At 39.7% G+C, this 66,393-nt stretch overlaps 2 protein-coding genes across 6 annotated transcripts; one reads left to right on the forward strand and one right to left on the reverse strand.

Annotated features, from left to right (window-relative positions):
- The first annotated feature begins 18,428 nt into the window (after window positions 1-18,428).
- On the forward strand, window positions 18,429-39,603 carry ARNTL (aryl hydrocarbon receptor nuclear translocator-like). Of its 3 annotated transcripts, XM_009865357.1 has the most exons (18): window positions 18,429-18,547; window positions 19,291-19,438; window positions 21,296-21,316; window positions 22,334-22,372; window positions 22,698-22,739; window positions 23,610-23,767; window positions 24,883-24,962; window positions 25,935-26,027; window positions 26,943-27,060; window positions 29,001-29,150; window positions 30,315-30,561; window positions 32,044-32,150; window positions 32,487-32,637; window positions 33,209-33,297; window positions 34,672-34,780; window positions 36,543-36,636; window positions 38,221-38,323; window positions 38,905-39,603. In XM_009865357.1, exons 2-18 carry the CDS (start codon window positions 19,299-19,301, stop codon window positions 39,063-39,065), a joined length of 1,902 nt encoding a protein of 633 aa, XP_009863659.1. In that variant the 5' UTR covers window positions 18,429-18,547; window positions 19,291-19,298; the 3' UTR covers window positions 39,066-39,603. The 3 variants fall into 3 exon arrangements, with proteins under 3 accessions (XP_009863659.1, XP_009863660.1, XP_009863661.1); XM_009865358.1 differs by lacking the exons at window positions 18,429-18,547; window positions 21,296-21,316 and having other exon boundaries at window positions 19,299-19,438; XM_009865359.1 differs by lacking the exons at window positions 18,429-18,547; window positions 21,296-21,316 and having other exon boundaries at window positions 19,299-19,438; window positions 30,318-30,561.
- A 296-nt stretch (window positions 39,604-39,899) lies between these two features.
- Window positions 39,900-59,430, reverse strand: BTBD10 (BTB (POZ) domain containing 10). Of its 3 annotated transcripts, none has more exons than XM_009865361.1 (8): window positions 59,272-59,430; window positions 47,758-47,951; window positions 46,896-47,181; window positions 44,532-44,634; window positions 43,684-43,804; window positions 42,375-42,572; window positions 41,718-41,828; window positions 39,900-41,027 (listed from the first exon to the last, which is right to left on the reverse strand). In XM_009865361.1, the coding sequence occupies exons 1-8, from the start codon at window positions 59,370-59,372 to the stop codon at window positions 40,717-40,719; spliced, it is 1,425 nt and encodes a 474-aa protein (XP_009863663.1). In that variant the 5' UTR covers window positions 59,373-59,430; the 3' UTR covers window positions 39,900-40,716. The 3 variants fall into 3 exon arrangements, with proteins under 3 accessions (XP_009863663.1, XP_009863662.1, XP_009863664.1); XM_009865360.1 differs by lacking the exon at window positions 59,272-59,430 and adding an exon at window positions 53,554-53,858; XM_009865362.1 differs by lacking the exons at window positions 47,758-47,951; window positions 59,272-59,430 and adding an exon at window positions 49,319-49,349 and having other exon boundaries at window positions 46,896-46,974.
- Between the last annotated feature and the right edge of the window lie 6,963 nt (window positions 59,431-66,393).

The following is a 66,393-nucleotide window of genomic DNA, read 5'->3' on the forward strand; positions in this document are numbered from 1 at the left end:
GAAAGAAAAATAAGAGCAGTGAGTTTATGCTAGTTTGGATTTATGTTGGAATTTTCTGTTTCACCTCTGTTAGAAATTCTAGGGCTTCTATGTAAATATTTTTTTTTCCATGTTCAAGACATGCAGCTTGGTTGGCTTGTCTGGCCAGGGAACAGTCTGAAGAAAGATGGGTATTTCCCTATAAGAGTATTTAAAAATATAGTTAAGTCTGTTAAGGATATCTCAGCTGGCAGTAAAGAGTTCTCTGTTACTGTACTTGGCATTATTTGTTGAATAAAGTAATTCCTGTCCTAATTTATCTGACTTGGCTCTTCCATAGTAAATGCCTGCTTTATTTTCTTAGCTCTTTATTCATCTTACTCTAACATCTTTGTGTCATCATCAAGTAATAAGATGATGAGTGGAGGGGGGAGTGGGAAGAAAAGAGAACATTAGAGCAGTTGGCTGTCGTAGAAACTGATGTTTCTACGTTCCTGTTCCTGGTAGAAATTATTAACTACCCAGCTCAGAGCAAATTTTAACGACTGTATATGGCTGATGCCACTGTGGGAGTCTTCTGACGGGATCCTTTATATGTGTGTTCCTCCCAAGAATTCTAGTCTGGTGGAGTTTTAGTGACTTTGAAGGACGCGCATGGGGAATGCCGCTGTTCAGTATCACCGAGGCTGCGCTCAAGTACTCCAACAGAGCAAGAAGCAAAAGCCCATGGCCAGACAGAATTCTCTGGGTTTTGTGCCCAGCAGTTTGTCCTGTGGGGACACATGAATCCTTTGCAACACCCGTGGACAGTTGGATGAATTTGAGCAGTAGTTTTGAAGATGATTTGAGCTGGATTGCTATGGACAATGAGGCCCATAACACTCCAGCTCCCTCCTGGCCAACTACTTCCATCCCCGAGTCCTGTCTCTCTGCTCCGTGGCAACAAAGTGTTTGGGTGAAGGTACTGGACCACTCCTGTGGCTCAAGGATAATTTGTTTTTTTTTCACCGGAGATTGATTTGAGATTACTCAGTTCACTGATACCATACAGCTTGTGGCTTCATAAATGTTTGTGCTTTTGTACATTACGAGTCGGCACAGCTCACAAACTGACTGTTCCTGAAGGAGAGGTAGGAGAGCCAGTAAGTGTGAGGAGTGCTGTTTTAAATGTGTTACGCTGCAAACTTGATGTGGAAGAAGAGGATTTAGGGCAGAATATTTTTGTATTAAGCTGTGTTGGATCATTTCTTTCATAAATCTACATGAAAATTTGATAAAAAAAATCTGGGCTTTATGCTGATACCCAGAAGCCAGAAAAATAAGCAAATTTTTTTTTTTTTTTTCCTCTGGAGTGGCTCAGTGGAGCTTTCCACTGTTTATTGTGCCATTTTATAAAAAATGTTTTTTCATAACAAGGAAGAGTAGCTCAGTTAGACCTCTGACTCTTTTCCCTTTCCCCTCACCGGCCCATGTGCTTCTGGGTTTCCAGATGAATAAATATAGAAGCGCTTCTGATACGCAAATCTCTCAGGAGCTCATTCACCACTGCCACCTGACTCTACTGGAGCTGGACACTTACATGTCCAAGTTGTTGTCAGACTGATAATTTATGTAAAAATGGCAGAGACTCAGCAATATAACCAGTTAGGCTTGCCAGGAAAGCTGGAGGAAATGGAATATAGGAAGGAGACTGAAAGGAAGAAGACTTTCTTTTCCACGTGGACAATACATGACTTGGACTTCAGTCCAGTGCTTGCACACGCTTCTGCTCCCTTTTGGGGAGGGAAGCTGGCTGTCTGAAAACAATAAATATTGAATTGCTGTTGAAAAATGATTCTGTAACTTGATGTAGATTTCATCTTGCTGGCAGTTTGTCCACATATTCTGTTTTCTGGGAGCAAAAATTTCAAAAGCCTACTTCAGTGAGGTACCTCCTGAGACACCTAGATAACATTGTCACATATCGACGATCATTTGTTTCTAGATGAACTGATCATTATTCAACCTTAGAAGACTTTTTCAGTTTCCTTTAAATGCTTAAGCTAGTCTAGGAGGTATCTTGGTGCTTTTTAGGCAAAATTAATGTGCCTTTTAGAACACAGTTTCTCAGGCAAGTAGATAAGCCTGCATGGATTCATTCATGGTGTGCCGTGAAACTTGTGTAATCTACTTCCTTTGGCACGGCTCTCAGATGCATACTTCTTAATTTTAAAAACAAATACTTTGTCAGTGATCTGACTTGTCCTCTAGTTTCAAGATATTTCTGTAGCTTCCTAGTTTCCTGTAGCCCTAAACATATTGGAATTAGGTTTTCCCTTGATAAACCTGGAAAAGTACTGGTTTCTGTTCTTTGTCAATTAAACCTATTTTTCCTTTTTTCTGATGGATTTCATTTGCTCACTTTGGAAAACCTGGTAACTGGTCTCTGACTTTATTTGCATACATACAAAAAATTATTCCCCCCAACAAGTTGCCTGTGTGTGGCTTTTTGTTACCCTTTTGTCTTAGTTCTGTGAGCACTTTGTTTGCTTTTGTGCGTGTGTGTTTTATGATGATGGTTTTGGAACAATGCTGTGTTGGCAACCAGGCCAGAGAATAATATTTGTGCAACTTCTCAGGTTTGTCTGTGGGAGTGGCTGGCACGTGGATTTCAGAGACTTTGAAGAAGCAGAAAAAGGAGCTTTCCAGGTCTTCCAACACCTGGAAGAATCTTGATGGGCTAGCAGGTTTCTACTTAAAGAGGAAACATTAGAGATAAATACAGTTGACTTTAATTACCCTTTCTAGCAAACCTAATTACGTGTTGTAGCGAAGTACCATAGTTTTACACCTTCAAATACAACACAGCATCTCCCCTTTAACTCTTCCCTATGATGTAACTTGTCTGAGTATTTGTTTGGCAGCAGTATGTAACCTTCTCTTCAGTCATTCTTTATGGTCTAGTTCTGTATTTTCCATGCATCCTTCCAAAAGTGTACTCATCAGAATTAGTTCCACATGTGAACTAATCATTGTCTTCCACTCTTAAAAGAGGTGGTTGGGTAGTTCCTGCTGGCTTCCTTTAATGTTGTGTTCTGCTTATCTTCATAGTTTTCACATTCCTAGTTTTCAGTCTGTAAACATCACTCTCTCAGTACAGTTATACTGTGATGTTTTTATGTGCCATTCTAATACAGAACAATGTTTCTGAAACTGAACTTACCTGGATGTAGAGTGGCATCCACGCAGGCTCCTTCTCGACTGTGCTGCTGTGTATTAGAGATTCATTTAACTTGGGTGTTGATGAAAGAGCCTTCTATGAAAGGAATAGATTTATTCTAAGTGGCAGCTCACAAGCAAGTAATACTTTTCAGACCATTTCTTGAATTCTTCTTTCTGGAGGCTTTGTAGGCTTTTTCTTTCTTTAATATGTGTTTGCATGTTCAGGTGTGTGTTTGCTGGGTAAGTTGTATGTACACTTACTGCTGAGCTCATCATCTCTCCCCTTCCTTTGTACAATGCTGGTACTTGTTTGGATCCCTGGATTGCCTTACTGTTTTCTACTCAGGCTCGTAGCTTTTTTAAAAAATTATTTTTTGGAAGAATTTGTTTTAATCTATTTTGGATCTCTGACCAGCTGACTGTGGGGTTAGGTAAGTGCCAGTGCTCTGTGGGAGTACACAACTGAAAGATGAAGCTGGGAGGTTAATGGATCTTGCAGTCACACATCGGTTACCAAGGGTTAAAAGTAAGAATCCTGTCACCTGGATCTCCCAAAGAGAGATCTGTGTTGCACTGTAAAAATCTGCGTAGCCCTGTGTTAACTAAACTAGCTAAGTGATTCATACGGTTACTGTTTGTGAGCGAAGCAAGGATTAGTCAGTGGCATTGTTTCTGGCAATTTCCACTTGGCTTTGTCCCTGATGTTACACTAGTCAGGGTCTGTATCAATGATGGCAGAAGAGACTCTTACTGATGAGAGAGCCAAGTGGTGCAGGTTGGTGTGTTTAGTTACTGCTCCAGTGGTCTGGCTGCTTGAGAAACATCTATTTCATTTCTAATTCACTGCCAGATAGTGACTGAGGAAGTGACTGAGGGTGGGAGCAACTTCATTGGCTGGTGGTTGCCAGTGCAGTATTACAGAGAGATGGACAAATTAATTTTTACCTTGGTAAACAAGGATATCAAGCTGGATGCAAAGGTAGTTTGATCTATATATGATGTTAATTGTGTCATAACTTTAATACTTTCCCAAACTTCATAAAGTGTTTCTAGAGAACTGAGAAGAGGTCAAGGAATGAACTGTGTTTTGCAAACATAGCCTTACAAGTGTGAGATCGAAGAAACGAAACTAAACTTAAAGGAGGAAAAAGCAATTCGCTGGTTTCATCCTTCAGTTAATGACCTGATAAGACTACCTGGTAAGGGAAAATGAAATGAGGTTTAGTGGCTGATACGTGACCTACTCAAATTCAGATTAGAAAAATTGGAAGTTTTGAACAAGAGGACCTAAGCTTTGGAACAGAAAAGCTAGGAGGAGCGTAATAGATTCTTACAACATACTGGTTCATCCAGCATATCTTTTTAAAATAAACTTTGGCCTGAATTACAGCGTATCAGTTTGTTGTATAAAATAGTAGATGAGTTTGCCTCCTATTGCAAAGGAGATCAGAATACATGATTGTACCAGGGAACAAATCTGAATTAATCTGGTATCAGCATTAAGATAAAATTTACTTAATTACCTCTGTGCCACTGTGTGCTTGAGAGGAAGGAAGCTGAGGGACATGCTGCTTTAACTGGTCTGTGAAGGAGAGAGCGAGCAGAAAGACTTGCAGCAGAGAGGAGGGGTCTGTCTCTAAAATCTCTTGCAGCCTTTCTTCAAAACAGCTTAAAAGGTTAAAAAGGTTAAAAATACTGTTGGGGATTCTCCTACTGTTACTGTGTGAGGCAAAGTTAAAATGTGATACCTTAGAGTTTTGTTCAGCATTAGTAAAAAGCAAAGCAAACCTCACCTTTGGTTTATAATCTTACTAATTAAAGGGACTAAAATACAACACTTCTCTATTTTGATGTAAGAATGTCAAGTTTTAATACCAAAGATTTGTATAAGAACAAAATTTCAAGTACTGATACCTGATGAAGGCAAAAGGGGGAAATAAAAAGTGAGGAATTGATACTGGTACTCAGGAAAACAAAGATGTAGTGATTTAACATGAATGTGATGAAAGGACATTTATATTTGTCAGTTAAGTTACTCTAAGTAAGTAAGTATCTTCTGTTTAGTCAGTTACTTCTGAACTTACTGATTATAAACTTAAGCTTGTGCCTCTAGGGACAAAGAATAATTTCAACAGATATGAAAAAGGAGACAGAACCCTTGAAGACAGCTGAAAAGACTTTAGGAGATATCCTTAAAAAACATTTTAGTTGAGTACCGGATAAGTGACTGAGGCAAAAATGTGTACAAAAAGGGTATGCATTTCTCTCTTAAAGTTGGGGCAAGATAGTGATGAGACTCTAGCTCATGTTCTGAAGTGAACATTGCAGAAAAGTGGGACTCTGGAAAAAGCCAGAAAGGTTTATATCTAGTAATTAATATATGATCCCCTGAAATATGTGATTCTTTTGTATTCTATTCTATGCATGTTTGTCTGGTAGGGATTTTCCCTATATGTTATCAGTAACAAGTTCCCTACTTCACTGGCTTACTTATGAAAGCAGATACCTAACATATAAATCTTGTTTCCTCTATTAAATAGTATTTTTCTGATAATCTAAGCTTTTACATTTGCCTTGCTAATCTCAGTTTAACGTGTACTGACTCAAATCTTCCACCTGGTGTTAAGTGATGTTATGGTGATAACTGCAGGTTTGTTGACTTAAACCAGAGGTAACCTAGAAAGATTTTTTTGAAGATGTATACTTTACAGTTCCACTATGGATATCCCAGGTATTTCAGGCTTGTAAGTACAACTTTTCTCCGAATACTTGGAAATTGAGATAACGTTCTTTTGCTGGTACTGAAAGAAGGTAAGAGTGGCCGTTGCACGCCATAATGAAGACCTAGTGCCTGTAGAATTGAGTCTTGAGCACTGGCTGTGAGTGGCTGCCTGGTAAAGAGTAAGATTAGGGCAAGAATGTTTCCTCTGGTAGTGGCCACACTTATTTCAGCTCAGGGACTTCACAAGCCCTGGTGGTAACCCTCAGCAGAATTCCTTTTCATGAACTGGTCCCACCTGTCTTTGGAAACCCCATGAACTTCCAGCCTTCCTGTTACTTGGCAGAGTTTCCACAGCCTGCCACCTCAGGTGTGAAGAGCTATGTTATTTTCAACCTTTCAGCCAAATTTTGTTAGTGTCCCTGTGGCATTTGATGATTTTGTAGACCTTGATCCTGTCACTTTTCTTAGCTGAAGAGTACTAGCTTACTTCGTTGTTCTGTATACAGAACTCATTGCTTGTCTTGTTCCACTGAGTGAAGCTACAAAGTTTTCCATTTGCTAGTAAATTTAATTGCTGTGGATCTGTTGAATGATATCCAAGTCGTCCTCCGTACTGTTCAGGAGCTGTAAATAATTATGAGCTTTTGTGAGTGGTAACTAAGGGACTGCATTATTAATATTTGGCACAAGTCTGCTATTTGCAGAAATAAGATCATCTAAACCTGCTTCAGCTTTTTGTGGAGCAATGTGAACTGTCTAGTGATCCTTCCTAGGTCCTTTGGGACTGGGCTGCGTAGGTTGTGGAATGTTCTCTTTTGGAATAAAACAATGGTTTAGAAAAACTTCTGCTTACAAGTGGCTCTTTACTCTGTATTGTATCCCCTCTTCATTTGAGGGGGAGGGGGATTGTTGCATGGGTGGATCTTTGATGCAAGCAAAAGCAATCATAAAAAACCACAGGGTTCTGTTTTACCAAGAGCCCTTTTGTGGTGTGTGTGGCTTCATTTTGTTGTGGTGTTTTCTTTCTGAATGACTTTTCTTTCTTTTTTGCCCGTGTTTGGTGTGGGCAGGATTTTTTAATCTGGTTTTTTATTTGTTGTGTGTGTGTGTGTGTGTGTGTGTCACATGCATGGTTAGCCCACTTGCCATGTTTTTTGTAACATTTGAGGTTTCTGAATAGCATAGGGACTCTATGCTGGTGTTCTCTGATCATTCCTCTGCCTTTATTAAGGGCTGTCATGATTTAATAACATGAATCTTTGTTCTAAAGGCAACAGCAATTTTAAAACACTTTTTCAGTTTCAGTTGTAATGTAAAAGTATGCATTCAAACTTGACTGTTGATTTAAATTCGATTTAAGAGTCTGTCTAGGAAAATGCGAGTTTGAGGCTTGCATCCAGATGTATATCTGGCAGTTGAATGCCACAGCTTTGGAAACATGGTAGTTTGCAACTCCAGCATTCCTGTATATATGCACAAAAAGTATGTTTTATCGGCTGTTTCTGTAAAGGGCTTTCTGTTGCTGTAGGCCTTTCTCAAGAAAATAAAGCTTGTACACCCACTGAAGCAGTGAATATAGAGTGGATAGAAATACTCCTCTACTGTGCCTGTATAGTCATAACTTGTCATTCACAAAAGAACAAACTCCTGAGCAGAGGAAATGTCACCGTGCAGGTGTGGATCAGTAGAAGGGTTTCAGTACACCTTGCTTTACTCAAACCATGCAGGGATTTGCATGTTGAAAACAAATCCTGCTGGAGTGCTGTGAATCAGCTGAAAGTGCTGGTAAAGGGTTTAATGGGGATATTTCAACCACTTACTGCTGTTAGAAGGGACAGTTCTGCCCATTCCCCTCTTCTGGCACATCTTGCCCCCTTGCTTTGCACTGGTCCTGGGTATCATCTGACCTTTCTAACCCCCCAGAAGACTCTGCTTTCCTTTGAGTTGTTATTCAGCCTGATGAGCAGATTTGTTTGACGCGCTGTACACAGAGGCTCGGGGGACTGCATGAAGTCTGTACTGGAGCACTGGAATGGAAATCTGTGGGAAGAGTGACAAGGAAAATAAGAAAAAAAAGGGAGGGAAGCCATCCTTTCGGCACTAAGATGATCTATCAGCTGTTCTGTGGATCTTTGCCACGAGATGTTCAACAGTACCTCGTGCTTTTCCTGAGCTAGACAAATACAACCTTTTCCAAGCCATGTAGCTGTTAATGAGGTACTTACCACTCTAGACATGAATGTAAAAGATGGGAAATATTCTGGATGGTTTCTCACTAAATTATGGCTTGATTTGCTCCACCACACCTTAATTTGAATGCTGTGATTTACAAAGCCTTGGAAGTAAAAATTTCCTAGATGCTGGCTTTAGTGAAGTGTGCATTGCAGGGTATTTGGGGCTCCCCTTGGAAACATGTCACATTGCACAGAAATTCCAGTTGATTCAAGTAAGAGAGAATGAAACATAAAAGGTAGGTAGTGTCGTGGCAGAAGCCAAGAGTCTGTCACTTAGACATTCGGAATATGATATGATGACTCATCTAACTTTACTTTTAATGTCCTATTAAAAGACTCCTTTCAGTTGTCATTTTGGTTTCACTGTCCCTTGAAAGTGGTAGAAGAATGCTGTGAGACTGGAAGAAGCTGTCGTGCAGTCGTGCTTGCCTTGTCTTGCAGCCGCGCTAAAGCGCTGCTCTTGGCTGGGGCTGGGCCAGTGCTCTTCAGCCACAGGGGCTCTGCTCCTGTTGCCCTGGATCAATATTAGTGCTGGCCCCGGGGGGGTGTTGGGCACTTGCCCTACTTCTTGGTGTTCACTGTTGCTGCAGTTCCTGACTGCTTTATGTGAATCTCTGTGAAGAGCAGAGTATTGGATAATGCCACAGTATGAGCTGTCATAACTCTGAAATGCCGCCTTGCTCAGTGTTAGCAGCAGGTTGCTCATTTGAAAAAACAGTTTCAGGAATGGGGGAGCTTATTATTTCGGAAGCATTGAGCAAGACTGAAAATGGCATGTGTAGCTTTTGATGTTTGTGTCTTCGCATGTGTTCACTAGTTTGATTTGGATTTAGTGTGACTTCAGGAGACTAAAGTGCTGAGCTTATTTATGTTATTGTTTATTGTTGCTCCACATATATCAGAGGGACTCCCAAGTGCAGAGACAAGTAGCTGAGGCTGTTTGCATGAGTATGTTTGTGTGTAGGGGTTATTTTTTAAAACTAGAGGTTTGTAAATAATTCTAAATTGTAAATTTCTCCATTTACACACATGAACTTTGTTAACACATACAGTAGCTGTGCCATCATTTTATGTTCGCTGCAGCTTTTTATTTTTTAGCAGACGACCTACTCAAATACTTAACAAAAAGCTGCAAGGCTTTCCTATCCAAAAAAAAAATGGTATAGTGAAAGAAAAAAATAAATTGCACCTCTAATATAGTACTGAGATAGTCTGAAGGAAGAAACATTGATGTTCATGTGGATATGATGCGTATGTGTTTGACACCTGATTTTGTGTAAAGTTAAGTCAAAAAGAGCTTTTAAGAAACCAGTGGGGAAGGATGAACCTGTCAGGGATATGTGTGCTAGAGGAAAGAGTAGGGAGGCAGCCGAGTGGGGAATACCCCAGCTTAGTTCTGGGCGGGCTGAGAATATCCTCCTTTCCTTGGGCTTCCTTGAGGATCGAAGGGGGGTTGACAGCTGACTGACTTTTCCTTGTCAGGCTGGCAGAGTGCTGAGAGCAGGGCTGGCTTCTACCAGCCACAAATGGAATTTAGCAGGACTGGAGGAGCAAATGATGGAAATTGGAGTATAAGATGTAACTATAACTCCCTGTGACTACACTCCTTTTTGGGATATTTTTGCCCTTTTACTCCTATGCTTTGTTGCCTAAGATACAAAGTTTTATTTGTAGTTGGTTTGGCAGTAGGTCTCTCAATGAAAGGTCTCACACATGCCAAGTGTGTTTGGGTTTGTTGTAGTAATAGTGACTGTAAAACAGAATCAACTGTATGCAATACGTCTAACAGTATTTGGACTGGGTGATTCAACCCAAAGGAAAATGCAGGAAACTAGGTTTGTCACCTCAATAAATGTGCTTCAGAGACTGAAAGAAGTGCGTAGTAGTTAAATCTATTATACTGAAAAATGGCTAACATCCCTGAATGCCTAAACTTCAAAAGTCAAGTGAAGAAATATTACTTGGGTAGTATTAGTCATGCCAGAGCTTGAATGTATTGTCTAGTTTTGATGCCTACAGTGCTTCTGTATGAGGAAGGGAGAAGAAAATGAAAACCTGACAAAAATAAAGAAGGATTTGGTGACTGGAAGGTGCAATAACTAAGAGAGTACTAAAATAGTGCTTTGCCAGTGAGACGAGTGGATTGAGTTAAAGCTTGTTCTCACACGAAGTCTTCAAGACATCCTACTACATTAAAGCACAAGCAGTAGTTAGAAGCTTGAGAAGCAATCCTAGAATGGGTTCCCAGGTGTGCCACATCACTGATCGCACTGGATAGATACCAGAGTGGAATCTGACATACAGTTTCTACCTTTGAAGTAAATGAGGAAATGTTTTGCTAGACTGGTATTTCATATGGATGCCTTTTAGAAGATGCATTCCTTAGAACTTCTTCTGAGAGGATTTTGCCTTCCTGCCATTGAAAGACAGCTTTGGCGATTATGAACTACAGGAAGAATATTTGCCAAATTGTGAGGATACGGGAGCTTCACTTAGCAACAGTAAAGAAATTAAAGTTGCCCAGAGCATGTCATGGCCACAAAAATACTTGCAACGAACAGTTAGACTCTTGGACATTTATTCATAAGCACTAAATTAGAAGATTCGTATTTAGCTGCATGAAACTTAGCCTGTTCAGTTTGGGTAATTGAAGAGTTAAGATATCCTTAAAACTTGTATCTAAAGCATCTGCCTGCTCATGGTTAGAAGTGGGGTGAAGTCTTGAAAGAGAAAGCTGCATCTTTCGGACAAAGTTAAAGACACGCTGATTTGTAAATCCTCATTGTTTGTGTAAGCACGGGGAGTGAGTTAAGTAGCTTACCTACTTGTTATCTTGTGTGTTTCTTCCGCTCTGGAAATGTCAGTACAGGTTGTGTACAGTCCTCTGAAGGATAAATTTCCCATTTTCTAAAAATTTTTGCTTTGAAGTTGACTCTACAGTGCAGCACAAGATGAGACATTTTGTTGACAGATCAGAAGCAACATGTACAAGGTGTGAGACTTCACAGAACCACTGCCTCCTCAACTGAGAGGGTTTTTGTTGTTTTGTGGTTTTGGAGGGGGTTTTTTTGGTGTTTTTTTTGGTTGGTTTAATGGGGTTTTTTTTTAGGGTTTCAGATCAAAGCATGCTGGAAGTGTATAAGCTACTAAAGAAGTCAACAATAACTTTGTTTACATTTTTACATAAAGCATATTAATGCTAGATAATTGACTTATCTACATGGTACGATGGGTTTCCCCTGTCTTTCACATACCCCCTTGTCCCCCCTCCAAGTCCCTTGGCTAGTTTAGGCTTGATGAGCAAGGACTGCATGCAGTGGTTGTGAAACAGTACCTCCTTTGCACACTGGGGGCTGGACCTGGCTTGGCAATTCCGTTTGAGAACTTTGGCTAAGTTTATATTTCAGTAAGTAAGGGAGTAGATTTTTGTTGTTGTTTAACTGTGTATGGGTCTGTCATTACTAAAAGAATAATTTATTTTGGTGTTAAATGAGTAAGATTAGAAATCTGGCCCACAGGACTTAAAGTTTTTGTCGTCTATTAGAGTTAAGACTTCTCTCCCTCCCCAGTGTTGAAAATATAACGCTTGTTCCTTCTCACACATGCACAAAGTCTTTTAACGTATTGGAATAAATGAATATTAAGTATTACATCTTAACATAGATTTTTTGAACTTTACCAGCATTTAACATTGGTGGACCCTATTTTTAAACGTGAAATATGATTATTTTGTTTTATAACTTACAGAAATTCTGAGGTGCTGTGCTGAGTAAAATGTCTGTAGCATTGTCTTAAAGTAAGTTGGTTTAGGTGTTGTTTGTTTGGGGTTTTTTTTATAATTAAAACACTTAGGATATTGCGCTGAGTCCTTTTCCTACAAGGAGCTGTTCTCAGTATAATTGATTTTTATTCCATTTTGCTTGTATCCATTTCTGGTAAAATCAAACTAGAAGTTTTTGACCACCAGGTTCTGTTGAAATAAGGCATCCGAAGGCACGAAGGACTGTGCTAAGTCAGAGTGGCGCTTGTGTTCTTAGTGTAATTTTTCTTACTATATGTAGGAGAATGGCTGTTATCTTACAGATTTTGTATGACAGCCGTACTTTTTTGTAAATGCCTCCTTAAAATATCCATCTTCTTGACATTTCAGATGAAATCTGAAAATATGTTCCTGGAATACCTGCAGGGATCTTGGTGTGTCTGTAAAATGTCATGAGGCACCCAGGAAAATGTTTGCACAGCTCTGAAGGCAGATTTATATTCCTGCTCAGAGACATCTGAACTGGTGACTCTCGTTGTGGCCACCGCGGCTGAGCTTAGGAATTGTCTGACTCTGGCACAGTTGTACCCGGTATGCAGTGATGTAGGGACCACAACTTGTTGCTTCCAGAAGCCTGTAGAGACGCTATAGCTTGCTTCATGTGTAGGCAACAGCCGTGTTTGGTGGGTGTGCTGCAGAAATCCCTTGAAACTTGCTCTTCCAAGAAGGGCAGGTCTGTTTTGTTTTCCCTATGGAAGCAGTTTCTGGAAACCTCAGGACTACATGTACTGGAGGTTTGGCTGTTGAAGCAGGCCAAGTGTCTTTGGTAACAGCAGCAGCATGTTAGTACTGATTTCTAAGAGTGTGCATCACCATCTTTTCACAAGGACTTGATTAGTTCTCTTGTGATGTTTCCTTCTGATGGCTGCCCAAAATGAAATATCCGAACAGGCCAGCATAAGCTTACTTCAAAGAATAAGAGCTCAAAGAGTCTAATCTTGGCTGACGAGAAGCTTATACTAGATCAAGCTTTCAGTAATGATTGCAAACTAGCAAGCTTTTTTGAAACACTCTTAGCTGGGATTCGCTGAATAGGTAGAGAGACAAATGGTCCTGAAACGTGAGAGGAAGTGGAATCTCCTGTGGCTGAGGGTGAGCCGGTTAATCAGGACGCTGCTTTGGATGGTGATGCAGTCTCTGGACCCAGTGGCTGTTCTGCAGAATTGTGTGTTAGACTTTTAGGCATATCACTAGAGGTTCCAACCCCCTGCTAGGGAGGGAAAAGCTTAATCCATAGCACAGACAGCCCCCTTTCGTTCTAAACAGGCTTGATTCGTGGAGGTGGCATTGGTTGATTTTTGGCTTTGTTCCAGTATTTGTTTCGTGCTGTGAAGATGGGCCGTATCTCTATCTGTAAGGCCTTCCCATGGGACTGCACCAGCTTTGAGGCAAACATTTACCAGCTTTGCTGAGAGAACGTGGGCTAGGGTTTTGGGGGGGTTGTTAAATCTATTTGGTTCTTCTTCTAGAACCAGCCTCTTCTGGTTTCTTTCCATGCTGTCTGAAGCTTCATATTTGGAGATGCAGCCAATACAAACCAGGGAGGCGTGACTGATCCACCAGATGAGTGTGCTGCCCGTCAGAGGAATCCCCACATGCCAGAGAAAAGGATTGACAGGAACCTTATGAAGGTCAGCAAAGAGAAATGCCAAGTCCTGCACCTGGAAAGTAAAAACCTCATGGCCCAGTATAGACTAAGGGGCTGACCAGGTGGCAAACAGCTTGATGGAAAAGATCTTGAGTGTCTGTGGGTCGGTAGTGAAGGAGGCCAATAGCCTCCTGGGCTGTGTTGGGAGCCGTGTTGCCAGCAGGCTGAGGGAAGTGACCCTTCCCCTGTACTGAGCACTGATGAGACATGTCTGTGTTCCTGGGTCTAGTTCTGAGCTCCCCACTGCAAGAGAAAGTTATTTTAGTTAGCGCTTGGTTTTGGAGCAACAGAGAAGTCCTTTGTTAAAATAGCTGGAAATTTTTAGTATTTCCCAGGAGAGAGGGGATCTGAGGGCCCTCGAGAACTGAAAGTCTAAGTGTTCTGTGAACAAGATAAAATTCAGAATATTGTCCTGTAGTTCCGTTACCACTATAACAGTCTGGAAAACTCCTGTGAGGTGGTGCCTTGATATGACTTGTTCTGTCTTCTCAGAGGCACTAGTGATGAGCAGACTTGGTTTCGGCAGGGGACTGCCTGTGGATAGCATACTGATCTATTGAGAAACTGCCTTTATATTCACTTCCTAGAGCTGACAGATGTTCTTTGTGCACGTGGAGTTTTTCTTCTGTTTAATGGAGACTTTTTGTCCCCTTATGTTGAAATGATTGATCTTATACCTTTGTGGCTGGATAAATTCATGGTCTGCTTCCCTCCAGCCTGCTACTTTTTCCTTAGGAAAGATGGGGATCAGCTACTGGAGGAGTAGGTCGCTTGAGCAGCTGAAGGCTGTGCCTTTGCCTTCTCGCAGAGCCGGGGACAGTTGTGCCCTGTAGCGAGGGGCTGGGCGGCAGCAGCTGCTAACATGAGAGGGGCAGGAGGCTCTTGGATCCCTGCTGTGCTCTGTGTGTGTTTAAGGATGGGGTTGAAACACAAGCTATCGATGTCGCTAGGAGCTTGGGTTGGGAAGAGTTCCAAAACTCAGATGTGGATTGTGGGCTGCCAGGGATTGGTGAACATGCTGATGAACGAGTGGCAAAAGGATGGCCTCAACAAGCAAACCAGGGTAAAATCGCTTCTTTGCTTCAGAGGATGCAGTGAGATGCATCTGCATGTGAGAGCCACAGGGCTTTTTTATCTTCTGGGAGTACGGAGTGTTCTCGCAAATAATATTAGAGAGTTCAAGGAACACAAAAGCACCGTTAAGACAGAACAGCATCAGTATATCGGGGAAATAGGAAGCATTCTGCCAGCTGTTCCTTAAGTACTGAAGGAAAAGGAACTACTGCTGCTTTAGTTCAGAGATCTTCCTTTGATTCCTGCGGAGTATTTCATGGCAAAGATTCTGATGTAGGAAGTGGTTGTTCCTTGTGGCAGCCATGCCCATGTGTGCCTTGAAATCAGAGGGACACTTGCAGTCCTTGTGCCACTAAGCAGTCGAGTGCCTGCACATCTGGGGTGTGCACACGGCTACACCACCCCTTGAAGAAATACAGATAAGGAAGAGAAATAGTCCTATTCTGTTTTTTACTAGTTTATACTGTGACAGTTAACTTTGGAGATGGAATACCACTGGGAAGGGAAGTAGATGATTTCCTTTTTGTAGCTGTTTTTGGTTTAGTCATCACGCATAGGGACAAGGAGAATCTTTCAATTACTTCTTAAGGAGACCACACCAGAGTTTTCCTCTGTCATTGCGAAGCAGTGCTTTTTAGATATGAGACGCTTGTGATTCATAAAATTATGAACTGTAGTTTTTTCTAGAATAAAAAAATAAATATGTATGTATGTATGTTTGAGATAGTTGACCCTTGCCTAGGGGAAACTGAAACTGGTGGTGCTTGTGTAAAGAGGTCTTGACTCCTGGATGGGTGCTTGGCAGACATAGTTGACCTACTTTAGCTCTGACCTTGATTTGCTCAGAGGTGTTTATGTACTCGTGATCAGCTTTGCTGCATGATTAAGCTAGTCACGTGTCCTCTAACTTTTTTTTTTAAGAGATGAACAGTAAGATTTGTTTCTACTGTCTCATTAGCCTTGTTGCAGGGGGATGGAGAAAGGTTGAATGTAAGGGAGGGGAATCCTGAAGGAAGGAGTCCCAAACAGGCGAGGGAGAGAGACTGTCCTGTGATACAATGACAAAATATCATTTGATTCTCATCTACAGGAGAATTTAATCAGGAAGTGAACTACATGGCATTTTTTCAAGTAGGTCCTTGAAGTATTTTGGCAACAGGCTGGGCATCGTAAATGGAAGATTTTAACTTTGCTTATGTATGTGGGTAACTCTTGTGTTCCTTCTCATAAAGGATGTTTTGAGTCATTGAGCAACTAGCAGCTGGAGGCTGAGAAGATAGTAAAATACTCATTTTTTCAGAATTTTAGGAAAGCCTTGCAATAACACATTTCTCTGACCTGTTCACTATTTATTATAGTGCGGCATGCTGATTTTTGCTCTGATCATTGGGTTGACAATTTCCTAACTTAAACATCATTTCAGGAGACATGTGCGATTCTTAACTCCTATAATGTCAAAATGTAGGACTCTGGTTGTTGGAACTGGGCTGAGCATTTGGGACATGGCAGAGAAAGGGATGACTTGACAAGAAATTGAGAATTCTGGATTTTATGTAATTTTGTTCTGCTTAAATGGTCAAGAAACTGTAGCTGCTTTGTAACTATCAAATATAGACGCTTGGTTATAATCTAAAATAGTAGCACAATTGAATGGATACTTGTATTCTAGGTTTTGTTCTATAAAACTGCTTTGAGATTTTTGTTTTGTGACCCAAAAAAAAAAGCAATTTTTTTTTTCTTTGCATGAAAGCACCCCAGTGACTTGTGTGATGTTCTGATTATTAAGCTAAAATGTTGACTGTTGCTGGTGTTTTTAAAGGGAAAGGACTGTGTTAAACTTACATAAGGTTGGGATGAGCTGGAATTAAAAAAGAAAAAAGGGTTTGTTTTAGATCATCATAAGTGGTCCATGCAATTATATTAAGCAGCAAAAGGTGAGTTCACAAGTACAGTAACATATAGAGGTAGTTGAAAGTTAATTGTGGGTGGCTGGGCCAGAAGTTTTAGAAACTACTTGTTTCTTATAAGTGCTCATAGAGTGCTTGGGTTTTATATTAGGTTCCAAGACTGGATCATGGATGCAAAAAGAGGCATCGTAGGTAGTGGTGTGACAGTACTTTTATCACTGAACTCTGTGGCTTAGCCACAGGCCACGCTAAGTTTAGCTATAACTGTCTTCTGCACACCAACTGAGATTAGAGATAAGTGGTTCTAGATCTGAACCAAGCACAGAGAAATGGCCAGTGACTGTGGTTTAACTGGTGGCATGTAAATTAAGCTGCAGAATTTTATAAACCACAGTAACATGGTGGAGTTTGTAGTTGTTGGACTACTTTGAGTAAAAGAAACAAAGCATACAGCTGGGAAAAGCTGACAGAGGACGAAAGGCCTGATATACAAGTAACTGTGTTAGTGTGAATGAAAGCCTTGTAAAATAAACTGTGGCCCTGGCATCAATGGCAATTTATAATTTGACTTTTGTCGGTGAATTTTTGGTGTTAGCTGGCCTCTTAACTTGCCTCGTGCATGCATTTGCAAATATCTGACTCCTTTTTCATTTCTGAGAAAGGACCACAGAGAAGTTGTCAGGTGAGGTGGATGATGAGCCCTCAGCAGCTCTGCTTCTGGAACGACAATGATCCTCAGGTCAAAACTTGGTGGCATTACGGCAATTACTTGCCTAGCCATAGATTTAAGAACCTGAATGTTATTACTGTAACTTGACCAGCAATTTAAATAATTTAAACTTCTGAAGTAAATTCTGAATTTGCTATTCTGGCAGAGCTGAAGAAAACGATACCATTGACTTTGGATTTTGTGAGGTTTCTATTGGCTTAACTCATAACATGGATAGACATGAGATTCGGTTGCATTGATTGTAACGTGGTGATGTTGAAGGAATAGTGGTTGTTGGACTTGCAGGCTTCTGAGAGCATCACGGGAGGTTGTTGATCTGTCTAATTGGGAAGTTGGGCTGTCGTCACAGGTGGGAAAAGCAGTCACCATGTTCACAGATGCATTAACTGAAAAGCAGTGTATCCAAAAGACATTCAAAGTTTTTTGCAAGGGGCGGGCTTAGAACAGTTTTTAAGTCATGCATAATAAGTTTTGCTGGAAAACTCGGTTTGTGACAGAAATCCGTAAGGGAAGGACATCCGCCTGCAGACCCCTTGCTGAGTTTACATTGCAGCTGGGTGACATAGGTGAGGACTTGAGTATGGGGTATTTTAAATAAAACTTGAAGCCTGCGGATCAGCAATGTTTAACTGTCCTTTGGAAAATGCCAACTGCTGTTAGAAGGGCAAACTAAAAGACTAAGCCAAGCCCAAACTGTCTTACTGCTGTGGCCACCTTCAAAGCGAGGCAGCCGGAGGTCAAGGGATAAGTCTGTCTTTTGCACTGTACCAGCAGTTTGACTCACTCCGGTAGCATCCGGTAGACAATAAATGTGTTCAGACCTGCGAGCGGGTGGTTCTTTCAAAGAGGCCGAAGCATGATAAATGAGGATCCAAAAGGAAGTGATGTTGAAGAGATTCCTCTGTTCCAAAGTTGGGTCCATCGGAGATGCGCATCCTAACATCTAACCCTTTTGATGATGGATAGAGCTTCTAGATATTTTATGAGGAAACTAAAATTTGATCACAGAGTAGAAAGCGTATATTCACTGTTGGAACCTGTGTCTAAAACAACTGTTGTAAACAGACATGTTTTGAAAGTGTTTTTTAGGCTTGCTGGTTTTCTTCCATTCAGGTTTTTGAAAGTACTTGACTAACAGAATATGAGGCATGGAAGAGTTTTAAGGTGATCAGCTGCTTCAGGCTGAACCTCGTCATCTTTCTCCAGGTGGATCTTCCAGGACGGGCTTTCAGGTAAAAACTCTTCTGTTTCACAGTTGATGCCATTTAGTAATGAATAAACTTTTGACAAGTTTTCTTCCAACGATATAATTATTTGCAGTCTAGAGGATTAAAATGTATGTGCTTGGGATGGAAAAGCTAGTTAGATTTCTTTGTGCCTTTAAGTAGTCTTCTTAAACCGTCATTGGGTTATTAGTTTTTTTTGGTTGTGGGATCTGTGATGGAGGTGTTTATTTAACCTTATTTTCTGTGGAAATCTTCTGAATTCTGTTCTGTGAAATTCAGTGGAATTAGAACTCTCTAAGCTTATGAATTTTGATAATATGACCTTTGAATTAAGAGACTCACTGCAACTAGTGTTCCCTGTCAGCAAAAGACAGATAGGACCTCTCCTTTATTTATGTTGGGTGGAAGCTGTTGGGTGGCCAGTTACCATAAGAGTGAACTTGATTTAGTGTCACACTGACAGTTCTTCTAAAACAGTTGTTTTGAGTAGCGTGTTTTGATAATGGGCATGGTTTGTGTGCAATAGTCAATACATCAGTAACTGGAGAAGCAGAAGTTGCCTGTTACCTGTTTCATGGCAAAAGAAAACAATTGAATTGTGATCTTTTTGCAGTTTTTAATAATATGAAGTTTGAGGTTTGGGGGTTTTTTTGGTTAAAAATATGTCAGTTTCTGCTTCTATTAATGCAGCAGTTTTTTGATTGTTTTGGTTTTTGTGTTTTTTGTTTGTTTTTTGTTCCCAGTGTTAGACAGTCCAATGGCAGACCAAAGGATGGACATATCTTCTACAATTAATGACTTTATGTCACCAGACCCTGCTGACTTGATCTCCAGTTCCCTTAGCACTTCAGGAATGGATTGTAATAGGAAAAGAAAGGGAAGCTCTACTGATTATCAGTAAGTTGGACTTCTCTTGATTTAACATTGCTAAAAAGAGATTGTAACACTACAGTTGGGGAGACGATAGAAATATTTCTAGCAGTTTTTAAATAACCTTTTCTTGACAACCTGTCGTAGAGGTTTTAATAACCAAAAAGCCTACTATGCAGCAAGAGGAAAGTTCATTTGTTAGTAATAAAAATAAAGCCTTCATCTCGGTGCAGCTAGAATTGAGGGCTATCAGATGGGGGAAGGCTGAGGAAAGAAGCCTTTGGCTGGTGAGGGAGGGAAAATAATTAATACTGATGAAATGCATAGTGTGAAGGTCGATTATATTGACTATTTACATAGGAAATAGAAAGTCTGACTAGCAGGAGGGAAGATAAATTCATTAAAAAGCAGAAGCAAAACTGGGAATAGTTCCTTTTCTTCACCTATTTTTTGTCTTTTTAGTCACTTCCTGTCAGTGTGCTGCCAGCCTTTGCCTGGAGGAAGCTATTTCAGTCTCCCAGTCGAAATGAATCCGAATAGCCTCTGGTTTGAGGCAGTAGATCTGCCTTTCATTTAATCAACTGATTTAATCTTGTATTGGTCCTTGACTGTAGGCTGTTATTGTCGAGTTAAAAACTTGAATTCTTCTTGAATGAGTGATAAAATGTGGTTTTGTTTCAAGAAAGCTGCTTCTGTTTAAGGGAAGTTCGCTAACAGCAGTGCTCAGAAGCACCGTCCAAGTCATAGCTTCTCCCATGGGGCAGGTATTTGAAATAGAAGGGAATCACACCAACTCTGCTTTACTATAGTGGAGGTCGTAGTAAGTTTGCCAGATTTCCAGACGTGTAATGTCTTCTGCACTAGATACACCAAGACCAACCTACTTACCCTAAGTCCCCGTGTAAACCCCGTATGTGTTGTAACTTTACAAAGCCTAGCTGCAGGATAATGGTGCTGATAGTGGATGGGACCCATTCGTAAGTCACACGGCCCTGGATGCTGTTTGTTTGTGAGCATCAGAAGTGCTTTGAGCCACTGACCACGATAGTAACTCAAAAGTGCAAACTGAGAGATGAAAACTTTTAGCATTACTCAGACTTCTTTTAAAAACTAATCACGAAGGTACTTGATTTAAAGGTGCAATGAGTAATGTATGAAGGACTACTGTGTTTGTTTTTAAGAAGGCTAATGTCCCGTACTGAACAGGAATAAGTATGTTAATGGCTACTGAGAGAAGATTTTTCGTAAGGCTTTTAGAAAACATAGCCTCTTAACATGTTAAAGCTCAGTGGTATTTCTCATCACTTTACAATCTTGAAGTGATGCCAGCAGTTAGCTTGCATGTAGAAATTCTATTTTATTTCCTTATGATATGATAAAGTCTGTATAAAGTTCAGGATTGGGACTTTAGTACTGACTAAAAGAAAATATTCGTCTATCCTGCTGGGCAGAATCACAGACTGAGAAACTTGGGATACATTTTTTTTTTCCCCCCCCTCAATGTCTGGGAGTTCTCTGAAATCCCATTTATCTAAGCACAAGGGCAACACCTGTAAGCACAGATCTTTGATTTCTGAAGATGAAACAGTATCTCTGTTATTTGCAGAATAATTTGCAGAATTATTTAGGTTAGTTGTTTTGGTAGTTCTTCACTGTAAGAGTAATGAACTAGGCTATCTTTTCTTAAAAAGCAGAATTATTTTTTCAGAAAGTAGATTACTTTGAACAACTTGTTTCCTTAGAATACTTCCACTGCTATTGTCTTGTTTTTGTGGTACTTTTCATTTCAAATAGAATATAATTAAGCTTGAAAATTTCAACAGAAAACGTAAGACATTATTCTATTTTCTATATATGGTGTACTTTATTTTTCTTTCTTTTCAGACTTGATGGCTTTCCTTTTGAGTAAGTATAAATATTTTAATAATTAATTTCACTTGAAAAAGGTGCTTAGTGTTTCCCCTTTTTTCTCTCTCCCATATACATAAAATCTGCAGGTAAAAATTAAACTAGAATAAGGCAGGCTTAAGAGTGTCCATTTAGGCACAGTTGGACAGATCTATATAAATCAAAACATTCTCTTTTCAATTCTTCTGTCTTAACAGTGCTGTAGTCTTAGACTTCCAGCTTTTTTTACCAGATACAGCAATGAAAACTCAAGCTTTCCTCTTCTTCTTAATTCTGTACATATGGTTACAATATTAAAATGTAGTAAGGAGGAATCCTTTTCATTCTTCATGCCTTCTTGCTTATATTTTTTTTTTGGTGTTGAGGCAAAAGTAAGCCATAGATCTACACTAAGTTGTACTAATTCAAAATGCTCATGGTTAGTTTTGTACAGGCTCTCATTCTGTCCGGTATGTGGCTGTCTCCAGAGGTTCATTGATCGTGATTATTACCGTCTCCTAACCCAAAATTAAGTACTGTAAGGAGAACTGAAGCGTACAACACACAAGCATCTGCACAAAGTAATTAGGGGCGATTTGTGAATTTTGTGCTAGGCACTTTCCTCTGCCTCTGGTCAAAATTTTATCTATAGCAAATGTAAGTTAGTAGCCCTATTTCTGATGAAGGCATGAGAAATATCTGCTTTGATATGTCCTTTTTTTCTTTTTCTGTCTAGTTAGCTGAAAACCATTTTTATAACAGATGATGTCTTTGAACTGCAGCATGTTTTACTGTCAAACACATCAAACTGTGCCATTTTGCTAGCTCAGAAGAGGAGACAACTAATTTAAGAAAATGTTTAAATGTTACAGAAACCACACAACTTCTTTAGTCCATCGGTTCCCATTTTTATATTTTTTTTGTTTTATGATTTAAAGATGACAGAAATACTTTATTCTAATGTTGCCATAATTCGGTAACAGTTTTGCAAATCCTGCTTAATTTGTGGTGTGTTGCTTTATTGTGTTTCTGCAGGGAAGGTATGGATACAGATAAAGATGACCAACATGGAAGGTACTGTTGATACAGTCACTAAAGCGTTATTGCCATAGTCCTGACACAGATAACCTGTTTGCAGGTCACTGTGGTCACACCTCCCAAATTGTTTCTTTGCTGGGACAAAGGCTTAAGTTTGCTGAAGAAATTAAACCGAACAAAAATACTCAATGCTTTGAGCCACAATATTATAAATAATGATGTTTTCTGAAGAAAGATTAATTAAATATTAAAAATCTTAAAAACTGATTTTAATAAGGATCAATAGGTATGTAAAGTGCCTTAAAAGAATTGAGTTTAGTGTTTTCAACACAGTAACTTTTGTAATATCATTTCTCAACAGATTGGAGTATACAGACCAACAAGGCAGAATAAAAAATGCAAGGTAATATGCTAAAGAAGGATATTGAAAAGAATTATTTCTTGCCTTTTGTCATATATGAAACATTTGTATGTGTTTCTTATCCTGCAAATATTTTTTTCCAACTTTGACCTTCTCTTGTTTTTCCATATCTTTGCACTGTTAATATTTTAAACTGCGTATAGTTTTGTGAAAATTGTAATTGGGTAGGTAGATTGGTTTCGGTCACTTTCTTAGCATTGAAGTTGAAGTCTGTATATTTCTGGTAATGGTACATTCTTCATCTTGTTTCTTTCAATAGTGAGGTGTAAAAGTGTTAACAGTAACTTTAATAGGGGAAAATGCAAAACAAAAATTGAATTAATCAGTGTTTATCATCATTTTTACTAGTTAGGAAGAATTTAGTTCAGAGGTCTCGAATACTTCAAATGGAAAGCTATAGGATTAGTAGAGCACTTACATTGCTACAGGAAAAGGTAGTTTTAAATATTGAGTATATTCATATAGTATACTGATTACAAATTCTTAATTGAATACTTAATTCAGTATTTATATATACACTGGAATTTGCTTACCCGTGACCTCCATTGCAGTTACGTTTCCATATATGTGCCAGGAACAACAGTGGTACGCAGCAGTAGAAATCTCTAGGCAGTTTTGTAGTGGATTGTTTCAGAACTGAGGACTCAGTGCCACAGCCTTGCCTCTTCCTGTAACTGTTACCCAAATAATGAAACTCAAAATGTCTGAAGAATTCTGTAGGTAGATATCCTTTTCACGAGGATTAGAGGGTGGCTTCTTTATCAGGTTATTTTTCTGTCTGTGTTATACTGGATTTGGAGATACTTTAATATGTATTTTCTCACACTTTTCTGGTTTTCTTTGCTTGTTTAGGGAGGCTCACAGTCAAATTGAAAAAAGGCGTAGAGATAAAATGAATAGTTTTATAGATGAACTGGCATCTTTGGTACCAACGTGCAACGCTATGTCTCGGAAGTTGGACAAACTCACTGTACTGAGAATGGCTGTCCAGCATATGAAAACGTTACGAGGTAAGTTGATTGGGGGTGGCAGCGGAGAGGAGTGGACAGGACTGGAGGAGGATGGCGAAATGGGATTTACCCAAAGCCAGACTTCTTTCTCTCCCTTTCTTGCTCTTTTGCTGAAAAGGAGTAAGTTAATATATTCAGGGAGGACTTCTCCCTTTTTCTCAACGTTCGATGCTGTGTCCAGTATCATGATCTGACTGGGAAATCTGTGGATGAGAAAAGAATAATTTTTCATTATCTGACTCGATCGATCACCATCGCTAGATTCAACAAAAGCAAGGGAGCTGAGGCAGCTGGGGGGAGAGAACGAAGGGCTTAATAAAGTGGCAGCGCACCATTGAACCTTGGGTAGCGCTGAGCACTGCTCTTAAGCAGGCAACATGCAAAACTTGTTGGATATAGAGATTAGATTTTATGTGTAATTACTATTTCTACAGCACTTCTGAGGTTTTGTGTTCATACCTTTAGCTCTGTTAAAGAATGGAGCGTGCTTGGAAGATTCAATTTTAGTCTTTTTAACCATTTTTTTTCACAAGCACCTGGGAGGAAACACACAAGTTTGGAAGAGTTGGGGTTGTTGCAAATTTCTTTATGTCCTAAAGCTTAATATGTGGGTGAATCAGTGCTTGGGTAATGTCAGTGATGATGTGAAAGCTTAGGCCTTCAAGAAATGCACTCCTGAGAAAAGATAATTAAAAAGTTAATTTAAAGAAAGAGTCACTGTTCTAGCTTCTAGGAGACCTGGTGTCTTCCCATCTGACTTATTCTAGGCTCTTTGAAAAGTTATAAGTTGTTCTGCTGTTGTCATTTGACTGAGACTAGGCCATAAATCAAAGACATCATTTGGGTTAATAAATATGTCGAGCAACACTTATATTTGAGAAGGAATTTAACTTGCATTACTACATAATGCAGTATTTGTGTTTTAGCAAAAAAGAACTTCATCCTCTTTTAATACCAACAGAGCTGAAGTTGATAAAAACAAAACCGAAAAGCAACTTCCGTTTTAAAGAACACCTGCAATGAATAACGTATAGGAGCGAGCCAGAGGAAGATTGCTCATTTAAGTGTGTATTGTTAAGTTTGTGATACGGGGATTGTTTGTTTGTTTTCTTTAGGTGCTACAAACCCATATACAGAAGCAAACTACAAGCCTGCATTTCTCTCAGATGATGAATTAAAACATCTTATTCTCAGGGTATGTTTCAACTTTTAATTAAGAGATATTTACAGCTGTGAATCTAACTCTCCCCAAGCAAAACGTCAGTACTTTTCTGCCTTGCACCTCAGCTGAAGAATGTTCTGATAATGGAGGATAATGAAGAAATCTGCAAGAGCACTGCATAGAGTAAATAGGTTTGAACGATGGCTAGGGACTCTTGATTCAAGCAGAGAGATTTAAGAGAGACATCTGAGGAAGCTCAGATATTTTGATGGTGACCATCAGAATCCTCAGTTATTTCATGGAATGAACAAAAATTACAGGAATTGTTATCTTGCAGGCTTTCTGCCATGGTCGTCTACCTTGACACAAACACCTTTTTTTTGGTGTCACTGATGCAACATGACTTGCTGTAAACTGCTCCGATAGTGTGGAGAGGATATGCCATTTGCCAATAGTTAAGCTCCTCTAGCAGCTTGTGTCTCTTGTGAACACTGCAGGATCTAGATGCAGCATATGCAGAATTCAATTTCTGCAGTGTTTTGTCTCCGGAGCTGTAAAATTAGGGCCTAATGCTGGGTGCTTGTGTGTCACTGAAAAGAGAGTGCTATTGAAATGGGAATTGCTTGCCTACAGGCACACAAATAAATATCCAGGTTATGTTTGGTTTCTAAAAGAGGAACTATGGAGTAAATACAGTTAAAGTATTTTAATTTGAAGGCATTATTAAACATAATCATAATATTATTGAACAAGACACGGATTCTTTCTTCTTATAAAAGTGCTTTTACATTCTGGGCACAATGCCCAGAATGATGCCAAAAATGTTTGCAGATGCAAAAAAAACTTTACTGTAATTTCATGTCTTGTCTGTTGACTCAGTTATCTCTAAATGTTAAGACAGCTTTCCTAGTGTAGAAATTCTACTGTATACAGGGTGTTTTTGAAGGTTATAATGATGCAATGAGGATGTATAACTTAGTAATTAACTTTTTTTCCCCTAACTAGGCAGCAGATGGATTTCTTTTTGTTGTGGGCTGTGACAGAGGGAAGATACTGTTCGTTTCAGAATCTGTCTTCAAGATCCTCAACTACAGTCAGGTATTCTTTGCCATTTTAAGTAATGTTAGGCCTGAAAAGATTTGAAAGCTTTCTTTATGATTATGAATTTATAGGGAGGGGTATTTATGTGAACAATCTGTCTTGAAAGCTGAGATTTGTTGCAAAGAAAGAGCTTTTGTCTGCCATGTCATTAGAGAAGATTGTTTCTGGTTTCCATTCAAACTAAGGAGGTGAGAAGGAACTAAATTTACTTCACTGGTTGATGCATTCTGATCAGGGATTTACTCTCAGGCTTGCGAAAGCGTTATCTAATTGGGAGTGTAAGCAAATACTGGAAAATCAGTCGGAGGTTTTTCCAATAGCTTCTCATGAATTTTTTTACTTTCTTTATCTCTGTTCTGGTTTTCCTATAGCATACTAACTGATGGAAACTGGGAAGCAATTATGCCAAAGCCAGATTTTTAATATATGCTTAAAGTGAGGCTTAACTTCACCATATACTGTGTGAATACAATCCTTCATTTTTTCTGTCATCTGCCCTCCCTACCAACTGCATTAGCTTCAGAAGTTTTCTGCAGCCAGCCTTTAGTTAGGTCTATACTAACTACCCACTCATCACAGAAATACCGGAAGAGAACATTTGCAATTAATGACTTTTTCCTTCAAATTTGTAGCATATGAAGTGACTGAAGAGAAACCAGAATATTTGCTGGTGGTGGATCGCGTATGCTATTTCTGCAAAACTCTTAATGAAAATGGTGAAATAAATTACTATATAATGTAGTCGTAACTTAAGTATACAGAGAAAACATACCTTCCATTAAATCTTGGATCTCAGATGTTTGTTCCATGGTTAGACCTATATGTAAAAGGATTGTTTATATTGGATGCTAAAATTGAGAAAATATACCGAACAATTATTTTAATTTTTGACTGAATAATCAATCTCTACAGAATGATTTGATTGGTCAAAGTTTATTTGATTACCTTCATCCTAAAGACATTGCCAAAGTGAAGGAGCAGCTTTCTTCTTCTGACACTGCGCCACGAGAAAGGCTTATAGATGCAAAAAGTAAGTATTGCCGCCTCTTGAAAACCAGATGCACTGCTCCTGCATATTTGCCTAATGTCACAAGCGTGTGTGGGGCGCTGTTTGGATTGTGTGGCACGCCAAAGAAGTTATAGCTTAAAGACAAAAAAGAAAACAAAGCCCATCAAAAGAAAGTAGGAAACAGATACCTGGAATGTAGGTGCATGCACTGTGGCATAGCTATCTGAGTTAAGTGGCTTCACCTGTGAGGCACCCTCTCTTTTCCAGGCATCAAAGGTTTACTTCTTGCCATTAAAATATACGAAATATTTCTTCTAATCCGTAATTCTCAATGATCAGAATACACTCAGTATTGTTTTGGTACTTAGCTGTCAGTCAAGACAAAGGATTATTTTTAATTAATTAATTCATTACTTATTGCCACCAATGACCTAACTTTTCTCTTATGCAGTTTTTGACCTGGTCCTTATAATCATTTCCTGCTATGTCTCTTAGCTCTCTTCCACTCTGATACTTTAAAGTAGTTCTGTATCTCTGCTGCTTTTGAGTGTGTGGGTGTTTTAATTCTTCTCATAACAGGAGTCTGCACTGCTTAAGTAGAAGGTGGTATCTTACACCTGCAGATTTCCAGGCCATTAAGGCTCATGCTTGTCAGGAGCAGAAATCTCTAGAGTCTCATCTCTAAGAAGCCACCACCTCAACTCAGAAACTGAAGCTCAGGGAGATCATTCCAGGACAGTGAGCCTAGAAGCTCCAGCTGGATCAGCTGAAGTTTTTCTGGCTCCTGATTTTGTCTCATTGTCAAGCATGTATATCCCACAGTAGCTCCTTTTTTTGAATGCCTCTGACAAAATTAGGGCAAAAATAAATACTATCAATTACAGTCTTCCCATCTGCTATGGTAGACCGATTGGTAGAATTTCAAGAGCTCATATTCTTAAAGAGCTCTAGTATGTATGCATGTATGTGTGTATATATGTATTTATTTTTATGTTGGCATGAGTGACTCAGGCACAGCTTCTACTCTCGCTGCTGAGCAGCAGTTTGGAGTGCGTGTGGTGCAGGACAGTCTGACCTCCTTGAGGTGACCTCCTTTTAAGGGAGGCACGCTTCACACTGAAACATTTGCATTGTTGTTTTCCTCCTTACGTTAAAAGCCTGGGGGGCCCTAGAACTTGTTGCACGTGTTTATAGCCATTGGTTCAAACCTATCCCCACGCAGGAAAAGTTGAAGTGAATAGCAAGCTGTGGAAAAGTTGTAGTGTGATTTAAATCCTCCATCAGCTCGTGGAGCACTGTCCTGCGGAGCTCCAGCTGCATCACTGGTGCGGCTGCTACCGGCGCTCCCGATGCGTGCCAGGCACCTTCCCGCAGCTCTCTTTGTACCAGCACTCTGCTGCTGGCTCCCAGCGCTGATGTGCTTTGGGACTGTGCTTCTCCACTTACTTCCCACAGAAAAGAATCTCTTGCAAGAATATGATTAAGATCGTAACTTAGTGTTAGGGCATGTTCAGATGCACCTATTTTTGTGAGGCTAGAGGGATCTCTTACAGGTGATTGGAGGTCTTGGGGACTTGCAGTAAATAATCTCTATTTTTTTAATCAGTTGATTAGCATTCAAAGAAATCACAGGGTTTATTGCAAAGCTTGTGTGGATTTGTACAATCTTGTGTTAATCTTTGTATTTCAAACGCTGTGTTCTCAGGCGTGCGTCAATATTTTCACGCTAGAAAGTGTAATCAGAAATTCCAATGTTGATATGGTCAGTTGAGTCATGCACGTATTCATGTACATGAAACTCTCCAAAATAGGCCTGCTTCTGAAGAAGGATATAAAAGGACTTTAGTGCCAGTCCCAGCAAAGTTGAACTGTTGTGGAGTCGGGTTGTATGATGTCATCATTTGTGTGGTTAGCTTTTTACCTGACAGAGGTGGCTTCCTCACTTCCTCTGTTTGCTGCAGCTGGACTCCCAGTTAAAACTGATATAACGCCTGGGCCATCGCGACTCTGTTCTGGAGCAAGACGGTCCTTCTTTTGTAGGATGAAGTGCAATAGACCTTCAGTGAAAGTAGAAGACAAGGATTTTCCTTCAACCTGTTCAAAAAAGAAAGGTAACAATTACTCATTTCATTACCAAATGTAATAGCTGTCAGGCTTTTTTGTTGTTTTTTTTAATACAGGTGGACATCTGCAGTGGTTAAATTTTTTACATTTATTGAACACTGTCAGTATTTCTTAGGATATTGAATTATGTCTAGGCCTCTTACTACTTCATACTTCCTCTCCCCACCAGTAACTCTTACACACTGTATTAGCATATAAAGCCAAATTCTCCACTCTACTTTCTTGACATTCTTGCAGGCAGTTTGTGCTGACAGTTCTGGTGTGGTTATGGGATCTTCTTCAGACATGGATCTTACAACATTCACTCTTGACTTTCTAGCCAATATCTCCAACAAAGGGGAGCTGTTACCCAGTCTATTTCTCAGCTCCATATTTGACAAGTGATGTTTGCATGGATATCCAACTTTAAAAGTCAGTTTATTTTGGGTTAATCTGTGGTTTTGGCACATTCTGTGTTCTGGAAATGACATTTCTACACCAGAAATATTTGGTCGTAACATTATCAAAGCTGGCAATGTCTTTTTTCCTCTGCAGGGCATTACTCTAGACATGTTGGAATATATATTTAGTCCAAATTTGAAAGTTTGTTCTTTGAGTACTTTCGATAATACATTTGGTATTAAAGTGGAAGGTGTCAACTAGAGAGCAGAAGGCAATTTCAGTGTTTTGTCTGGGGATGTGACAGTGTCCCCAAGTGCTTCCTGCTGGGTTCAGACACAGCTTCAACCTGGGATCGTGCTTTAGTGCTCATCCCCGAGGAAACCATAGCATAAATAAGCCTTTTGCTCTGCCTCGCTGTTAAAGTCGCCTTCCTTGCAGTTTTCTGGCCTGCTCCTTTCAGATACTGACTGTATGACTTGTCATTGTGAATCTTCATCCTCACTCCTATGTACAGCTCTCCCCTGTACACCCCAAACAGGGTATCATCTGCCAAACAAGTTGTTCCTGGTTGTTGTAGGAGCCTCACGGGAAGTTGCAAAAGGCATTTTACTTACTTATTTACCAATATACTAATTTCTACAAACAAAAGCTTTAGCTTATTTGAATCCTTTGCTGAAATAATAGAATTATTAGCAGAACTGAGATGAAATTCTCCAAAGCAATACCCATGATCTAACTGCTCTTCTGGTTTTTGTTTTCTCTTTTTACAGCAGACCGCAAAAGCTTTTGCACTATTCATAGTACAGGATATTTAAAAAGCTGGCCACCAACAAAAATGGGACTAGATGAAGATAATGAACCAGATAACGAGGGTTGTAATTTAAGCTGTCTTGTTGCAATTGGACGGCTGCATCCTCACGTAGTGCCACAGCCAGTCAACGGTGAGATCAGGGTGAAACCTACAGAATATGTTTCTCGCCATGCAATAGATGGGAAATTCGTTTTTGTAGATCAGAGGTAAGAATACTTGTAACAACTGCCATGATAAGTCACTGTCCAACACTGCTTTACGGACAGCTTTACTTAAAGCAGTGTAGATACTGTCAAAAAAAGAATTTACTATTCTTTTCAGCTTTTTACTAAATCCTGACTGCAAGTTATTTTGCTTTTTGAGACTGAGCTCAAAGGGTATTACTGCGAATTTATTCGGTATGACTGTTTAAATGAAAACAAAACAAAACAAACAAAAAAACAAAACAAAAACCAACATACCTCCAAAAATATGGCTTACTAGACAGAATAATCTAGGGATCATTTTTTCTCATTTCTTTAAGGGAATGTATATACGTAATTCTCAGAATAATATGCTGTCCTGTTTTGAAATCAGACTTCATAATTACTACCTCTCTGTTATCTGAAAACTTCTGCACGCACTACACCGTTAGCCTACTGCACAGGCTGCCTTGGGCTTTGATAGCATGTACGTTTATTTACTGTGTGCTTGGACACATTTTGCTAAAATAAGAAAGTCCCTGGAGAAGAACTGCTCTAGATTAGGTACTGACTGGCTGGGCTACCACAGTCAGAGAACTACTTGCCTGTCAAGGTGGCAGGCTGCACTGAACAGTTTTAAAGAGAACCATCCCACCTTTTACTTCTTCAGTATTTATAATGAATCTGGATGGTGGATTTGAGAGTAAAATGAAGTTTATGATATATAAAGATGACATCATATACAGCTTCATGATTCACAGCTGTCTTGTTAAGTCAGAGAAGCAAGATAAGAAAAAAAAGTAAATGAAAGATGAAATTCAGGAAGGACAAGAACAATTTCTTGTAGGGTCAAATATTTCATTTACCAAGTCTTTTGCCATCTGCTGTAATTTGATGCTCTTTTTCCTTACCAAAAAGCCTGTTTATCCTGCTATGGAAGTTAAATATAAAAGGTTTGACTGGTCGTTACCCATCTGTGTTAGATCTCCCACCACTGAGGTGCTGTTAAAAGGCTTGGCTACTAAAGTTCTTGGGGAAACACTGGAATAAGGTTGACTTGCTTCCTAGCTCTTCCTTTTTAAAGATAGACTCTGTGTTTTGCTTCTTCGTGGTTCTCCTCAGGCTCTCAGAGATAATTCATCAAAGCAGTGTGGAGCTGTCAGCAGTTTATGTGTCCTGGGATAAGGGTCACCAGAAAAAAGCCAGTTTGAATTTTTTTCTCATGTGAAGACTTGCAATGGTTTGTTCTCCAGGGCTGAGATCTGAGAGTTCCCTGTCACTGAGGACTTTGGGTGTAAGCCACCTGTAGTGTGTCTGGGGAAAATACAAAGATGCCCACCATTGAGATACTTTAAGTTAAAAAGAGTATTGTTTATGATTTTTCTTTACCTTCTAAGCTGAAAATGCCTTTCCACATTACTTGAGCCTTACCGAACTTGTGAGTTCTAGTAATCCGTCACTAATACTTCAACTTGAAATGATTTTTTTTTTCTCTTATTCCCCAAGGGCAACAGCCATTCTGGCATACTTACCCCAGGAACTTCTAGGTACTTCGTGTTATGAATATTTTCATCAAGATGATATAGGACATCTTGCAGAGTGTCACAGACAAGGTACAATTATTAAGAATCAGTAAAGAAATTTTGTAAAAATACTGGGAACACTGGTGTATTAAGAAAACCAGGGAAACTTGAAAAGATTTAGACATCTGTGTTTGCAAATGCTTAGTCAAGAACATTGTGCTGCACGTGCCAAATGATGATTATCTTAGACTTCCAAGGCTTTTTAGTATGTATTTTGAGGTTGAGCTTGGGTGAGGGGAGATGACTGCAGAAACAGCATTTTTCTTCAGGGGTGAAGGGAGGAATTAACTGAGTTTTCCCTGATAATGTCTCTGTGTAATTGTGGTGCCTTTTTTGACACATTACTTGCTTTCTGCCTGTCTTCAGTATTGCAGACGAGAGAAAAAATTACAACTAACTGCTACAAGTTTAAAATAAAAGATGGCTCTTTTATTACATTGCGGAGTCGCTGGTTCAGTTTCATGAACCCTTGGACCAAAGAAGTAGAATACATTGTCTCAACAAATACAGTCGTTTCGTAAGTATTCTCCTCTTAGTAGATACATAGAAATGCCAGTAGCATTGCCCTGCTTTCAGATGAGCACACCTTCTATATGGCAACAATAGGTGTCTTGTCCAGATAACGCTCAGAACTGCATACCTGGGGAGAGAGGGGAATCAGCTTAATAACTGCACTAGTTTAATAGCTGTTCAGTAAAGTATTTTCCTTCTTTGGGAAAACCTAGGGTTCCCATCTATGTAGGCACTTGCAGGAGATGCATTTCTCTGCTTTTCACGGGGACTTCCCCTCTCTTTTTCTTTTTCCTTGAAGGTTGCGTATGGGTGCAGTGACTTTGCAGCAGACTAACTGCTGTAGAGGAATTCTCTTCTGAGAGAAGCTCTTTGGGTTCTGCATTGCACACTTTGAGTTGTAACACAACGATGTATTTCTGCTGTTTATCTAGCCTCGGTGTCAGTCACGGTGCTTCTTTCACAGAGGTGGTGGTGACTCACAAACTGCTTAAACCCTGAAGCTTTCCATTCTGACACACTGGCAGTGTTTCACAGGGTTTTCCATCACTGATTCTTTCAATTCTTGAAACCCACAGCACCAGCGTCCTTGATAGTGGAGACGCAGCCTTTCCACAGCTTGCAGCTTCTCCACACAGCATGGACAGTGTGCTTCAGGCTGGAGAAGGTAACTATGAGGAAATCAGTGGCAGTCATGCCTTTGTAGCAGCTCATCCTGGATGCACTGATTTGCTGCACTTTCGCATCGACAATTTGTTAACATCTTAAAGAAAAATAAGGTTTGGGGCAAAAAAGGGCTAGTACAGTTCTTGCCTCGTTGAACAAGCTTTGGATTAAGCTGGTCAAAGAGAAGTGAATGCACCAGTTAAAAGAAACAGTATGGACAGGGTTGGAGGAGTGACATAGAAGAGAAATGGATGGTGCTTTCTGTATGTCATCCAAGAGTGACTTCAAGATCTGGGGTGAGTGCAGATGACTACTCAGAGAGTGAATGGATCATGGTTTGGCCATTCGGCTTATTGCTCCTCACCTGCCCGTGATGTGACTTCTTGTCAAGTTGCTCAGACTGACTTCTGTCTGGTAATCGTCATGGGCTTGTTACAAACGCTGCAGATCACTGAACTTTCTTGCGTATCGGGTTGTGCGCAGCATAACGCGGAGCAGAGCTTGACTTCAAAATGAAGGATTACTGGAGCAGGGCGAAAGTGAGGTAGAATAGAAAGATGCGATGACAGCCTATGGATGAAAGATGGTGATAATCCTGAGATTATTTCCAAAGAGTGTGGAACCATTGCTCTTAGAGACAGTATTTACTAGCTACTACTTTTATCAGCTGTGCTTTTATAGCTGTTGAGCGAGGATATTGCCCATCTCTGGAAGTACTTCCCAAGTTACATACTTGGGAATACACTCAGCAGTGGAGTGCAAGACTTGAGCAAAGCTGGGCTTTTCAGTTCTCTCTGTTGGGAAAAAATGAAGTTTAGTAAGTGAAAATATGAAGGAGAAGGGGTGGCAAAGCTTACAGTAGTGAAAGAGAACCTGCCATGGAGGCAGGATAAGTAATTGAAGGTATAGTAATGGCAATAATGTAGTGTCTGGGCCTTCACAGAATGGAAAAAATATAGAACAAACTGTTGTATAATAGGATAAGCTTATTGCCACAACACAGACTTTGAAAAGAAACGAGATGTATAATATCATCATACTGACAGTTGTCTCCAGAAAAGAAAGTTAATTCAGTGAAGTTTAATTTCAAGTGGCTCTGCTAAAGGTGTAACGACCAGATGCTGGAAACAGCCCAATTTATCAGAGTCAGGATATGGCACATACCTGCTGGTGCAGAGGGATGTCTGAGACACATAGCACACCTCACAGTGCCAGCAAGAGCTTTCTGTGTGTTTGAAGGTACTCACCACTTGGTGGAATTATAACTAACTACTGTTCAGAAGGTCCTGTAGCTTCTCAAAGCATGCCTAAAATACAAACATTTTATGGAAAAGGTTTGCAAGGTTTTATCTGACCATTTATCTACTCATTTCAGGTGGCCCAAAAAGGACCCATCCTACTGTGCCTGGAATTCCAGGTGGAACAAGAGCTGGGGCAGGTAAAATAGGGAGGATGATTGCTGAAGAAATCATGGAGATTCACAGGTGAGAGAAAATGGTGTGAAGTTAGAGGAAAATCAGTATTGGTTTTTAAGAGGAAATTAAGGAAGTCTTTCTTCAGACTGATTGCAGGATGATACAATTGTATTTTATAAGTAGACACCCACAGGCACCTATTCAGAATACTTGAGGCAGTCAAAGTCCACAGTGAAAGAATGAAGTTACAGCCTTCCAGCTTTCTACTGTAAAAGACTAATATTGGGGGTTTTTTTGTAACAGCGATAATTATCTGTTTACCAGAAACAGTAGTTCAGAAGAACAGCTACCTAGAAACAAATTCCATTCCAGAGTACTCTTTTTCCAGTGACTTCAGGGTGTAAGTGGCACAACCTCCAAATGCCAAAGCTATTGACTGTGTGCCAAAAAAGCAACGTTTGTTTTCATGTGATCCACTTTGCTCAGATGCTTTTAGAGTTGTTTGCTATGTAAGTTCAGATTTTGCAGTTCTCCCACAGCTCTTTGAGCAAGGACACAGTGGTTAAGCTAGCTCGGCCTTCCCGGGGGCCATCTCTCTGAAAGCCAAGATGTAGGTCTCTGGTTTAAACAAAAAGTCTTTTAACACCCTTCAGCCAGGGACTGTAGCGACACAGAGCGGCTCCTCAGAACGGCCGTCTCATCTCTCTCACCTCTGTGAGCAACTGCTTTCAGTGGGTATCACTTAATTTCCACTGGCTAAGGATCCCTGTACTTCATTAAGTTCCTTCTGCAGAGTAGTCCTTGTCCTATAAACGTGGTCTCATCCAGCAGATGTTTAGTGGCGGTAGTTTAACCACACTGAGCTGCAGTTCAGGAAGACATTCAGTCTTTTTCCCAGTTCTGTTTCTGCGGCAGGCCACAGACTACTCACATCATTAAGGGGACAGACCTGTCACATAAGGCTTCTGACCCATCTGTAAGAGTAGGAAGGAGAGTAAAAAACAAGAAAAAAACCCACACCAAAGCTGAACCAGTACTTTGAAACTTAACTATCCCTTTTAATAGCTGCAAAACACATAATTAGCCTCCGTCAGTGTAGTAGTATAGCTTGCCACACATGTTTTCATTTCATTTCAAGACCCTGGGTTAGTTCCAGTCCTTTTTCAGCAGCTGTTACTATTTTCCAAAGCTGCCTTCTGTTCAGCTTTCCCAAGGGAACTCTGCCAAGGATAAGATTCCCATTTCCATTGCTTTTTCTCTGTAACTACCACTCCTCCCTTTAGTCTAGAAATTTGTTGGCTCTCATTAATAAAAAAATTATATATCAGCTATGGAAAATTGAATTGCAAAATGCTGCTTCAGACAGTTAAAAAAGTAGTATGAACTGCATCAAATGCCCAGCGTACTGCTGTAGCAGTAGCTCAGTTATGGAGCCTCAGCTACTGTGACTGAGGCAGCTTAAATTCTTAGCTGGTCTAAATTGATGTACAATTTTTTTTTTAAAAAAAAAGAGGCTTTTCTCAGTACCCAAGGATATTTTCCTTCTAACTCTGTGAAGGCTGTACAGGAACAAGTAAAGGGGAGCAGTAGGTAGAACCTGCAGACCAAGCAAGGTGGGTAACTGACACACATGTGCTTACTGAGCTGCTAATAAAAACGTTGCTACTGTTGATTTGAGTAATGCTGAAAAAGTGAGGAAATTGCAGAAATAATCTTGCTTTTAACACCTTATGCCACCTGATACTAAAGTCAGTATTTGAAGCTCCAAGTCTCTGGCTGCTGAGTCTCAAAGTTGCTTGTAAATTCATTCCCTGATTTACCCATACCTCAGGATACGAGGATCATCACCTTCCAGCTGTGGTTCAAGCCCACTGAACATCACCAGCACACCACCACCCGACACATCCTCCCCAGGAGGCAAGAAGGTAAGAAGCTTTCCAAAAAGTCTCATAGTGGTAGTGGCAAGCAACATGAGATCATGCTTATAAAGTTACATGTGATGTTGAACTGGCTGCTTGGCTGAAAAATTCTGACAGCAAGTCCAAGTATTCTGGTGGCCAAAATCCTTTTACAGTAGTCCCTGAAGTGCAGAGACCAGTAGTTCTGAAGCACTGGCATCTTTTGAAATCCATCTGCTCTTTAGTTCTTCACTTTTTTCTAACAGAGCTGCAAGAAACAGCTCTCATAGTCTCTATTGATCTCAAAAAACAAAACCTCTTTACCACCACATACTGGTGAACACTGGAAGTGCTATTGTTTGAGCGCTGCTCAAATGAATGACAAGTTTTACTGCACTAAACGCCACGATCGGATGCTTTGCTGCGCACTGACGGTGTATTTGTACCTCAATACCACATACCGTGCCTTGTTCTACGATTGCCTGAGTAGCACTCCCATACCATTACCAACACTTAACCACCTGAACACTTGTACTGGCTGCACTTATGTCATCTAGTAAATTGCTGCTTCTGGTAGTCATATTCAAGGCAAGAAGAGCACTTACCCAAATCCTTACTCTGTGCATACAAACACTGCTTCAGACTTTTTTTTCCCCCAGAAACTGTGATGACTGTACACAAGAATTGCCTGTACTGGAGCATATAGCTGACAGTAAACATTTCTGTCTATTCCTGGGTCTCTCTGTTATTGAAATAAAAACAAATAATAATTGAAAATAAATAAATAAATAAAAATTGAAGATAAATGAAGATTTAAGTTGGAACAAACAGAACTAAAATTGTAGGAATAGTTATTCTTGCCCCTTCTGCTCTACACCTACATATAGTAGGGGCTACTGAACTGGAATAAAGGAAAATACACACAGGGTACCCCCTCAGTATTTCTCCTTAATCAGAAGACTGTTTGCTAGAAATGTCACAAGGTCCAGCTGATGCTACCCTCAGAAGAGAGCTCACAAGTACTTACCTGAGCAGTTAAAAACTATGGTTCACGTTCAGCGATTCCCAGGGGAGGTTATTCTGTTTCTCGCGAGCTCTGGTGTCCGCAGTACTGCTGTTCTGCTCTGCACCAAAGTGGTCATATCATCCAGCAGCAAGGCTCAGCTCACACAGCCTGTGTCTACCTGGGAGGATTGCATTCCTAAAATTAAGGACCTTAGTTGACAGTACTTTACGTATCCCGTATTTGTAAATTTAAAAGCATTCTATAGTTAGCTGCAATTACTATCATGTACAGATGGAATACTTGAAGATGACCCATAGAACTCCTGAGGACTTTTTTGAGCAGTTTTTTTAGAAGCTGCTTTCAAAAACTTAGCATGCACTACTGACCTAATCTCCTCCTTTCTGGTGGTGACATACTATCCATGTGACATCTGCCTGATAGGCATCATAGAGAGGAAGTAGCTCCTAGTTTATCAGCCAGCCTTCAGGTGGTTTTGTGGTATGTTTTTTCAGGAAGCCCATCTTCCCTATACTGAAAATCTAGCATAATTTAAGGCTTAATGCAACATTTCATGGTGGCTTATGGCTTCTGTTTTTGCTTTCAAGATCTTGAATGGCGGCACTCCAGACATTTCTTCAGCTGGGTTACTGTCTGGGCAAATCCAAGATAACTCTGGTTACCCGTATTCTGACAACTCCTCTATTCTTGGTAAGTAAAGTCATACACTAACATGCCTCAATACCAACTAACCACATATGGACAACTGTAACAAGATCAACATTTTTTAGCAATAACTTGCTTTCACCATCTGCAGGCTATAGCTGAGCCATAAAGCCCATAACCTACCACTCCGTGTGCCTAAAGAGTAGCCTATTTTGCTAGCAGTCTATTTTGCTAGCTTACTTTATATTGTAATTTTTTTTTGACAATACTTGGAAGCCTCTTTTCTCTTGCTGAATCAGCTGAACTCCTCATGTGCTTTTTGTAAATGCTTTGAAACAACTGAGGACAAGAAGAAAGGCCGGGCTGACTCCTAGATGCTGATTTAGGCTTATTTTTGAAGTACAGTGCATAATATTGTCCTTACTAGGCATAGTGACCTAACCTTTGTCCTCTGCCACCCAAGTATCAGGTATCCCTGAAACTAGGAACCTGGGTATCACACAGATGAAGAGAGCTGAGCCGGTTCAGATAACCTACCTCAAGTCATAGGACAAATGCCCACAGCAAGTAAAGCAAACAAAATAAAACCGAAATTCTGATAACTTACGGTGTATTTATGCTTACAGGGGAGAACTCTCATATAGGCATTGATATGATTGACAACGATCAAGGATCAAGCAGCCCAAGCAATGACGAAGCAGCGATGGCGGTAATAATGAGCCTTCTTGAAGCAGATGCAGGTCTCGGTGGCCCTGTAGACTTCAGTGATTTGCCATGGCCCTTGTAAATGATGCACCTGGCTTCAACATCCAAATATCAAAGTGCATTTACTGGTGGAGTTCTACAGTCTGTGAAACTTGTTGGACTAAGAAGCTTTTATGTACCAATTTCATAAAAGCTGTATCAGAATGCAACTCATCCTACCATGTGTAACTTCAGACAAAGTGGAATAACTTGCTACAGTGTTCTGTGTTGATTTGGTTAGCTGTGTATAGCTTGCAATACTTGTATATTTTGGATTCTGTTGTTTGAAATTTTTTTTTAAATCACTGGCATCAGTGGTAGCTTTTATATGCAAATGACCATTTCAGATGTATGGTGTGTTTTTACACTGCAAAACAGTCCCCATGTGGATATTTCTTATACTAATTGTACCATAAAGCTGTTTATTCTTTCTTGTAAGAATCCTTTACTATAAATATTGTTAAAGTGTAATGTATTAGACAGTTAAATATTTTTAAAATAAATGTTTCCCTTGTTCTAAGATGGAGCATTTACTTTGATAAATAAATTTGCTAAAACCCTGCTGAAGGTGCATGCTAGAAGCAGTTGGTATTTATCATTTCTTTAGCCTCTGGGAAAAGGGAGGAAAAACAACACATTATGTACACTTACACGATTTTGTCACTACACTGAATTCCTAGAGAAGCTATTATTACTTCTAGATTCAAGTCAATACTAAGAAAAACACAACAGTTACGGTAGTTTTACGTTACTAGATTTCTTTTTTAAAAATACTTTTTTTCCCCACTTAATACTAACCAGCCTTCCCTGAGGAAAGAAAAGCAGCTACATGCAAAATTCATCCATATACTTAATCTCAGTCACAGATAATTCAAACCCATTAAAATAATGGAAACTTTATTTGCATGAAAAACTTGTTTACAATCATTAATAAATGAAGAATGAACCATTTGCATTTTCCTATTTCATGACACTTATGAAAAATGTATTAAATAAATATTTGTGAACAAATTAAGGTAAGGCAAAATTTAAGATAAAGCCCCTATCCATTGTTCACAATTTCTGAACATGGCTCACGCTGCAAACAAGTGAAAAAATTCACTGAAGAACTTCGAGTTTAACAAGATGTTCCATGGGTAATTGAATCACATCCTCAATCCAAAAACCCAATTGTAAGCAGTTTTGTGCTCAGCCATATACAATAACTTTAAAAGGGTCAATCTAGTCAGAGCAAAACTATTTACAGTTAATACTTTTGATAGAAGCACTTTGTTAGTATTGTGCAATACATTTACAAAAAAATGGCTTCAAATTCCATTTATCAACCATTTATAAAGTGCTACTATCAATTCCAATGCTGCATTCTAACCCCTGTGTAACAATACTGATGTACACTAGCCACCAGCATCCCACTGGTTTTGATGGCCTTAAGAGCAAGGACAGTCCAGCAGACAAATCACCAATGTCACAAACCTACTGGTAAACACATACATGGATGCAACTGTAACCCCAGGATGTTTGATCTGTACTCTTTCAAAGAAAAACAACCAGGTACTCCCTTTGGTCTTTCAAAGGTCCATACTGCAATATCCTAAACACCGTTACACAATGGAGAAAAACGGAATTGCAGTGTAGTATGAGTCGAGTACAGAGTCACTTAAAGTAGCATGCGTTTCTGTCAGTCAGAGTCTAGATCAGAGGGGTGGGTTTTGTCCCTCAGTATCCATCTCACTGTTACTAGGTGGAGGATGAATGGGCAGGATATCCAGCTCATCTACTTGGGGGGTAGGATGCATTACCACAAGCTGGTCCTGGGGTATATCTGCCGCCGCCGCTGCTAAATTTGTAATAGATTTGCTCTTCACGCACTGAAAGTCAACGTGCCGGCTCTTCCCTTCCTCCTTCTCCCATGACATCCGAATAAAGGGTCTTTGGACGTAGTTGTAAATGACCTCCGGCCTTCCACCTGGTCGCTTTTTCACTTTCTCTTTGTATGTAGGGTAACCTAAGAAAGAGAGCACAGCAGCAGTTAACCTGTCCTGCACTGTTTTCTTTTACAAAAAGGCAGCATGCGGAAGCACGGGGAAAATGAGCAGTTGTCACCATGAGCATCCTGAAAAGGAACAGATGCCATCGCGCTGTTATTAACGTTATCTATGCAAGGAGAAAGCACAGGCAGCAGCTGAACTACCAACCACACTGTAAGGAAGAGGCTACAGTGTTATCGATACTGAATATATTGCCAGCAGACAACTCTTTCAAACTTGATGGCCAAAACTAGTTGCTCCTTCCCCGAGCCAGCAGACGGCTGTTTCTAAAACACGGCAACTCGGAAAGCCGAGATCAGGAGAGAACAGTGTCATTACTTCAAATAAAGTACAGAGAAGATTTTGCATGGAAACTAACGGGCAAATGTGGCAGGAGATGCAAGTCAGTAAAAACCACCTACGTTCTTCTGCAAACAAGCCAGCAGCGAGTTACGGCTTGTAGGCCAGTCCTGAGTCTGTACTGGGTTTTTTAGCTGGACCAGTGGTCCATTTGGTACTGCTGCCCCTCTGGCCATTTTATCATCTAACCTCAGTATGAAAGAGAATACCAAGTCTATTTTTCTAACTACAGAGGTGATTGCAAAGCACAGAAGTGCAACAAGAGAACCTTTTCCAAAGAGTGAGTGTGCCAGCAATGCTTCTCTTACCTTCAATGCCCAGTCGGATCTTCTTGAGCCCCCGTTCCTTCAGAACTGATTTGGCCACATCCCGATTTTCAATGTATTTGAAGAATCTGTACAACTTCGTGCTGTAAATGACTAAAAATAAATTTTAATGAGAAGCAAAATTATTCAAATGTCTTAGAACACAAAGGTTTCTCTTTTCCACTGTTTTGCTTTATATTTCAGACTAGGGGAAAAGACACAAGAACTCTGGAGAAAAAAGGCTGAGGGCACTGTGCAACGAGTTGGTTGCACATCTTTTTCCTTGCCAGTTTAGTCCTTTGTATACATTTAGGGTTGGTTGGGGTTTTTTTGAATTTTGGGATGCAATAGGACAATTCACAGAACAAACCACATTACATACTTCCAACCCCACCTCCACAAAAAAAGAGATCTCAATTTTTTTTCCCTTTTTGGTGGAATTTCTGCATCTTTCCAGTCTGCTTGCCATTACATAAGAGAGCTCTGCAAATCGTACCAGAGAGACAGCACTTGTGAAGCAGAAAAAGGAGGACACCTTTGCTATTTAGATTATAGCGTCTTGCACAAAAGGACTGGGGCCGTCAATCCCATACAGCTGCAGAGATCCAAATCAACTGTTCATGAAAAGCATGACTTCTAAGACAATGAAAATAAACTTACTTTGTGAATACTCTTCTCCCATTTGTGGAGGATACTCTTCATCCCAGTCAACAACATCATCATCTGTCAGCACAACAATGTGGCACTCCCTCTCACCACTCTGGGCACTGGCTACCATTAAGGGGAGAATCATTTCTTCTAGATAAAATTCAAATTGTTTACGAGCACCATCATTTGACAACTCATGCATGAGAGCACCTGGAACAAAATTTTGGACATAGGCACATTTGAAGGCTTGGGAACAAAACATGAAGGCAGGAATAAGAAACACAGCAGCTTTGTTTATTTTGTAGTATTTACTGCAGACAGCTTGAAAGACACTCAGTCTATTAGTTTTATATCAGACAGAACTTTTTTCAGATGTTTACCAGAAGGCACATCAGAAGCTCAAAACTAATAAGACTGTCCTGCAGGTATTAACATAATGTTAGGCAGACAGAGGAGTGACTTTGAAGAGACCTCCTCCAAGTTTTACTACCACTAAACAGCTGGTAATGTTTAGCACTGGAAGCCTCTTGGGCTTCCTAAAAGAAACATTATTTAAGCCAGTTGCTCAAAGAGCAGAGCAAGCAACCCACTTTTCATAAGCAGCAGCTTAAAAACAAAGCCTCTCTAAACCCTCACAGCGTGAGCCGCTAAATCCTTCTGCTAAGGACAAAGTGCGCGCCGAGGGTGACTCAGCAGCGACAGGCTGGGAGTGCGCGGCGCTGGCGGTGAAGGCAGAGGTGCCCCACACCCATCTCGCGGCTGGAACGCCACGACCTGGCCCAGTGCCTGCGCAAATGCCCGGAGCTCCCCAAAACCAAAGGCACAGGCCGGGTCATTGACATGTTGGCCAAAACTTGGGCTGCGTGCAGGCAAGGAATGAGCCGAAGAGTCGTCGCGCGCTGGGAACCACGAGGCACCCTACACCGCCAGCAAAGCCGCGCAACTTTCCCTAGCAACGCAGCCTAAGTCTCTTAAGCAAGGAGTTGAATAAATTATCCTCCCTGTCCTCTGCAAGGAAGATACCAGTTAATGCTACTGTATCTGTACTGCAAATGCATTGATAGAGTTTAGAGTTTAAGTATTCCACAGAGCTGACCACAGGCAAAAAATATCTAAATACTGGATGCCAGTTTTCAAAAGATGTGGTGCATCCATTGTCTTTTGGGCTTTATTACGTAAGAGAGAAAAAAAGATGGATTTTGCTCATGTAACATCAGCCTTACCTCAATAAAGGATGCAATCTGGAATTAACATCCCCCTCCAGATATTTGCTTAAATTAGTCTGTATAATTCAAATTATTTTAAGAAATTCTGTACTTACTGAGATCTCTGCATTTAATAGTACTATACTCAAAGGAGATACAGAGATAGTCACATGCTTCTCTCAATTCAGGAATAGATATCCCATCAGGACAGCGTATCACTCCAGTCTTATAGTAATCCTACAGTAACACAACAAAGAAAAAACACAATGAAATTCAACAATCCCTGACAGAAACATTTCATCCTTCCCTTTATGATGCTTTCACTGCAAGCAAGCCCCTAAAACATAAGAGAGCAACTTGTGTTAAAATTTTGTGAATTTCATCGTCCTTAAATTTATCAAATTTCAGAACTGCTTTTAGAGCAGTGACCTCTGCTTAAAACTGTTATTTAAGTGACAACTGTTAATACTGAACATTTTGGTGCATGTATACTATCTTTTATCTATACTTCACTCAGCTTTTGCTACTCCAATTCTGCTGACAAAGCCGTATGGCAGCCCTCCTGTTTTGTGTAAGGGAGCCATTTCTTTCTCAGACTGAAGTTTGCTTTTCTCCTGTTACCTGCAGTAAATTAACTTCCAGTACTCTGTTTTGTCTAATTTCAGCACAAGAAGGGCTGAGGATAACTGAACTAGACGCATAGGTGGTGGTGAACAGACTTCTGGGCAGGCAGTAGTTTTTTTGGTTCAATTCATACATGATTTCTCTTTCCTGGCTCTAACATATACATGTCTAGAAAACCTAGGGGTGTTTTCATATTAAGCGTTTCTTCCCCTCTACAGAAAACAGAAGAAGAGTATTTATTCTATCCACAAAGTTCAGACTAAATTAAGAAATTATGCCTCTTAATACTCATAGTGTATTAATACTCATATCCTAACAGTACCTGCCCCTGAAAACTCACCAGAATAGCACGGAACACAGTGGAACCAATTCCTTCAGCAACTTCATACTCTCCTTTTTCATTAGGCCGTGTAAAGTTATGTTCTCTGCCTGATCCAAACATCCTGCTCAAGAGTAAGAGTAATTTGGTTAAAATTCCTTACTATGACTTTTTTTTTTTTTGTAAATCTGAAAAGTAAAATGTCAAAAATTGTGCTGAAATGGCAAGGAAAAACTATCTATTTATCTTGGTTGTACATATTTCATTCAGTTTGGTTCATGCTTAGCAAGACTACTAGAAAGTAGAAAGCAAGACAGCGCATCTCAGGAAAGTCTAGTTTTATTCTCCTATCTTAGCAATATCCTTTGATCACACCAAAAATCAGACTAGGTCATTTCCTGCCAGTATCAAAGGCGAGGGAACCTGAAACAAGTCTTCCTTGGCATTTGTGGGGTAATGTAGCAGAACCACAGGTTTTCCTGTGAATTCTCATTAAAGACATTTGAGGTAGTTTAAAAAACAGAACTTACTGTTGAAGCACATTCAACTCATCTCCATTTCATTGCAAAGATCCAGTTAATTCAAGTTAAAGTAACATCCTAATATACGATATCCATAATTAAGAGTACCATGTACAGCATATTTCTCCCCACTAGGATGCAAAGAATGTTAGACTAAGGAGATTATTTCAAGTCCCAAAAGTATCTGACTTTGAAACACACCTCTGATGCAGAATTACACCCTACACTTACAGGAAATACTGCCATCTACTCTTTGTCTTATTTACAAACATGCCCTTATAGCAAAGCTTTGCTTTCACACACACAACCCAAAGAAAGAGAGCGGTGGACTGTGTGAATTTCTAATGGAGAACAAAGTAACTTCTTTCGCTTAACATGACATGTTTTCTGGCCACTCTTCAAGACAAGTAATAATATTTAGGAAAACAGCAGTCTAACAGGATATGGGCTTAAGGCAAATAATACGTTCTTACTATAGTTACTTTTCCCTCCCAGAACACCGTAGCTAAGCTGTTCCTGTTTAACGTCCTTTGAACTGACATTGGGAGAAAGTGGGTTTATAAATAACTTGCATTTTAGAGCAGTATTTCCATATCTTTATTAACCTACTTTGGAATTAGCTGAAGATAAAATAAGCTTGTTCCTTGAGCCAATCCCAAAGGGAGAATAACTCAGCAAGGCACAGAAAAAAAATCTAGAGCATTAGCTAGCAATACAGTAAAGCTAGGCATGGGAAAGGAAACTATTTCACCACAGAACTTCACACCGGTACACTCCCAGTTGTTAGTCTGGGTATTTAAACATATGCATGTATTACATATATAGATATACAACTGCCTTACATCTATTATTACTTCTATTTATTTCCCTTTACAGTTTACACAGAGAAGCATTTTGTTTTGTCTTTGATTTTGCCCCAACTTTTCAGAAAATAGGGAACCAAGGCACTATTTATCCCACACAGTGGTGCTTTAAACAAAGCAAAGATTGTTTAATCATATTTATTACCTGTACCTTGGCAGACAGCTTTATATATATATATATGTATTTTAAATATGATTATAACCTTATGGGCTGAGAAACAGTCACATTTTAATGGAAGAGCCAAATCCAATGCTACAGAGAAACTTTAATTTCAAAGCATGTTTGTAAGCAGTGCTCTCTAAATTTGGACAATGCAAAGCCAGTCAGTAGTTGAGCAACTAAAGTATAGAACCTTTCTCCAAGTAAACATGTTAAATATGTTGCTCATTACAGTTTCTACAGAAAATATTACACATACATTGTGGACTTTCATTCAACTATGGACCATTTTGTATGTCAGGTATCTTTGCTGAAAGGCCCTGATCTGTTAAATTCACTATTTGACATTCCCCTGTCCAAAAAGCAGTTCTGAAGATAAATGTGCTGAGCTGGAGTGTTGTCAAGGTAGGCCCATTAAGCAAAATAAACTTCTTCAAGGTTTTCCTTCTTGTTATTTTGAAAGTGACTGTATACTGACTACTTTGTTTTACAAAGCAACTAGCCTTAAAAACAAGAGATAGAAGGATGCAGATTGAACATAGAAACAATGCCCAGCAAGAGAGAAGGAAATGAATACGTTATGAAACAATTTACTCATGAACTCTTTCATCTCTAGGTAACAGACATCTATGACCCCCCTGCGAAATAGAGAGAAGAACTTATATTTGATTCTTACTTAAAGATCTTTGCAAGCTGATAAAATTACATTAACCGATCAGCTGTAGCAACACCAGCTCAACAACTCATTTAAACAGTTTGACTACCTACAAACCCTTCATGGCTATCTCCCACAGCTAGAGATTAAGGCAAAAACCACCACCAACAACAAAAAGATACAAACCTGCCCAACATGGTATTAGGTTGTGCCGTAAAGATTGAAGGATCTACGACAAATCTGGTGTTATCCACTATGAGTGTCACTCGTTCAGAAGTTCGTACATTCCGAGCTCCCTCTTTTCCATTTTCATATACAAATACCATTTCCCCACCAGCCTTGCAGCTCCCATCTGAACTTGACTGGCTACTGTTTCTGCTGCTGTTGCCCATGCTAACCACAGAACCGTTAGGGGAAGTCTTCTGAGGACGAGGGCTGCTTGGTCGAGAGGAACTGTGATCCTTTTCTCGATCTTCAGTGGGGCCAAGGTGGAAGGAGAAAAAAACAGGAAATTAAATTATAGATACATGAGCTTTATGCAGTTTGTTGTCTTTCCAGGGTCAAACCATGGCAACTTGAGAACTTAAGTACGAAGTTGTTCAATTACACCTACTCTAGTTAAAGAAATCTTCAAAAATTACTGTTCATCTATGAGATCCTTAAGTTTTTACCACTTAGACATCAAAGACACCTCATGTCCCCAAAGCCTTTACAAGAAAAGTTTAGCATTCTTGTATTGAAAAAGCAACTCCACACAGTTGAGTTAAAAAACAAACAAAGAGATAAGCATTTCCTATGTTTCTAAATACCTAAACCCTACCAAGTAAAGGTGTTTAGTCAACTACCTTAGAAAAATTAGATTGTTCTTGGGATTTGAACTAAGTAAGAGCATCATGTAGGAATACACACTGCGATACTCCCAGCCCAGGGAGCAAGAAATCTGTATGTTGTGTCATCAACAAATAATGCTTTATTATTACAGTGTTTTAATGAAATAGTTACTAAGTTTCAGAATTTTAACCCTGATGTGCTATAGATCTGAACACACCAGAATGGTACTGTCTTGTTGGTGAAGTAACATTCCTGATGCACGGAGTGAGCTGAGATTCTGCTCTTTCGTGGGATGAGTCACGAGATCTGTCACTTGACCTGCGTCTGTCCCTTGATCTCTCATGTCCACCACTTGCACCATGGAGGCTCATTTTTGTGTAGTCTATTCCTTTAGCAATACGAGATGAGGTGCTGAAAGCAGAAATAAGAGAAACGTTCAGTATTTCAAAATTTCAGAAACAATACACATTTAAATTTCAAAGGCATTCACACTCCATGGACATGTTTTGAAGATTAGTATCATACACCTCCATTTTCTTTGCTATACTTATGCTTATATTAACAAATCTGAACCGTGATTTGGAAGATTAAGTAGACAACAAGAGTTACCTGTTTATTCCTGTGAACTAGAGAGACGCTGTCTGATCAGCTGAGACTGCCTGAGAACCTGTATTTGCAAAAATCCCTTCCAGAACAGGCAAGTCAAATGTAACTGAGCATTTTCTTTTTCTTCTTGCTGTTAAATTTAATATTCTAATCAAACCATGAAACTGAACAAGTCAGGGGTCGTTTCTTCCACTGAAACCTGTTTTGGAAAACCTTTCTCAGAACACAGGCTTTCAGTACTAACTTCACTTTTCTTGAAACTTGCCCTTTACAAAGGTGGTCAGCCTTGAAGTAGTTGATACATTAAAACACAGAAGCCAAGGGTTTCTTTCTGTGCACTCTTTTTTATCTTTTCAGTTGCCCTTAGAATGAAACACAGTAAGCCACCACAATCCAGAAAGCAAACATACCAACTATATTAATAAAGCCAAAATCTACAGCACCGTCAGTAACAAGTAGCATATTTGTTCTCAACGAGCAAATTTTGATATAACAGTTGAAGATTTTTTTAGACTGTGATTAAATTATATTACATTTCTAACATTCAGATAATTATTACATTTTGCAATTAATTATTAAACGTACCAAAAAAAGCAGTCAGTTTCAAGATCCAGTACTCTCGGAAGCTACCTTAAAATTAAGTATCAACTTCCAACGGCTATTTTTGAATTTTACCAAAAATACTTGCTCCTTTTATTTATGCTCATGAAAACAGAAATTTTTATATCAGGACACCACTCTGTCGCTGGACCACTCTGGAATTCCTAGATCAGGTCCTTTGCTATTTGCCTTTCAAATGTGGACACGACAACACTCCTTATTTACGGGTTTAACCACAGAATTTTCAGAAAGCCTCAGGTACTAGATAACCAAGAAAGACATCTGCACAACTACAAGGTCTGACAGACAAAGAAGGGTCATAATTTCCCACAGGAGCCTCGATGCCCCCACTTGCTGGCAGCCTGCAAATCTCACGACACTTACCAAGAGACTTTAAATGTGACTGCTAGGAATGCTGCAGGATTCAAGAACACGAAGAGGTGAGACTAATGACCTAGCTAAGAAAAGCATGAACTGTACAAACAAGTTGAACAGAACGTCTTTTTAAGTTGTTTAGAATAACACAAAAAAATAAATCAAGACTGCTCAAAAAAGTGAACATTTAGCATGACATGTTTCAGGTTTCAGTGACTGATAAGAAGCAGAGCTCAAACTGGAACAAGAAGACTATGATAGATCTTATGCACTCTACACCAGCACAAAATTAATATTAGCACAGTGCAAAGAATGAGAAATATCTCTCTCAGCTAAAGAGCACAAGCTTCTGCCCACACCTTTTGAATAAGGGAAGGATCTTGTATCCGATACAGCTGAAGTCTGGTGCAGAGAGAATCTACTGCAATACTGTTTCTTGCCAAGTTTAAAATATGCTGCAAGAAGACATGCATCTTTGGGATGTGAAGTCAGCCAAAGGTCTATTGAATAAGGTAAAAGAACTGCAAGCCTTGCTCATGGCTGGAAATGTTCAGTCCAAGAATAAAGATGATCCAACCACTTTCATTAAACGGAAACAGAATTTTCCTCAGGACTTACAATGCACTTTGGAACATATTAAGATATATACAGCATTTCAGCATGACTAACGTATCTCCTTCCTTGTTTTACTTCGCTATCAGGGAAAGGTAAATTCAGTATTATGAAAGTGAAATGTGCAAAAGTTTGCAAGAGTGAGAACTGCAATCCTCCCCTTCAAAAACATCAACAACTCAGGAAAATCTGTGCACCTTTTCTTCCCTATACATATATGCATACAAAATATATCCATTTTAATAGGTACAAACCATCCCCACAAACTATCAGAAGTGTGGATTACAGCCTATAATTAAAATCTAACTAGAAACCAAAGTCTGACCTCTGATTACACATGATATTAATTACTACTAGAGCTAAACTTGCCCACAAATGGTCAAACTTTAAAAACCAAAACACAAAAACCCAGCAGAACCCAACAACAACCAAAAAAGAACTGCTATCTCATAGGCATTTATATTTGTACATCATGGTATAACCAACTATCCCAAAGGAGGATGGCGTGGGGGGCACGTATGTGCAGTATCCAAGCACATACATTGCAGTACTGTTACAAAATATCTCGGCAAATCCGAATAAAGCCCCATGTGGTCAGGCCTTTGTTCAAGCAGCATTTTGATCCTAGCCCTGATAACATTTCTAACCATGCTGTGAGAAAAGTTTTGCAGATGCCACATTTTCTAGTATCAAAATGTACGACTCACTATCTCTCAACACCTGAAGCACTCTAGATGCTTTAAATAAGTGAAAAACACTAGAAAATAAAACTGAGCCACTGTGAAGATATACAGGCTTCTCACACATTTTGGCAGAGCAGACATCAATTGCCCTTTAACAGGGAAGGCAATTAAAATGTGATTCTTAATCCAGAAAACCATCTGAAGTCACGTTACCCTTTAAGTAGTGATTCAGTTCACAGTGAAGTCGGGTGAACCCCAGTTAATAATGTCCTCGCAGGAGCTGGGAAAAACAGGTGCTACGGGAAGTGGCACTGACTCAGCCGCATCACTCGTCCTCCTTAGTCACGCCTGAATGAAGGTCCAACCACGCCAGCACAGCTGCTGCCGAGGGAGGTGGTGGACTCACCATCCCTGGACGTGTTTAAAAACCGGCTGGATGCGGCACTGCAGATGGGCAGTGTTAGGGTGGTGTAGGGCTGTAGGTTGGACTTGATGATCTCAGGGTCCTTTCCAACCTCCATGATTCGACGTTCCAGCCAGGCCTCCCCAGGATCGCAATGTGGGTTCCTTTGGCCTCGGCACGCAGAGCCAGCAAGCCTGGCAGCAGAGGGGCAGCGCGCACATGACGGGGCCTCCTCCCGCCAGCCGCGGCCGGCCGGCCCCACGGAGCAGGGACCAGGGACACAGGAGCCATCGATTCAGCACGCCACACTGCCAGAGAGGCAGAGGCTGCCAGCTAGAGGACTACAAGACCCCTAAATATTCAAATCACCTGTTTCTGAAACAGAGAGACTGGTAAATAATTTCAAAGAGCTGTTCAAATTGCAGCTGGCCAAACCACTCATTTGCTCGCTTCTACGTTTTACTTTCCTCCCTTTACTGTACAGTTCAGTGCTAACCGTGAGACTGGCGCAGTACCTATTAGCCAGAAGATGTAAGCCAACATTGGAAGATTTCTGAGACTTCAGGCAGTTTGGCTTGAGAACCATGAATTTTCACTCATCTTAATAATACCCATCTAAAACATCAACCTTAAATCTCATTATGGTTGAGTCACAATACACAAAAAAAGAAGTAATTTCTTTGATCTGTCGGATATATACCTGACAAAATCTGCAGTTCCATTTGTTCGACAGCATGTGTACTCAGATAAATACCACCTCTGATATATAACATTGCTCTACAATAAATAAGATGACTAAAATGAGTTTAAATCTGAGGAAAGAGAAAATGAAGAGGTGGAATCTAGCACGTCAGAAGAGACAGTCACTGGCTTTACCCTGCAATATCCAACTAGGAAAACTGTCACTGAGCTACTTCATCACTCTGAAAAAGGAGCTACATCTGTGGCCAGTATGTATGAAAGAAAACTTGTGGCTTATATTTTCCTGTAAAGAGGCTTTAGAAGAAATTGTAAGTGCTCAAAAACAACCAAAGACATCAGAACTATCAAATAATTCTGATTATTATTTTATTTTTTTTAGATAGAAAGACTTGTTAACAATAGAATTTTTTCCCGCTCTCTAAGAAAGCCATTGGGTACAGGAGGTTGTTTCTGCAGGGAAATGCAGAAACCCTTTGCTCCATACCAGCAATCTTACAAACCTGTCCCCAGAGACACAGGTAAGCCAGACCCACATTCACAAGGGAATTCCGCAGTTGCATTGACACAGCTCCTTACCTACGTTGATGAAAAGTGACTCACAAAATCAGAGCTTCTCCATTTTCAAGAGCAGGCAAACTGTTAGGAACTATCGCAGTTCACAGAAGCAACTTGCAGTCCAGATAAGGCACTAGTATGTCTCAACTAGCAGTGAACCACCAAGAATTAAACGTGCCAGGGAGCTCCTGGTCTCATGCAGCACCTGGCTGCAATAGTGTATTAATCTGCAATTTCAGCCTAAAAGAGTCCATGGTGCTCTGCACAGTGCATTACTTCAAGCCTCCAAGCAAGTTTCAGATCGCTACCTCTGAAAAGTATTTGCAATGTCAACTTTCAGTTAATTTCCCAGCCAATGACCATGAGCTGCACACTGTGCTCTGGAAGCTCTGGACAATGACTGAGGCACAACATCAGCCTATAAGCAAAACAAAACACCAAGCCTTTGAATATCAGCACATTTAGACAATCTTCACAAATTCAATATACAGTTTTTCCCGTCTCCAAAAGAACATCGGGACACTAGCACTAAACCTGTTCAAGAACTTGAAGTCAGTGACAGAATTTATTTTCCCCCTCAGTCAGGAATCAAGGAAGCTCTCTCCCTTTTTAAAGGGAAGAGGCATTTTCCTTAAATGCAGTTGCCTTACAAAAAGAATCAAATAAGCTCAAGGCTTTATTTAAACAAAACTATTAATATGAAGTAAAGGAGGAGTAAGAGTACCATCAAAATGGCACATGTCATACTGGTATGCTTCCTATTTTTGCAGTAAGGGAAGAGCTGTTTTTAAAAAAATGTAAATGCTTTTCAGTTTAATGATACTTAGGAGTCATCTCTGAAAGGAGCTTCAGCTTGTCTTTATACATAACAACATATTGCTCTGAATATATTACTAATGATTAAATGAAGTCATTAAACTAAAACTACTGCCAAAACAATTAGCATGTATTCCAATACAAAAACTTTATGTGCATCCTACTGAATATTGCCAATAAATACACTTCTTTTATACAACTGGTTCTGGTCTACGCAGAATAATGGAACTAAACCAATATACTTATTACCCCCACAAAACCACCCTAGAACCTTATCTAAAAGAAAAGGATGCAGTACTGAACTATTAACCAAAACTTCTATCTTTTTTATTCCTTTATCTTCTAAAACTTACATTAAGTAACTCTTGTTAAAACATAAACTTAGATCCAACCCTTTCCTAGGATGATTCACATAATCAGCACTTGCAGAATAAGTTACAGATACAACGCTATAAGGCTTTAGAATAAAAGAATCCTGTTCTGCTCCTATGGCTAGGACTTACACAATGACAACGCTTATGCCCCTCTTCCTCCCCCTGAAGCCTGTTCTTTGTCAGCAGTCATTTCAATTGACCAGTGCACACAAAGGACAGCACTTTTTCTTTTCCTCATTCTCCTCCTGAATAATGCCCACAGATTATCCTTGTTAACAGATACGCACCTTCCTCTTGTATCTATCAGGGAGGAAACACAAAAGCAGGGAAATAATTTCGAAATCAGAGCACAAAGGAATTCTGTTCCTTCCAAGAAGGCAGCTTTGAAAGCCAGATCAGCATCCTTTGGCATTACTTGTTAAGTGTAGCATATTTGATATTTCCATCTTTTCTTCGGTAGTTCGCCGCACCGTCATCGAGCCTCACTTTTCCCTCCGTCACCTTCCCCTCAAGGATAAGAGGTTGTAGCTCTACAGTCCATTAAGTGCTCACAGACGCAACCCCCTCCAGATATTAATTCAATTCCATTTCTCGCAGTCACTGACTCAGCCATGCGTGGTGCAACACTGACGTCTGACCTCGCAGCCTCCTGCGAGCTCCATCCGTACTTGCCGTCTCTCCAGGGCGCGGCAGCCATTGGGCGCGGCGAGTGACAGGCAGGGTGGGGAGCGTGCGAGAGGAGAGCGGAGCCGCTCGCTGCCGTGCCAAGTACCATCTGCGAAGCTATTTCTAGTCCTGCCAGCTTGTCGGGTTTCAGCACACAAACACCACATCTGAAAAGGTTTTCGCTAACTTTCTCTTGTCACGTCTCTCATTAGCGCACGTGATCATCCAAGACAGACAAATCCATGCAAGTTTCAGGGGATGGTTGATTTGTTCCTGTGCCCGGATTAATGCTTAAAACGAATTCACCTTTCGCTGAGTTCAAAAGCAGGTACAGCAATAGTCTTTGGAGAACAAGGCAGCTCAGCCTCCATTTTTTTAACTATAAACATCCCTTTTCCAGCAACTCTAAGCCAGGAAAAATGTATTATGCTTTGTGATGATCTACACATTACTGTATAATTATACTGATCAGTATATTTCACTGGTCAGAAATCAGTTCACCAAGTCCTGACGTAGGGCATCTTCACATCAATAGGTCATCAAATGCTTGACAAGACAAGTCCACTCAGCACAAAAAGCCACAAAGCAAATTAATACACATCAGGATGAAATTTTTTAAGTTTTTTTTCTTCGGGGAGGATAAGTAAGCATTGCACTACAGCTTTTTTTTAAACATTGCTTTTTAGAATGTCTGTAGGCTGTTTTAAGGAGCACAATACACTGCAGGAACAGTTTAAAAGCAAGTAAAAAAATAAAAACCAAGATGTCATAAGCAGTACAGTGGAAATTAAAATATGATGAGGGCTGAAGGAATAACAGGGATTGTTGAGCAGGAAGGAAGCCAGTAAGAAAAATAAGAGAAAAGTAAGAAAATAAAGGCAGGAGAGCATTGGCATTCTGGACTGAAGAGTCAGCTCTTTAGACATGGAAGGAAAACCTCTGCTCACACCCCATGCCCCAGGGGTAGAATAAGCATCAATCTCATAAGCCTTTTCTTCCCTCCAAATAAGCCATGGAAGACTGTTTTTCTCGGACATTTTTTTTGCCACCACCGAGTGCAGCCCCAGGACATCTCTTTCCAGTCCATCTCAGCTTCTTCCAGGGCTTTACAACCTGCTGCCAATAAAATTTAGATGAAGAAATCTTGATCTGCCAACACCAGGTTGCAATGAAGAGCAGGCATGTTTGCAGTTAAAGCGGATGCATGGTAATCCATAGACCGTGATCTGAGCCCATTGTGAAAGCAGGCCTAATTATTTTCTCGTCGTACAATTCTGTAGGTTTACCCCATGCTATAAAATGTCCAACTACAAAATTCCAATTTACACAGAGACAAATAAAACCTGTCCTGCGGTACAAAAGTGATTACACATTCTGCTATCATTCCAGAGATAAGAGAAGGACCCTTCTGGAGATGCTCTATATAATTACAAAATGCTGAGACAAGTGGCACTTCCATTCACAACCCGTCGAATGCATCCTCCCTGCACACATAAGAAATGTCAGGGGAAAAATAATTTCTCAGCATTTACACAGTAACTCATCACCTACTGAAATTTTTTCGAACAAGTCAAAGATTTTCAAATATTCAAGAAGTTAAAGTGTCATGACAACAGAATCACAGCACAGCCACATTTTGTTTATTAATGCAGTAGGGCAGGCAGGACTTCGAATCTAATACTATCTAAATAGAATGAACAAACAAGGAACTACCAAATGGGATTTAGAAAAACAAATCCAAGAAAAATATTAGGAAAGAGGTAAATTTAAACTACATTTTTTTCCACCACAACTCAAGAGAAAACAGTAGAACAGAATTAGAATCAAAGTCTTTGAACAATAAGAACTACAGCACTATACAGAAACCACATCAGAAGCTAAGAACCAATGAAAAATTCAGAAAATACAGAACAGCAATACTTAATAATAAAAATATTAAAGATCATTTTCTTGAACTTTGCCACCGTTTAGTCAGCATATGGTTCCTAAATTGCTCTTCCGTTTTATTCACGTACTTCAATAAAATGCATCTCAAACAATTTTGTAATAGCTCGGACAAGCAAGACTCTATTAAGAATTACGGTCAGCTTTAACATCACACAGTTTCATCCTGTCTGGATCTTTAGGTTTATACTAGGGATCATTTGCATTATATTTTTGGTCCTTTTTTTCTAAATCTCTCGCTTCCAAGTTTTCCATTACATTGCCTATTTGAGACCAAGAAAGAAAGAGGAGCAGAGAAAACAATAGCACAACTCGCCAGAGGTTTCATAAATTGGACACTTGCCAAACTAGAGAAAAAAACCATAAGGCTAACGCGCGTAACTTTAATACATACACCCTGACAGACACTTACGCCACACGTCCTTTCTCTCCACCAAGCAGCAGAGCAAGGAGTGCCGGTCCCGTGGCTTGCCTTACTGCCACACAAGCCTCACACACAGCAGGATGGCTCACGGTCCCAGATTATGTTTTCTATGAGTCTAGAAAATTGTCTAAGCTATTTTAAGAATGTTAAGGCTGAAGGATTAAACACTGCAAAGCACCAAGGAGTGACAAGCTAAGCATCTATCTTAAATATTACTCTCTCGTTGAGATTATAAAGTTCTTATTTCACCATTACGCTTTTCAAATCCGAAGTATTTTTTCTTTATGATAATGAAGCATATTTGAAAGTGCAAGACAAATAATACTGCAGCATTCAAACCTTTTAACAAAGTAGTTCTGTTCAAGTTTTAATTATCTAACTTACATGTCCAAAAGCATTTTTCTCCCTCACGCTGCATTTTTCACATAGACTTTCACTTGTCTGGAGAAAAAGTGTCAAGTCAAAAACGATAGTTATCTGCCTATATTCAGCCACTCCAAATCCAATTATTTTGTTTAGGCTTTTGAATAAAGTACACTATTTTCCAATAACTGGATTCTCTGAAGCAATCAAGTATCTCAAAGGAACAAGGTAACAAAATATTTCTCTTTAATTTATTCCTTATTCTATTACATCCTCAAACTATTAGCTGGATTCCCAAAGATTTCCAAAATTTGTCTACATTATTTGGAAAAAAATTAATATCAGACGGTAGTATGAATACTATACCCCTACCATACACATTAAAATCTTCCCCAAAACACTGGCTGCTCAGCATTTTATTGAAAACACAAATTCTTTTGGCAGTATATCCAACTTAGCTGCAATTACGTGAGGCATTTCATACCTTCTGATGCATGAACCTTGAATTTGGATCGTATGAAGTGATCAGCAGCAGCCTTTCTGAGAGACATAGGCCATAGACTTAACTCTTATCTGCATCAAATAATCTTTTCAGAAAGCCACGCAGCTTTTTATTTAAACATTTACCCAAAATAGATAATCTACAACAGACCACACACGGTAAGACATGTGCACTGTTTCTCTGGATTGGATTTACCCAACTTCAGCTTTCAGCTACTTCATTTTACTACAAATTTGCCTACCGGCTAAAGCTCATCATCATAATGCTGTTTCTGCAAGGATCTTTAGAGACCGATCAAGATATCATTATTTAACCGTTGAGTCTTCCCTGTCTCAAAAGATATTTAGCAGCTTCTGTATCTTCAGAACCTAAATTTCCCCTGAACTGCGGATACCAGACTTTGAGCAATTCCACTGTACAGCTGCATTGATAGGTGGCGTTCCTGGTGACAGGGAGGCTGGATTAAAACGATCTCTAAGGTCCCTTCCAGCCTAGGCCATTCTATGATTAGTCCTTTTGACTGTAAGATGTTACTGGCAACTTATGTTCAACTGACTCCCCACTGAGACAGTGTTTTTACAGTGCCAATACTTCCACCGATAGCGAGCTGGTGTAGTCCATAAAAAACATTTGGAATCAGAGGATGTGGGTGGTTAACTTTGTATTCAGTCGTATGAAGAACGCATGGTTATTTCTCAAACCACCTAGATCACGTGCTATTAACGAGTCCTTTTCATTACTTAACACTCCCCATCATGGGCCATCTGCATCAGTACGAGTCTTACATTTTATTCCACATCACCAGTCATGGGAGGAAGCACAGGGTCAGAGATGCACTATGTGAACTTGACTGAGCAGTGAATCACCCATTTACAATCACCCTCCAAGACCTGATGGTGAATGTCGGTACCATGCCCTGTTACATCGCATTGCTCACTTCCTCAGACCGTGCCACAGTGTGACCCTGAATGAGAAGCTCAGATCAACCACTTACCAGACACCATCATCTTAATAAAAACATCAACTGTACAAACCTACGTTTCACAAGCCTATACTGACCAGTAACACCAGCCACCTCTTCAGTTCTGTGTTAACTGTTACATTATTCACATCACAGGCCTGTAATTAGTTGGGTCTCCTTGCAGGCCTTCTAATTATGGTGCATTCTTCTTCCTCCTCTCTTGGATGTCTCACAATTATCCAAGATTTAATGACAGGAAAATAATCCACAATATTAACTGTCCATAGAATACTTTGGGCAACATTTGAGTCCAGTTTATCTGAATTTATGCAATAAAATGCGAATTAATCTCTTGTTATTGAATGTACTCCTTAGTTCTTTTCCTATCATCTTGCAAGTGGGAAAGCTTAAATCACTAACAATTTTACCTAGCCAACAGAGTTGTTTCAGTTATATTTAGAACTTCTAAAAGGGCAAAGTACTTGGAAGATATACACGTATATAATTCCAGCAACATCCTTCTTCACATATATTTCCTAGGTGACTAACTGCTTTGCTTAGTTCACTTTTGAAGATTACACGCTGGAAAAACAGTAATTAATTTCATACTGTCTTCAAATCAAGAAACATTTAAAAAACAGCAAGCGATGCAGACAAAAGCAAGATCTGACACACAGCTTACAAAGAAAGTGCTATAGAGCCTGATAGCTGCATGCAAGCAACTATTAGTTATTACCATGAACAAACTGAAGATAAATTTTAAGTATGCTACCAAGCAGAAAGTACCAACAATTAAGGAGTGATGAACAGGAAGTAACTCCTAGTAAGGACTCAAAAAAAAAACCCCAAAATAAATCATGTATTTAGTCCCTCAAATGGTGTCTGATATGCAGACAAGGCATTTAGTTTTTAAAGAGAGTAAAATCACATCCACGGCAAAAAAAAAAATAAATAATCTAAGCACAGATTAGGGAAGCTGACAAATCAGTTAGGTTAGAAAATATCTTTTAAAAGAATTAAGAAGCGTTCCTTTGAAGAACTGCTACAAAATTTATGACAGGACTTGCCACAACCAGATACAGTAGCCTTTAGAATGGACTTTTATTGTAGTTTTTGCGATGCAACAGACGGTACATAGCACCTACCTTGAATGTTTACAAAGTTTACGAGGTCTATTATGCAATTTCCGATCCCAATTCTCTGGATCACTGGAGTTACTGTCATAAGGATGAGGCCGTCCTGCCATTCCACTGCCAGCTTCCTCACACTACTGCTCTCAAAAGCACACATGCAGCACTCACAACCTACATTAAGAGAGCAGTGTTTACCTTTAAATAATGCCATACAGGAAAGAAAAAAATAAACAAACATGCAGAATTTAGTGTTGTTAAGATTTGGTTTTTTCAGATTACAGAAAATAGGATATACTGAAGCAGAGTAATAATATTCTATACATTTTACTGATAACCACAATAAAAAGATTATTTCGTTATAAGAAACATAGTTCAATAAAATGTTGGCAGACAACCTCAATTTTGCCACAACTGATTTCACTGTATTCAAACAGAAAAGTTACTGGTTACAAACCACAACGCAAACACATCATAATTTTCTTCCAAATGTACGAAGTTAAGTCAAAGAAAGATCCCAAATGTACAAAAGAGACAAACAGCTTTACAATCTGAATGGCTGCCCAAGAGGAAAACAGAATTAGGATTAATAACCAGCCATATCCGAGTCCTTACTCCAAAGGGAATCAACAGCAATCCCTAGAAACACTCAGTGCAGTTCAATTTCTCCCACTTTCACAGAAAAGTTTAAAAAAACCCAGAAAAATAGACATTATAAGCCTATCTTTCCTTGACAACATTATGTTCAATTCCCACTAAAATTCACTTAAAACAACCTTGCGACTGTCAGTAAAGACAGCAGTCTTAGATGACTGGTGTTCAAGCCATACCTAGAAGTGACACTTGTGTCAAGAGAGCTGTATAGTTCGGAATGACCTGGTTACAAAAATGAAAAAGCAGCCACAAGTGAGCAGCTGATGACTGCACAGCATCTGGAAAAAATTGAATTACAGATAGATAAGTCTACTAACTAATGGAAAGAAAAGCCTACCATGTTTCTCTAAAATTTTAAGCTAAATATTTTAGAAACATTCTGTCTTCACCCCCCCAACCCCTTTTCCTATTTCTATTACCTTCAATGAAACTTAAACGTTTTGGAAGTGAGTCCCAAGGGAATTGAGACTTCTTTAAAAAATAGCTGCTCAAATAAAATGTCCCTGTAGTCATGGAAGACAGAAAAGCTCTTCTGGCAAATTTATATTCTCCCAGCTAAATGCAGACCCAAAACCTTTATTACAGAAGAATGGCACAGAACAAGTTTCTTTAAAATGTTAGTTGCATGGTTCCTTCATGCTCAATTCTAACAAAGAGAATAGATTTTACACCAAGTACATAAACTCCACCACAGGGTTGGGCTTTTTCCTGTTACGGTTTCTATAATTAAACACACTTTGATTGGAAGACTCATATGGTCAGGTGTTGATACAGAGTCAGGAAAGGAAAAAACATTTTATTTAAAATTACAGCAAACACTCTACTTTCTCATGCAAAAAAAAAAAAAAAAAAAAAAAAAAGCCCAATAAGGATTTCAGTGTATATTACCTGGAAATTCAGATTATCAAATCATGGTCAATGTGATGATACTACAGAAGCACAGAAGGTTATGAGATTTACACATGTTTATCAAGTGTGTTTAGATACTTTATAAGGAGAAACCTACAACCTATTTCAAAACAGAAAAAGTATTATTAATAGACAAGGGAAAGGAAGGCTGGTTTATATGTTATATCCAGTCCCAGGTTAATTCAGCAACAGTTGTTCAGAACTTTGGTGCAATACGACTTACGATTTTCATACACAAGCAATACAAAAAAGGACACGTTTTATCCTGAACCTAAATAAGTTACATATGTTAGATTGAGTCACTCAAGCAAGATACATGAGTTTTGCTTCTCATGGCAACAACACATTTTAGAACAAATGGCAGACAGGCAATCTCCCAGCTGAGAGACCGTTCTGAAATCAGCACCACAGCTCCCATTCTGAAATCATTCCAGCCACCAACTGCTGCAGGGTCCCTGCTTCAACTCCTGTACTTGCTGAAGCAGCACAGTGACTCCTTTAGCACCATGTGTTTCAAGCTTGTGCTTGTTTCCACAAATCCTCTCTCCTCTTTAAAACCATATAAACATCCCATCCTCTCAGGTATGGACCAAAGCAGGTGCCTTATCAGAAACAGGTTGTCATCCAGCAGCTAGTTCTTATTCATTGCACTGAAGTAAGACATTAGGATTTGAATTTAACTTCCACACTGGAAGGACATGTAAAACCAGCTGGTTTTATGACAACTGCAGCCGAAAGGACAATTTAAAGTCACTTTCTTGAATTGTCTCAGGCGTTCTGCCCTCCTCTCATTTTTCATTTGTTTCATTTTGATTCAAGAGAAGGGTATAGGTTCACATACACTTCAAAAAGAAAAAAAAAACTGTTCTAAGTAGAATCTGTTCCTCAATCTGCTTTGCTATGAAATTACACACTTAAGCCATTACAAACAATAGATGACACAGAAGGACAGAAACAACTGGGACTGCTCCTCAAGACCAAAAGTATTCCCTTTGCCCAGCTTCAAGCGTACAAGGAACCCGAGTAGCGTCACTGATGAAGTACCACACTAGCGCGCAGCTCGGGACGAGAGCGCGGTCATGAAATGAGGACAATCAACCTGAAAGTATCCACATCTCACGAAGCCCCTACTATAGTTCCAAGCATGTCACACTAAGAACTTGTGAACAAGAACCAGCCTTCACTCCATCCGCCACTCAGCAGGATCTTGAATAACATTTGTCTAAGAAACAATTTGCTGTAACAGGGACTTTCTCTCTCCATGGCCATTGCTGAGAGCACTTTTGTGCTAATTATAATATGCATTTATCAATTTTATTTCAGGTTTTAGAAAACCTGTAAAACTAAAAAGACTATTTTTCATGCTTTTCTCTACGAAAAACAGAAATGCTTTAATTAGCAAGCACTGTATAAATTCTGTAAAGTATTACTAGTCCTCCTGGTTATTTTTTAAAACATTTTTGAAAAGAATATATTTCAATTGTAGTTCAAATTATTTTCTGCGTGGATTCACACTGTGGGCAATAAAGGAAGCATTTTTTGCAGAACATTCTGGCCTTGCATGTAAGACAAAAAAGTCTGCAATACTCCATGGCCCCAAATACTATCCAATGCCCATGAAATCAAGGAACTGTATCCGAAATGTTGATAAAGGCAAAAAGGCATTGAGAGCACATGAAATAAAGAAAATAATCAAATTCAAAAATCCTCTATAGATCACAAGACACTGTCATATTGTCCAAACTCACTGCTCTTCTAATTAGCTAAAAGGCAATTCTCCAGGTGTAAAGAATGATTTCTTGCCCCTCTGCAGAAAGCTAATACTCCAGAGAATTGTCACAGGGAATAATTGTGTAAAGTAGGAAATCAGGAAGCAGACTTCAATTTTCAAAGCTTTCAACCGAGACAGCTGGAACACTTCTGATTTGCTAACATCAAGACAGAAACATCACTAATTTATGAAAGTTGTAGACTACTGAAATACAAGGGAACTGTAAAGACAGACACCTAGTGGGTTTGGGAAGCTAATTGTTGATGTGGTTGAGCCACTCCAGGCATTGCAAAATACAGTAATTAACGTGTTTACACCATTAAATAGCTCACGAAAGTACGCATCAGACACTAACCTGTGATAGCTGAAGAACAGATTATGTTAAATAATACTTAAAGCAAATCCATTTCTGTGCCATGACAAAATGCAATGCACAAATGATGCACAGCAGATTAAGCAAGATCTAGACAACATCAGATGCTGGACAGAAATGGCTGTACACGTTTGTGAGATGCAGGACTTGGACTCTTCAAGGTACTTCAAGGGGAAAAATCTGTTCTTTGGAAATTTTTCAGGAAAGCAAAGCTAACCTCAGTATCAATACATTTCAAACCAGCCAGCGACACTGTATTTATTGCAAATACTTGTACGGTTGCAAAGCCCTGGAGTCTTACTAAAAAAAGATGATTAAGTAGCCTGAAGTTTTGAGACAGAGGCCCGAGACGTCAGGTTCTAGACACTAGCTCATCACGTGGAACAAAGAACTCAGTGCTCCAGCTGTCAGCATACAAGAAAACATTGAGATAGGTAAGTAACACTTCAGGCAGCTAACTCAGCTTTAAGCCTTGGTCAGAAGCATTTTCTAAAGTAGGGCAGGTTTCAGAAGCTCAACTGTTCTAACCTGCTTGATCAGTAAGAACTCATTGCTCCAGCTGTCAGCAAGACAAGAAAACATTGAGATAGGTAAGTAACACTTCAGGCAGCTAACTCAGCTTTAAGCCTTGGTCAGAAGCATTTTCTAAAGTAGGGCAGGTTTCAGAAGCTCAACTGTTCTAACCTGCTTGATCAGTGAAATACACTGTAAAAATAAACCAGGATAATCGGGAAAGATCCAATAGACAAGTAACCAGCTAGGACAAAACCTGTCATTAGTTGCAACAGATAAACTCCAAGATTCAGACTAATTAGACTTTTTGTAAGGGGTGACAGTCTGCTGCTGTTCACTGCCTCTAGTCATCAAAGCATAAAAGCAGCAACAAAAACTAGCTTACAAATAAGATTTACTGGGAATGCAAGCACAGTGACATTACATCTTAATTAAGAAATACAGTTCAAAGTACACATGCTCATAATGCAAACACCATACACTATGGAAATCCATAGCTGCCAAGTGAGTTTCTTGCAAACTAGTGCAGATGTAAGTCACAATTTGGCCACATAAAGTAGCTTTTCATCACTTAAATGTTATCAAACTGATGCTGGTTAAAGCAGCTAAGACATATCCTTTACAGCACAGTCTCAACATTAACACAGTAGGATTGAAGCTTTTCTTAACAAGTCAGAAGTAAAACAAACAACAAAGAAATCAAGCAACTCATGGGAAGGTGCTGATATTCCTACAAGGAACATGATGTTAAAACACCTATCTGAGAGCAGAAGCCTGAAAAGCAAGAGCAAGATAATTTTAAACTCCCCCTCTGTATTAGGATTCATTGTGTAAAGTCAGCCTAGGTCTATCTGTAGAAAGCTCAGTGGATTAACAACTTCTCCCACACAGAAGCAGAATAATGGTTATCACTGCAGGAAAAAGGTGCAAAACATCACTTCTTGCCACTACTACAGGCCCCATCCCCTGTGGCCCACAGGTATAAAACCGAATGCAGACAGACACAGGGCATTAGTGACAAGATCAATAGCATGAAACAGTATCACATAGATTTCCAAAGAAACAAGCAAGATCTATACCCATGGTCGTACCCAGCAGTAACCAGATCTCAGGGAGCAAGAAAATCCCAAGTATATTTTCACCTTTTAAATTAAGTCTAAATTGGTTTTGGATTTTATACATACTTTAAGGAGATACATACTTTTATTGACAAGCAACAGCACCAGGTCAAGATCTACAAAACACTGCTAAAAGAAAGCTGTACTGAAAATAATTAACACCAAATGAGATTCTGATTTTTGTGTATGCACACAGGACAAAAAAGCCCCAGCCTCAAAGTTACAATCTACAAAAGCATACAGTTTATACAAAGTCACAGGAAAACCAACAATGATGATGTCTGTGACTAATTTAAAAAGGAGTATCATCCACACATCAGCTGTTTACCATTTTCAAATGCAATGGCACCTAAAAGGAAAACTGGGCTTCAAGAAGGAATTCAAGAAGCAATATGATAGGTGCTTTAACTTGCTGTCTGTCTTAACTCCCAGTTTGCCTGGCATTAACACGCTAGGCAAAAGCAAAACAACAAATGTGCTGGAAAAAAACTCCTAAGATCAGCATCATCAATAGACAGCAATGACGACTCCAGGTATGATGCAATAAGCTATAATGAGGTTTTGAGAAAAAAATGGTTCAATTTGAGAGGTAACATGCAAAGGGTTTTGGCAGATTTGCGTGTCTTAAAAAAAAAAATCTGTGATTTTTAGCAAGAAAAAGACCTACTCAAAGACAAATTCACACTGCTAGACCTGCAAAACAAGCACAGTGGAACAGTGTTTATTAACTACAAAAAAATGGTTTAAAGAAGAAAGAAAAAAACAAACAAAAGAGCAGCCAGTTCGTTTTGACAGTATTTGTGTTCGAGCTACACGAAGTTAAGGCAGCCTTCACAACATGATGCAGACAGATTTTTAGTTTCAAAAAAAAGAAAACAAGTGTGTGTGCACTATCAAGTTTTGAAGTGTGACGTTGATAATTTGAATTGTATTTCTGGATCATCTAATTCAATAGCAAACCGAAAAGAGAAGGAGAGGGTCTTCCAGGGAAAAGAGCACCAAAGCTGAAACCGAGATAAGAAATCTTTAAATGATTCACTAAAGATGATTCATGAAGAAGAAAGGCAAACAAAAATAAGAACACAGGTGAGTCAACAGGTTACCTAGAAGCTAGGTTTTAAGCACGTACTGGAATTTGTGAGAGGCAGCCAACAGTAAAGAACAAAAAGATACAATGCTCAACCACCCCTTTGGATAAAGAAGCCGGACAAGTGATAGAAACAAACCTGAAAAAGGTCTATGATGGAGCTGGATCCAAATGCTGAAAGAAAAGAGTTCTAAAGTGACACACTTGATGGGATCACAGATCAAAAGGAAAAAGACACGGAAGCAAGAACTAGAAACAAAACTGAACTTGAAGAAAAAAGTGACAATAGTTAACTGCAACACTTAATTGTACCATGACAGGTTTCTCACACAAGCGACTGGTATTTTCTGCAAATAAAGGGTACTTATGTGGCAAGAGTTTTATAAAGATATTGAACCCATTTGAGCAGGTATTACATAAAATGAGTATGCTGGGGAATTACACGATCGCTGCCAGGCAGTTCTAAGCAACTATACCGTTCCTGTACAGCCCTCACAGCAACTGCAGCTTTTACCCCCAAACCGTGATACGACTGGTAACTTGAGTAGTGCTCAGCCGATCCTTGACACCACCCGTAAGGAGGGTTACCACGGCCCAGGGCCGGCCGAAGGACTCTTTCTACAGCGACTGGGAAGTGCAAAAGCCGGAGCGCAGGATCTGTCCCAGGCCACAGGGACAGCCGCGGCACGGCCAGGCCCGCCCAGGGCTGCGG

The sequence above is a fragment of the Apaloderma vittatum genome, unplaced genomic scaffold (assembly GCF_000703405.1).
Source record: "Apaloderma vittatum isolate BGI_N311 unplaced genomic scaffold, ASM70340v1 scaffold14042, whole genome shotgun sequence".
NCBI lineage: Eukaryota > Metazoa > Chordata > Aves > Trogoniformes > Trogonidae > Apaloderma > Apaloderma vittatum.

Excerpts from the sequence above, each read along its gene's own strand:
- ARNTL (XM_009865357.1), top strand. The coding sequence starts at position 19,299 with ATGGCAGACCAAAGGATGGACATATCTTCTACAATTAATGACTTTATG. Across the intron at positions 21,317-22,333 it reads CTTGATGGCTTTCCTTTTGA|GGAAGGTATGGATACAGATA; the intron begins GTAAGTATAAAT and ends GTGTTTCTGCAG. Across the intron at positions 32,638-33,208 it reads TCAACAAATACAGTCGTTTC|CACCAGCGTCCTTGATAGTG; the intron begins GTAAGTATTCTC and ends TGAAACCCACAG.
- BTBD10 (XM_009865360.1), bottom strand. The coding sequence starts at position 53,678 with ATGCCAAAGGATGCTGATCTGGCTTTCAAAGCTGCCTTCTTGGAAGGA. Across the intron at positions 44,635-46,895 it reads CCTAATACCATGTTGGGCAG|GATGTTTGGATCAGGCAGAG; the intron begins GTTTGTATCTTT and ends ACTCTTGAGCAG. Across the intron at positions 42,573-43,683 it reads TATTAAATGCAGAGATCTCA|GTGCTCTCATGCATGAGTTG; the intron begins GTAAGTACAGAA and ends ATTTTGTTCCAG.